Here is a 66571-nt window from a genome sequence, read left to right as displayed (position 1 = left end):
GGCTTGGCTAGTCTCTCCTGATATCTAGAAAATCTTTCTAGAGCCACAGGGCTGTGAGTTGGGTTTGCAAGAGGGGAAGACAAAGAAGGGAGTATGTGATGATTTTAAGCATAAAGGGGATGATGTGGGAGAACTTTGAAATTTTTTTAGGGAAGTGGCTGTTCAAGTAAACAACTCTATTGTCCAAGAAGAGAAAAAGCTGGGACTGGCCCATCAGCGAAGAGCACTTTTTGCCCATTGTCTTCTCCCCATAAAGGATCCACTCTTGGAAGCACCCCTGGGGCCTTGGATCATGAAGATGGCTCACATTCCCACAATTCTAGTGGGGCCGCTCCTTGACCGGGACGCAAGGAGATGAAATTCATTATGTGCATGAGTGAGAGATGGGTGTTTATACTCTGTAAATGAAAGGGAGAGTATGTGTATGGGAGGACTGCGTGTGAGAGAGGGAGTTCAAGTTTACGAAGGCCCTGTGTGTTTGAGCGTTCAAAGAGGGCCTATGATTAAAGAGAAATGCAGACAACCAACAGCAATGATAAGTCATTTATTTGGGGCAAGCAATTGTTTTACTACACCCAGCAGTTTTAATGGTAGATGGCAAGGTTTCCAATGACATTTTACTTTCATTCTGACAGATGGGTTCTGGCAAGGGCTGCAGCACATCAGTCAAGATGGTAGGCCTGGGGAGAGGAAGTCCCCTCCCCACCTATTGCTCCCCCTGCCCCAATCACAGCCCAGCTGTTCCCACTGCTGAGCACAGAAGCTGGCCATGTAGATTTGCTCAAAGGGATTGGCATGTATTGCAGGCTTAGTATGTGCTAAACATTGCACCAAGAGTTATATGCGCATTCTCATATTTAATGCTTGACTGTCCTCTCTTGGAAACCCGTAGTTCCATCCAATCACTTTCACCAGGGGTTCCTAACTAGGAATTGAGGATGTGGGGATACGCCGAGCAGTTGAGTAGAGGTGAGACTCAGGATGGGCGCTCCACTTCTATCACTGATCTGATTCTTGGACTCTGCCTTTCCTCATCTGTCAAAAGAGAAGGGATTACCCTATCTCAGAGGTCTTCAGCCAGAGGACTGCATCAGAAACCTGTGGTCTCGGTAATACCTAAGATGACCACCAGGTCAAATATTACATGACAGATTGAAGCCTGTGGAAGAGAACATAGTACAATGGTTAAGAGCCCACGGTCAGAGGGCCCTGCGTGCATGCCTCCACCAGATTTTAGCAGTGCAATCTTGGGTAAGTCACTATACCTCCCTAAGCCTCACTTTTCTCATTATTAAAATTGGGGTAAGAATTCTACCCACCTCCTCGACTAAATGAGTTAATATATAATTCCAAAGTGTTTGGCAATGATGGGTATATTTTAAAAGTTCCTTAAATATGATCTAACAGTACTGCTAATATTCTTATTTGCTATTATTATTACTACTACTAGAGCTAGCCGCCTCCACTAGGTCCTCCAAGCTGATTGCTGTCACCACCTTCTGAAGTTTTCCAGGGACTGTCCTCTCCCGGCTCTGCTCGGGACCATCCACATTGGCTCCACGTCCCACTTCCATAGTAGGACTTCACAACTGCCATGGAGTTCTCACTTCTCCTGCCCTCTGTGATCTTAAGATCCTTGGGAAATAAAAAGCAACTCCTGTCAAGGTATGAAAATGAAAAGAAAAAAAAAAGCAGCTCTTCCCCCAGAGAATGACTAGGGGTCCAGGCCATCTGCCAGATCAAAGACCCCCAGCTTGGCCTTTCTGTCCTTCACCAACTAGGCTGGCCTCTTCACGGCCTCCGGGTCTCAGCCCAAGAACGGCCCCCTCAGAGGGGCCTTCCCAGGCCGCCCAATCTAAGAAGTCCCATGTCACACCCATGATTTCATGTTTTGTCTTGTCCACTAGCATTTACCTCTATCTCTCTATCTAAACATATTTTGCTCACTTTGATTTTTATTTTTTTCTTGACTGACTTCCCATCATTAAAATGAGAGCAGGATCTTCCCCTTCTCGTTCACTGTTATATCTCCAAGGGCCTGACACAGTGCTGGGCTCAAAGGGGTGCTCCATAGATACTGAGCAAATGAATCAACCCAATTCTAATCCAACTTGGTCACTCACTTACAGTCTGTAGAATTTTGGACAAGATACTTTATCTCCACAATGAAAATATGACTCTCTTGTAGAGTAAGTGCCTGACATACTTCGCCCATAATTATTTATTTCTACATCTCTCTGACAAAAAAATTAGCCCAGCACCCTAGTCACCTAGCCCAGTACCCTAGTCACCTAACCTAGTACCCTAGTCACGTAGCCCAGTACCTTAAGCTCATAGGTGTGGAAGCTGAGGTCCAGAGAGATGAAGTTACTTGCCTAAGACTACTCACCCAGCTTCTCTACTCATCTCATGAAATCATTTCTCTTTACTCTTCATCTAAAATCCTGGCTCTAGCTAAATTCATTAGTTTCAGTGCTTCTGCTCAGAAGCTGTTCTTTCAGCATGCGCCTTTCCTCCCGTACGAAATGCCCTCTCATCCTCATCCACGCCTGCCTATATAACCCTCACCTCCTATAGGAAGCCACTTGATTTCACTCACACAGCTCTGGTTGCTCTTTTTTTGTTAGTTCCTCTGGCAGATATGCATTCCATTTCCAGCATAGGCAGAGTCCATTTGAACTTGCTTGCCCTTTGGTAATTGTGTTCATCCCTTTTCCCAAGACTGGGCTGCAGCCACATTTGCCTGGAAACTCACTAAAAGCAGGGCTTCCTTTCCTTTTATACCAATTTCCACAACAGTCCCCAGAGGAGGTGTTAACTGCCTGGCAGAGCCAGCTGGGTGCAGGAGGGTCCAGGTAGAAGATCAACCCAAAAAGGTAACTCATTAGGCCAGAAGGAGGCAGCCACAGGGATTAGGTTTGGATTTCACTTCTTTCAGATCCTGATTATCCACCATCACCTGGATCAAGGATGACTTCTGCCTACCTGTGAAATCGGGCATCCTGGAAGATTTCTTCAAAACAGGAGAAAATAATTAAGGAGAAAAACAGGGTGGAGGGACAAGCACTATGATCTGGGCAAGATTTTAATGGGCAGAGAAATGACTTAGCAGAGTCTCCCAATTCCCCAGATTAGCTATTCTAAATCATTGGCCTACCATGTTAGAATTTAAATCGGGTTTTACAAAGCAGCATGAAAACAGATTTACAAATTGATGATGTTTTGAGCTTTAGGACTTAATCATTGTTTACCAAAGATCCCTAAAAATCCCAGATGTGTTTAATCTGCTCCTCTTGGAATCTGTGCCACACAGGTGGGCAAAGCAGGCAAAGTATAGAAAGGCACAGGCTTCAAGAAGCCAGAAGCCCCCTGGAAGGCCCAGCGAGTGTTAAATGACTGAGCTGCCATCATCCACTGGCTTCCACAACCACTGGAGCCCTTGGCTGGTCTTCTCCCAGATGCAGAGACAGCTGAAGCAGCTGGAGATTCATCTAAGGCTCCACGAATTATAGCCCTGGCCTGAGTTCATTCTTCATTACTCAGAGGAAATATTTAACTCTGTTTTTTCCCTCTTAGCCACCCACTCTGTTTCTGACTCTGGGGCTAAGCATTTAAGTAGAAATCTCTCTGGTGCTAACTCCTGTATTTGTTCTCTTGGATACTAGGAAATTGGCGCAAAGGGTCTTGATTTGGCTTGGGCAAACTCAACAAACAATAGTTCCAGCCTGCCTCCTTTCACCCTGAATCCCCCTTAGACAGTCTTAAATAACAGCCACCACCGCTAAATCTCAGGTTCCCTGATTCGATCATTTATTTTATAGATTCACACACACGCCCCAGTGCAAATTACTTTGGAGCTCTTGGCTATTCTGTGTATAGCTGCACCTTTAGCCTTTAGGCTGGTTGAAGGGGAATGCTTAAAATGAAAATGAGATGAATGCTAAATCCTCAACTCCTGTCTAGGGATTTAGAAAACAATTAGTTTTTCCTGCCAAGCAAGCTTCCATGCATCTACTCTTCCCAGTATGCCCCTTTTCCCACCACCATCAGCAAAGAGTAGCTTCAAGATTGAGCTTGACCTTGAGCCTCAGGCCCCCGCCCCATCACTAGCAAAGGACCACCTCAAGGATTCTGCTTGCCAGATGGGGTCCCAGTACAAAATTTATTACTCTCCCAGGTACCATGGTTTCTTCCATTAGCTCATTCTCCTTCCTAATAAAAATACTTGACATATACAAAATACCATATTATTTTTAAATGAGTTGATATATATTGTTATTCCATCCTCACAAAAATACTTGGGAAGGGGAGCAATGGGATAGGCGTTATTAACCCCTCCTTTTTGAATAAGAAGAACTAAGACTCAGAGTTTGAATGACTCAACAAAGATCACCTCATCACTGAGTAGCAGATGTAAGACTGAAACACTCCTCTCCTGTTAAATTCCAGCCCTGAGGACTCCTCTGACCTCAGCTGCCTTTCTTCTAGTAAAACCATCCTATTTCCATTTTCATTTTCCCATTCCCACTCACATCATGGGTGCATCCCAGTATCGTACACATTTAGCCACACTCAGCTCTTCTCCATCTTCCTCCCACACACATACTCCTTCTCACACTCCTTGAACACATGCTCACAAGCTGGTTGAAATAGAATTCATAAGAATCCAATGAGTTGCCTTAAAGCTGAGCCTACTCTGGGTCAACAATTAGCTTAATGGCCGTCAAGTGACTTGGTCCACTGTCTTTGGATCTTCAACAAGAAGCCACAGAGAACACCCATGGAGCGTTTTTCCCACTGCATTCATTTTTGCTTCGCTCCTGTGCACTATGGCACAGGCATGGTTTGGATCTCTGTCTTTGCCCAAATAGCATGTCAAAGTGAATTCCCAGTGTTACAGGTGGGGCCTGGTGGAAGGTGACTGGATCGTGGGGGCGGATTTCCCACTTGGTGCTAATCTTGTGATAGGGAGTTCCTGTGAGATCTGATTGTTTGAAAGTGCCTGGCACTGCCCTCTTCTCTCTCTCTTGTTCTTGCTCTGGCCACGTGATGGGTGTTCTTCCCTTTCAACTTCCACCATGAGTGTAAGTTTTCTGAGGCCTCCCCAGATGCCAGCATCACACTTCCTGTATATCCTGTGGAACCATGAGCCAATTAAATGTTTTTTTCTTTATAAATTACCCAGTCTTAGGTATTTCTCTTTAGCAATGAGAGAACAGACTAATACAGGCACTAAAGGAACTCAACTCACTGGGCATCAGCATAGATCACATGGGCTCTAATGCAGCAATCCTCAACCACCTCGGTCCTTGGAGAATGCCATAAACACTGTGAAAGCCTCATCCCTGACAAACACCCAGGCACATGCACACACAAAATTCTGCCCACGATTTTGGGAGATTCGTAGCCTCTCAGAAGTCCATTCTTTAACTCCCAGAGGCTTAGCAAGACCTGCCCATGCCCACAGAGGAGGAAAAGTTTCTTCTCCCACAGCGGGTAAGTTGTTAAAATACTTGAAAATCAAACAGACTGTGCCAGGACCTGAGCCTAACATACCAGCCCTTATATGACTGAGAGGTCAGGAGCAAGGGAGCAAGGATCAGTCTAACTCACTGTCAAACTGCAGGTCAGCACACCAGGGCCCGGTCCTATTTGAGGTTGCTTTATTGTGGGGTGCTAGTTAAGTGCTGCCTGGAGTTTTGAATTCCCTACTTCTGGAAGAGAAACAATAGCCTCATTATCATTAGTAACGACACATTGAGCCCACGGAGTGAATTATTTAGGACTCTTGTAATTAGAAAGTACAATACAGTTCGCATTGCAGGAGCTTGCAATTTATTTGATTTGTTCTGCCAAGAAAAACTGAGGGGAGCTGCAGGCTCGTACTTTCTTCATCTAGGTGAATTTAGAAGGTAGGCAAGCAGCCTGTGGAAACCCAGAGGCAGCAGTCCCTTGCAGCTTACACCCTGCTGTCAATTCTCTTTCCCAGCACACCCCTCTCCCCTGCACCCTCTCCAGTCCCTGTCTGGCCTCCCCCATGCCATGCTTTCTGCTGATCTCTCTAATTCTTCTCATGCATCCTCAATCCCCTTTCTCAAAATTTGCTTCCAGCATCTTCATTTATCCTAAGGTGAAAACAGCTGATAAAAAGCACATGCACAGCATGCACAGCAACTGATTCCGTGTACTCCCCTGCTCTCACCCACCAGCTTCTTTCTGAGCCCAATAGGGCCAGGATGGGAGGACTTCCATTTAGCAAGCTCCTGCCGTCAAATTTTTCATCTGGCATCGCATTTAGAAATGTTGTGTGATGTCCTTCTTTGTCTCTTTTGATCTTTGTTGCTTTAAAGTCTATTTTATCAGAGATGAGAATTGCCACTCCTGCTTTTTTTTGCTCTCCATTTGCTTGGTAAATCTTCCTCCATCCCTTTATTTTGAGCCTTTGTGTATCCTTGCATGTGAGGTAGGTTTCCTGGATACAGCACACTGATGGGTTTTGGCTTTTTATCCAATTTGCCAGTCTGTGTCTTTTGATTGGGGCATTTAGTCCATTTACATTTAGGGTTAATATTGTTATGTGTGAATTTGATCCTGTCATTTTGATGCTAGCTGGCTGTTTTGCCCATTGGTTGATGCAGATTCTTCATTGTGTTGCTGCTCTTTACCATTTCGTGCGTTTTTGATCAAGAACACAAAATTAAACACCACATGTTCTCACTCATAGGCGGGTGTTGAGCAAGGAGAACACATGGACACAGGGAGGGGAGCACTATACGCGGGGGTCTGTTGGGGGGGAGGGGCGACAGCGGGGGGTGGGGAGTTGGGGAGGGATAGCATGGGGAGAAATGCCAGATATAGGTGAAGGGGAGGGAGGCAGCAAATCACACTGCCACGTGTGCACCTATGCAACAACCTTGCATGTTTTTCACATGTACCCCAAAACCTAAAATGCAATAAAAATAAAAAAATAAAAAAATAAAAAAAAAATGCTGTGTGATGTGCTTAGCTCATCTGGTCCTCTCTTTCACTAACAGTCAGTGCACATCACCTCACTTCAAATGGAATGTGTTTCACTTTGGAAGTGGGAGGTAAGTAGACAATGGGAATGAGCATCATGAACAGTCAAGAGACAGCATGCACCGAGGAGGCAGGTGCAATTTACAACTGAGCCACCAGGAACCTGATATGCATGAGGCTTGTAGGTGCGAGTTTTCTCTGATCCTCAAGGACAATGGAAATTAAAGGGCAGAGAACTCTGGTATTTAAAGAAAAACATAAAACCAGTGTTTGAACCTGGCCAGTCATAGAAGAAAAGCTGCTTCTGGCTGCCCTAGCTCAGGCTCACCTCCCACCTGCACACAGGTCCCAGAGCAGAGCCTGAGGTGCCCAGAGGACCCTGCTATTCTCCCATCATGGATTCCCCCCTGCTCTACTGAGGAAACAGATGTTGTCTCCTCCATAATGGCCTTCCACGCCATTCTTTCCCTCACTCCCTCCTCTCTGCACCTCTGTGCAGTCTCTCCTGTCATCGTTGAGAGCCAAGAGGTGATAGGATCCAGTAATGTCACTTTTTAGCCAAGTTGGCAGGAGTGGCCCAGCAATTTGCCCAATACTTTCAAGCTGTGATTGGTGAGACTCAAAAGTCAAGTCACTCCAAGTGAAGATTCCTCCTTTTTCTCCCTGAACTAGGCAGGAACTTCCTCCTTTACATGAGTACCTCCCATCTTGACATTTTGAATCAGCCAACAGGCCAACCGGAAGACACTTGACCACAGAACCCAGCTGGGTAAAAGTCACTGCATTCTGCAAAGGAAAACCAGGGGTGCTCCCTGCTTCTGGAAAGGCCTCGGCTGTGGGGAGAGAGGCGACAGCAGGAAGGGTGACTGACAGGCAGATGTCACCAGTGCTCTAGAAAATGTGAAAAAGGAGAGAAATGGAGGAATGAGGAAGAAGTCTGTTTCAGGCTAGGTAAGGACCCTCTGGATATCAAGGTGGTAATGAACATGTGTGATGAAGCTCAGGCAGTGATGGGGGCAGAGAAGGCAGATTTGGGAGTCAAGTACAGACAAGTGCAGTTGAAATGGAAGTGAAAGCATTGTTCGGCCAGGTGCAGTGGCTCACTCCTGTAATCCCAGCTCTTTGGGAGGCCGAGGCGGGTGGATCACTTGAGGTCACAAGTTCAAGACCAACCTGGCCAACATGGTGTATCTACTAAAAATACAAAAATTAGTTGGGCGTGGTGGCACACACCTGTAGTTCCAGCTACTCGGGAGGCTGAGGCAGGAGAACCACTTGAACTTGGGAGGTGGAGGTTGCAGTGAGCTGAGATCACGCCACTGCACTTCAGCCTGGTGACAGAGAGAGACACTATCTTTTTTTTTTTTTTTTTTTTTTTGGTGTGAGACTAAAATGTTATTCCATCGAGATTTGGGAACGTTTAAGCAGAGAAATTGCATCTAACCATTTTGTATTCATCTTCTTCCTCTGATCCTTCTTCCTTCTCGCTTTTGTTTAGTGCCGGCAGGTCACAGTGACACATATTCATTGAGAAGAATGAAGGGAGAATGGGTATTTGCAAAAACAGTGGGTAGAACAATTGTATCTATACATTTTTATCTGCTTTTCTCCCCTTTGTATACACATTATTCCCAAAACCTAAAATGCAATTAAAAAAAAAAAAATTGAACCTTACCTTAGTTGACATTGGATTTAGAAAAATAAAGAGCTCTTCAACATTCTCAAATTTCAAAATTTTTTACTCTTTGTTTTGTATTTATGACTTTAGTTTCTGCCATAATGTACCATAAAGCATAAATGCATTAGCTTTAAAAAAAAATTGAGGAAAAAAATCACTCATTGGAGAGACACCATCTTAAAAAAAAAAAAAAACAGGCATGAGCCACCATGCCTGGCTAATAATTAAACTTTTGTTTAATTGGCAAAAGAAAGGGGAAAAAAAGCACATTGCTCTATGAATATTTGTGCAATTAGGAGTTGTCTTTATTTCCTTTCAAAATTCTACCCCATCTTCTTCCCCGTGCACATACCCAAATCAATGCGCATGTCCGCCTACACCTCTTCCCTGCTGTTCTCCCCAGCCAGGCCAGTGGCTCTGTCTTCACCTCAGACCTCCAGGAGGCAGCCTCATCGCTCTCCCCGTGGCCCCCGCGTTCCTTCCCACTGTCACTTCTCAGCTCAGGCTCCCACCATCTCCTGAAGTCATGTCCTGACAGGTCTCCATTATCCAATCTCTCCACTAATGCAATCCTTATTCTACATAATTGCTAGAGCTGTCTTTCCAAAGACAAATACAGTCATGTCACTTCCCTGCATACAAGGCTTCAATGAATCTGCCTTGCCCTCTGGAAGAAAGCCCAAAGGTGATCCCTTCACTTACCAGCCCTGCTGACTGTTCCAGCTCCAAGTCCTGCCATGCCTCAGCAGCCCCTTACACCCAGACCTGCAGACTCAGTGAACTCCTCGCTTTTTCAAACATGGTAGGTTCTTTAATGTCCGTGTGTGTGTGTGTGTGTGTGTGTGCGCGCGCGCGTGTCTCTCTACCTTTGTGAACTAGATTTTCTCTCTCCAGTGCCTGGTGAACTCCTACTCACTCATTCAAGTCCAACAAAAATATCACTCAAATGGAATCCTTCCCAACCTGCTACTTGCCCATCAAAACACAGCTATCACTACTTTCTCTGGGTTCTCATAACCTACTACTTCCAGCCACAGACGATTACTGAACTACTACTCTGTATGCTGCGTTTTGTGGATACAGCTTGATTCTTGTACTTGCAGCATTATATTACATTTATTTGGCTATTTAACTTTCTCTTTCACCAGACAAGGAGCTGTCTTGATGAAAGAGGTTATCAGAACATGGGAACTATCTTTTGCATTTCTTTGCCAATGGTGTCTAGCACCATTTGTGGCACGGGGTAAGTTAATGGAATTACTTACTGGAAGTGAAGATACAAGGAATAGGAAGTTGAGGAAGGAAAAGAGGAAAGAAGAAAATCTGGTAAAGTCCAAGGAGAAGAGAGAAAGAGTAGGACGGGAGTCCAGAGATGGGAGCAAAAGAAGAAAAACAAGAAAGAAGAGAAACAGAAAAGTGTACTACTTCTCCCAGCACCGCCAAAATGTGTGTGTGTGTGTGTGTGTGTGTGTGTGTGTAGGTGGGATGGTTTATATGTGAGTTGGTGTCCATACATACACACACACAAGGCAAGCTGTGAAAAAAAAGCTTTCTACTGGGTGTGGTGGCTCACACCTGTAATCCCAGCACTTTGGGAGGCCGAGGCGGGTGGAGACCTATAATTGCCTGGCCAACATGGTGAAACCCCATATCTACTAAAAATACAAAAATTACCCCAGGCGTGGTGGAGGGTGCCTGTAATCCCAGCTACTCAGGAGGCTAAGGCAGGGAATTGCTTGAACCTAGGAGGCGGAGGTTGCAATAAGCCAAGATCGCGCCACTGTACTCCAGCCTGGGTGACAGAGAGAGACTCCATATCAGAAAAAAAAAAAAAAAAAAAAAAGAGAAAGAAAAGAAAAGAAAAAAAAGTTTTCAACATTTGAAGCTTCGATGCTAATTAAAATGCTTTTCCATGTAAGTGCACAAGGCTACGTCTATCCCCACCCTCCTCCTTTTCCCCTCCCACCACACGGCTGCTCTAAACTTCACTCTCTTCCGAAGTCCTCAGGCCTTCTTATTTTCAACAGCATTTTTTGAGGCAATCAGAAGATACCTTCACATTCTTAAATAGTTTCACACAGGGTAAAACACTCTTTCGTAAGTCACTATATATGGCTAACTTATAGACACTTTGAATTCCTCCATAATGAAAGGCTCTTTTTGTGAAGAAAAAAACACACATCCCAAAAGAGAGCAGTGTGAATGAAGATAACATGGTCCACAGGATTAGGAGGATGCTGAACTGTACCAGCACATCCCCCCACTCCATGGACCCAGATTGAACTGTCAGCCCTGCCTCCAGACTTGCCAGGACTTGGTCATATTGTGCTCAGATCCTGCGTTTCAGGAGACAGTGGAATTCGATGTGACATAAAGAGAACAGTGGCTGAGAACCTACATTCTGGCCCTGAATCTCCTGCCAATCAGCTGTGTGACTTTGGTCAAATGTCATGGGGAAATTGAGATCAAATTGAAACCAAATGACATTCGACCAAATAGGTCTCAATTTTCCCATCGGAAAAGTAAAAGATTAGAGACAGGGATCTCCTAGGTTTCATTCCCCACTAATGTCTATGTCTCTCTCGAACGTTCTCTAATGCCAATGAGCATAAGGAGACTCCAGACAGAGTGGCCTGCCAGAGAGAATATTCCGGCAAAACGAAAGAACTCCTATAACCTCAGGAAGTGGGATCAACAGACAGCTGCACAATTTGCACTGGGCGTAGATGTCTAAAAGTCAAAACAAAAAACAAAACTCTGTGTTTCTTATCCTGAATCCAAATAATCCTCCACTACTTAAGACTACTTGAAAATTAGGCCCAGCAAGGTGGCACATGGCTGTAGTCCCAGCTAGTCCCAGTGTCTGTAGGCTGAGGCAGGAGGACACTTGAGCCCAGGGGGTCAAGGCCAGCCAGGGCAGCACAGCAAGACTCTTTTTTAAATCAAGAAAAGGTTTTCATTTTTTTTTAATTTTAAAAAATATTTTTAAATTAGAAGGGATGGGTCCTTAAAGGGCCTATAATCTCCTGCCCAATCCAGGAATTCTCTTTTATCACCCTGCAGGTGCCCTTGCTTGCACACCTCCAGGAATGGGAACTATCTCCCTGCACCAAGTTCTGCAGAGATGCAAGCAGGGATGGGTAGCGTAGTAACTTAGGGGTCCTGGCATGTGTCACTGGCCCCCAGATTTCTCCCTTATGCTAGAGCCACAGTGTCTGAAATTCTACTATTACTTGTTTATTTCTTTTGCTTCCCTTTCCTCAGGTCTCCTAAAATTCAAACATTTCTAGTAGTATTTGCTATCAAAACAAAGTGTTGGTGACTTACTGGCTTACCTCCTGTTCATGAGAACAGACGGTCAGAGGAGAGCCCTCGGAGAATCTAAGAGAAGGGAGACCCTGAGGATGAGGGGAAAGGTGAGAAGATACATTTTAAGTACTTTACAACTATTCCACCAGACCAAATGGGAATAATACATGATGAGGAGAGGAGGATGATGATAGAAAACAATAAACACGCTTACTGTGTGCCAAGTAGGCGTCTTAGCACTTCAACTCTAACTCATTGTAAGCACATTTATAAGAACTGGGTCGTTTTTACAAGTCCCTTGTAAAAGGGACTTGTTGCAATGGGACTTAATATTGGGACTTTACAATGACTTTGAATAAGCAGCTTATCTGCTGGGAGAAATCACCCTAGATTTGAAGATCCTGAAGATCCTGGTTCCTTTCCTGCATTTCTCTTTTGTTTTCCTTCTAAAACAAAGATAAATAGGTGTAGTTTTGCAACTTCACATACTACATTTGCACATATTACATATGTATATAACTCAGAAATGGTTACGTAGCTAGTGAGATCCACTGTTTAGGGAGTTTTCAGACCCTCTCCTTCTAGGACCTATAAAAGGTAAATATGCCAAGACTCCCACCTGGTGGTTAGAATCAATAGTGAAAATTTGGGAAAAATGTATGTTTGCATTAACTGGGATGTACAGAAACCAAGCAGCCCTCGTGATTAAGGTGGTACCCGGCCCTGGAGACATCTCAGCCTGGCCAGCTCTCCTAGCCTGTGGGATAATTAGAGTGGAGAGACGCTGGTGTCATGAAGAATCAAGGTGAAGAAAGAAGAAGACTAGGAAGGAGAGAAGTATGACTTACAGTAAAGGGACAGGACAGAGCCTCCTTCAACCCACTCCAGTGATTGGCTATGAGGAATCACTGTATGCTTAGATTTTTTTAACAATGCTGAAGGACTGTTGTCTCAGACTGGCATGACACGGTGGAGATGCCTAATTTTTTCGAAAGTTGCGAGACAGAGAGAGAAGAGAGGAGGCGGGGGGGGGGGGGGGAGAGAGAGAGAGAGAGAGAGAGAGCGCGAGCGAGCAAGTTACAACAGTGCCACCTTCTGGCCACAATGTGATGAGACAGGCATGACCTAAGGCTCGGTTCTCATGGTGGCAATTGTTACTTTTTATAATACTAAAATGTGCAAGTACCTTTTACTGGCCAGGTACTGTAGTAACCACAGATTGTAATCATGGGTGCATTCCACATGGAATCTTGGGCAAGGGCAACCTTTTATGAGTGTCTTGCTGGATTCCTCCACAAGACTGTATCTTGGGAGGACAGGGACCATCTCTTCTGCAACTTTGGGTACCCAATACTTGGCAGTTAGTCACTAAAAATACAAATGGCAGGAACACAAAGGGTTGTTTGTGGATTTGTTTCTCAGTGTATTACAATCAGTTAAAATCTCATTGGCAAGGAAAACAATGTCAACATTGCAGTAAAGTTTCTACTAGATCTGGATTTCCCTGATATAGATCATAGAATTGGGAACATGCCCATTGAGACTGTCTGTGAATACCAGATGAAGGCAGGAAAACTAATCAGAGTAGCTAGCACTTTACAGAGGATTGAACTTAAAGTGGCCTCAGGGATATGATTTAATGATTTCCAGCCAGGCATGGTGGCTCACATCTGTAATCCTAGCACTTTGGGATGCTGAGGTGAGTGGGTCACCTAAGGTCAGGAGTTCGAGACCAGCCTGGTCAACATGGTAAAACCCCGTCTTAACTAAAATTACAAAAATTAGCTAGGCATGGTGGCTGGCGCCTGTAATCCCAGCTACTCAGGAGGCTGAGGCAGGAGAATTACCTGAACCCGGGAGGCGGAGGTTACAGTGAGCCGAGATCACACCATTGCACTCCGGCCTGGGCAACAGAATGAGACTCTGTCTCAAAAAAAAATAAACATTTCCTAAATACTGAAAAACTTTCATACGTGCAGGCGGCAATCATAGAAAGCTGCATGCCAAAGGGAATACGAGGTGACCGTCAGCACAAAAGTGATGCCAAAAATCAGACGTGCCTGCCTGGGATGTGCGCTCAGTGAAATGATAGATGGGGACAAGGAAATCCTTTATTATAGGAAATGTGGAGTCACAGCCATTGCACAAGGTGACTATCAGCACAAAAGTGATGCCAAAAATCAGATGTGCCTGCCTGGGATGTGTGCTCAGTGAAATGATAGACGGGGACGAGGAAATCCTTTATTATAGGAAATGTGGAGTCACAGCCATTGCACAATAGCCAAACTTACAGAAAATGGATATTAATTGTACCAAAAGGGGTATTACTTTGTTTGAAAAGAAAGAGGTCTGTTTATGTCTCAGTGCTAACACAGGCTTTTGAGAAAAGCTGTTTATTCCCTTCTTTGAGATTTTTAAAGGAGGACCTTTCTCCCAAGAAATCTCCAAAAACTGGCCCACTGAACACCTGGAGTCTCTCCCAGCTCTGTAACACCATGATTTAATCCTTGGTTCTACTCAAAGGAACACTAATTCAGTGTAGGACAATCTCACCAGAAATCTGCTCTATTTCATTCCCAGTTTATGAATTCCATGTTGGTTAAGAATCCCGTCTCTGCCGCTTGTTAGCTAGGTGACCACAGCAAGTTCTCTAACCTCTGAAACTTATTATTTACCTGTGTGTAAGATGTCTTTTTCAGAGGATTGTCATGACAATTAAATGAGATGAGATTTGTCAGCCGCTCAGCACGGTGCCTAGCCCACGGCAAGCACTCAGAAGATGGAAGCTATTATTACTGAGGATTGAACAAAACTTAAATTAAATTAAAATGAGTGCTTAGAACCATGCCCAGGCCCATGGTAAGCACCAAACTTTAATGAAAGCGTACAAATTGCAGATGAGTTTTAAAGCAAAACAGCTTCTTTATCTTCATGTAGGGAATATGACAGCATTTTGGAAAACAAAAAAACCATCACTATTTATGTCATTTTGAGTAAGTCACTGAAACCTCTACATTTCTGCTGCTTCTCTGCAAAATGTGAGTGGCAGTGAATTACATGATCACCAATGTTTCTTCCCATTTTAAGGACTCTGAAATTCTAAAGACTACCAGAACTTACATACACTAAAAATGTATCATCTATATCACATCAAACTCTAGTTATAAGCTAGGAAATAACCAGTCACTAATAATGTAAGTTGATTAAAAACTTAAAAATCACAGTAGGCCTACAGTACAAGGCACAGGAAACATAAAAATCTTTTAATTATTTAAGGATGAATCAAATAATAAGTAACTATTAAAGAATTAAAGACAAAACAAAGAGATTTTCATTTTTTATATAATTTCCTTTTCACATTCAGAGCAAGAAATTATTTTGAACTTCTTCTTCTGTAAGAATGGCGAATAGTGAGCCTAAGTAATCCCAGATTCCAAATTTGAGGAATCCAAATTAATGCTTTTTTACATTCAGGAGTCAACAAACTTTGTCTGCAAAGAGCCAGATAGTAAATACTTTAGGCGTACTCAACCCTTACCTCGTAGCTCAAGAGCAAAGAATGCGCACGTGAAAGGCTGTGGCTGCATTCCAGTAAACTTTATTTAGGGACACAAATTTGAATTTCATACCATTTTCAAGTGTCATGAAATTTTAATATTCTTTCTAATTTTTTTAATTTACCACTTAAAAATACAAAAACTATTCTTAGCTTGTAGAGCGCAAAAAAACAAGCAGCGTGCAGGACTCAGCCCACGGGCCGCAGTTGGGCAACCCTGTTGTAATTATATATTTCGGGAAATAAAGTAGTAATGTAAGAAATCCGGAATTGGCAGAATGCCCTTGTGGGATTTTCACGGGTTTGTTTGTTGATGTTTGTTTTGCTGTACTGTTTTCATCTGCCATTCCTCTAAGGGCCTCCACTGCAAACCACCCACCCTTTCCCTCTCCCTACACCCAGGCCCTGGGTTTAACATAGCCAAGGTAAGCCTGACACCTTGTGGTTGTATTGCAGATGGCAGGGGCTACCTTGGAAGTTACCAGCACTGCACATCTGGGAAACGGGGAATCCAGGAGGGAAAAGCGGCCCTCAAGCCAATCAATGAACCAGTTAGCAGGTGGTGGTGGCGGCAGGCGGCGGCAGCTGTGGGTGATGGTGGTGGTGGTGATGTCGCTGTTGTTAAAATGAGGAAGGATAATATCCAAAGCTCACTATCTGACTTCTCTCTCCAAAGAGAACTTCCAAAATGCTACCCATGGGGGCACTTCATCCTATTAAAAAAATGAAGCAGCAGTGGCCGGGCGCCGTGGCTCACACCTGTAATCCCAGCACTTTGGGAGGCTGAAGTGGGTGGATCACCTGAGGTCAGGAGTTCGAGACCAGCCTGACCAACATGGTGAAACCCCATCTCTAATAAAAATACTAACATTAACAGGGCATGGTGGCGGGAGTCTATAATCCCCACTACCTGGGAGGCTGAGGTTGGAGAATCACTTGAACCCGGGAAGTGGAGGTTGCAGTGCACTGAGATCTCACCATTGCACTCCAGCTTGGACAACAAGAGTAAAACTCCATCTCAAAAAATAATAAAATAAAAATGAAGCAGCAATTTCCAGAGCCTTCACAACTGATGGCTCCATGGACACTCAAGACTTTCCTTGGTCCAGTTAAATCTCCCATTTCTGGCCCTTAGCATCTGAGCGGGAGAAAGGGGAACTGGGCATGCTTCTCACTCCCACTCCTCCCACATGCCCACACTTGAGAAAGAAGGAAAACCCATAGGACCTAACCGCTACTGAAAATCAGAAGCTAGCCGGGCATGGTAGCTCACACCTGTAATCCCAGCACTTTGAAAAGCTGAGGTGGGCAGATCACCTGAGGTCAGGAGTTAGAAACCAGCCTGGCCAAGATGGCAAAACTCTGTCTCTTCTAAAAGTACAGGTGGGGTGGTGCACGCCTGCAGTCTTGGTTACTTGGGAGGCTGAGGCAGGAGAGTCGCCTGAACCTGGGAGGCTAAAGTTGCAGCGAGCTGAGATCATGCCATTGCACTCCAGCCTGGGTGACAAAGTGAGACTCTGCCTCAACAAAAGAAAATTAAGAGTTGTACTCTGGGAAACAGCAAATAAGGGGCTTCAAGGAGGTAATAGCCAATCATTGAACTGTTATAGCAGCCCTGAGGCAACTCAGAATTGTATTCATTGCTTGCCCAGGTCAGACTGCCCCAAGCACACAGCACTGTGCTAGGAAGAAGTGTTTTGCTCATTTCGAGAAAAGCATTGAAGAGACCATTCTTTCCATTCTCTTGCCTCTAGAAGTGTTTTCCCAAAGCATTCTAGATTCAGGTTATTCTTATCCTATAAGTTATGTAGGAAAGGAGGTTCTGCACGGTGCTAGATTGGGAAGTCCATTCTTTCATCTAATTCACAGCTGTCCCTCTGTGTTTCTGAGAAAGCAAAAAGAGGGGGGACACTTAGAGGGAATTTGGTAGCACTTTTCCCTGGGCAAGAGCCTCCTCTTTGGTGGTAACAAGCCCTGAGAGTCTCAGATGCATGCTGAACCACCAGGGTTGCAAAAAGAGGTCAGATGGGCTGAAAAGAATCAGCAATGACCTCGACTGTCAACATCCCAGCATAAGCCCAGAGCTGGGTACCTGGGACAGGTGAATTGGCAAAGGACTTAAAGGCCCTGATCCCAGCGATTCCTAAAGCATCACCCACATTGACAACTCAGAGAAAGGCACAGTGAGTGGTGAGCCTAGAGTCTATAGGTAGAGAACAGGGCCCTGCACCCAATCCAGACCTGTGTTGTTGCAACTGGGGTGGGATGGAGTTTTGTTGCTTAGAGACCATGCCATCCTCCCTTCTTGAGTACTACCCCCTTCCCCAGGGGACGGTGGCGACATGGGACAGAATGAATCCACCTCATACACATTTGTACCTGGGGCTGTGGCCAATGCAGTGAAAGGGCCCGCCACTTTACGTGAAGTCCCTGGCAACGAGCAGTATCCAGAAGAGAAGACCGTTTTCAGGAACTAGAGATCTGTTTTCCTCCTAGGGAAATGCTAACTTCCCAACCTCACTGCTGGTATCTTACCGCTGTGCTGGCCTCTGCCCCGGTCGCCCTCCAACGTGGCAGTGAGAGGCCCTGCTGGGGTTAACCAGGTGGGTTGTTTTTTGTTTCGTTTTTCTTTTCCCAATCTTCCATTTGGAGTGAGAGTTAGGAAGCCTGTGCAGTAGAGAGGAGAGGAAGGCATGATTTTGGCATGACCGTTCCCCCTCCCTGTTGTGCTTTATAGTGAAAAGCTCCGAAACCTTCGCCCCACACAGTCGGATCTCCGGAGGGATCTGCAGGGATCCGAACAGGGTCGCTGAGACCAGTGCACAAGCCTCTTCGGAGGATGCATCCTGGACCCTTGGCCGCACACGAGGAAGCAGCCGGGGTCTCCCAAGGACTCTTTCTAAAGGGTCAGTCCAGCATGGTAGGGGTTAACGTGGGTCCGCGCGTAAAGGGAAGGGAAAGAAGTTGGAGTTGACATTTGGAGGGGCGGGGGGCGGACGGGTCTCGCTGCCTGATTGGTTTTGCATTTCATCCCAATTTTTTTTCTCCACTCTCTCTCCCTCTTTTCGGTTTCTCTCTCTGATCCCAGGGGAGGGGAAACGGGAATAGTGAGAGATCAAAAATAAACCTCTTATGTCAAGCCGGGAAGGAAGTATAAATAAGAAGGGCTCGGCAGCCCACTCGGTGCTTCCCGGGGCGGGGAGGAGGCAGGAGGCGGCTGCGCGGGGCCGACGCGGGCAGGGGCGGAGGACGGGCGCACGCGGGCCGGGGCCAGCTGCTCGCGCTCGGCTCGGCTTGGGGGCGGCGGCGCGGGAGGAGCTGGCTGCGCCAGCCAGAGGGGCCGCCGGGGGAGCGCTCCCACCGCCGGGCCCCGCGGGCCAAGTCGGCCTCGCATCTGATTGATTCCGCTTTTCCTGGAGAGAGCGGCAGGACCGCTCTCGGGCCGCCAGCACCTGCCTGCACCGGGCGGGCCTCTTCCCTCTCCCGCGCGCCGCCGCCGCAGCCCCCATGCTCTCCGCCCCCGCCGCCCCCCGGTGGCCGCCGCTTCTGCTGCTGCTGCTGCTGCTGCTGCCGCCGCTGGCCCGCGGCGCCCCGGCCCGGCCCGCAGTTGGGGGGCAGGCCTCGGAGCTGGTGGTGCCCACGCGGTTGCCCGGCAGCGCGGGCGAGCTCGCGCTCCACCTGTCCGCCTTCGGCAAGGGCTTCGTGCTGCGCCTAGCGCCCGACGACAGCTTCCTGGCGCCCGAGTTCAAGATCGAGCGCCTCGGGGGCTCGGGCCGGGCGGCCGGGGGCGAACGGGGGCTGCGCGGCTGCTTCTTCTCGGGCACCGTGAACGGGGAGCCCGAGTCGCTGGCGGCGGTCAGTCTGTGCCGCGGGCTGAGCGGCTCCTTCCTGCTGGACGGCGAGGAGTTCACCATCCAGCCGCAGGGCGCGGGGGGCTCCCTGGGTCAGCCGCACCGCCTGCAGCGCTGGGGTCCCGCCGGAGCCCGCCCCCTCCAGCGAGGACCCGAGTGGGAGGTGGACACGGGAGAGGGTCAGAGGCAGGAGAGAGGGGACGACGAGGAGGACGGAGAGGAGGAGAGCCGAGAAGAGGAGGCAGAAGGCGCTAGCGAGCTGCCACCGCCCCTGGGGGCCACGAGTAGGACCAAGCGGTTTGTGTCTGAGGCGCGCTTCGTGGAGACGCTGCTGGTGGCAGATGCGTCCATGGCTGCCTTTTACGGGGCCGACTTGCAGGTAGGACTGAGAGCCTCCTCCAGCCGCAGTGCCGGAGGGCCCCCAGACGCCTCCAGCGTCTCTAAAATCTCTCCTTCCAATCCCTCTGAGAAAAAAATCCCTTCCCGTTCCTCATCTTCTCCAGCCCGACCCCAAACGAGATTCTCTCCTTTCTGAAAAAGAACAGTAACTCTTTTCTGAACTTTTGCCACCCTGGCTCCCTGCGCCCCCACCCCCAGGTCCCTTCCAGTTTAGAGTGGGGCTGCCGACGCCCATCCCTCTCATCCGAATCTCCCGCAGCACGTGGCACACTGACCCGAAAGTGGGTGTCAACACATCCCCCGGCACCTGTCTTTCCCAGCAGAGATAAAAATTGACTGTTTAGGAATAGCGCCCACTCCCAACCCCGTTTCCTCAGCCCTCTACTGTCTCTAGATCTGAGAGGCTCCCAGGGAAAGGCAGATGGGATGGAAAGAGGTGGCTGTCTGATTCCCTTGTGTATGGAGGTCGTCATAAGCAAAAGACACTGTTTGAAAGGAGCTGAACCTGGAGAGGAGCTGCCCAACTTCTGTGCAGCCAGCTGGTTGTGATCAAGGGGCATGGACTACCTTGCCAGCCTGGCACTCAGCCCCGGCAGAACTTGGCAGTGCCAGTAGCCAGCACAAGAGGGAGGGGCACGGAACTTCTGCCTGGGGGCTCAGCCCAGGAACTGAAGCTTTGGTGGAAACGGCAGGGGAGTGATGGCTGGGATGAGCTCTTTCGGTGGATGTCTCTGGTAAAGTCAGACCCATACTTGGTCCACCCAGCTGCCCTTAGCCCAGACACAGCTCTTAACTGAGCAGGAGCAGAAAAACAGAGTCCAGGGGATGACTAACTAACCAGACCATTTCTAACTAAATGCAAAGATGGTGCTGACTCAGCAGGAGGTGTCTGTGTTGCCCTAAACCCCAATGTCTCCCCAAAATACCAAGTGAAGGCTTTTCCAGGAGAAAAGGAGGGTAAGGGTTCCAGGAGAGGGCTGCTCTTTGCCCCTAGGAAGCACAGAACCAGAGATGTGCCAGGGAAGGAAGAACTGACCTGCCCAGAGGTCACAGTTCTCTGAAACAGGGATCCTGGCAATGCAGCAGCTAAGCTGACACTTTGGTAGTGATGGCATCCTTGGCTGGGACCCCATGCTAGGCTCAGCCTGTGCCTGACTGCTGGGGGCCCCAAGGGCATAGGCATCGCCTGTGCAGAATAGTCCAGACAGGGAAGGGACTGGCCTGTTTCTCATCCCAGCTTTCCCACCCTCTATCACTGGGAAAGGCAGGGTAGAAAAAACCCAGGGAGAAATAGATGCATAGGATGGGAAGCACTGTGGGTGAGAGTCCACGTGGCTGCTCCTCTGGCTACTGCGGGTGCCGGTTACACCCCAGGCAGGCACCTCTGCAAGCCCTCCTGGTATTTGCTTCCCCCAAAGCACGGCAGAGCAGCGGGCCGCCAAAGCAGTCTGCAACATGAGCTTTGGCTCATGCTGATTTAATATCTGTTTCCCTGCCTGCCCTGAGAGCGGGGAGCAGCAGGGCACAAGCCTTCTCCTCTGACTCCTTTATTTAATCAAGTACTAGAGAGGGTGGCAGAAGAGGGGTGAGAAGTAGGCTTCTCCCGTCCCTTTAGGACCCTCACACCTGGCTTCTAGGGGGCTCCACCAGAAGGAAGCTGAGATGCACCCATTGCAAACCCAGAGTGTGGTCCTGTGCCCCTCTACCCCCATACACAGAACAGATTCTGACATCTGCCTGAGAACCAAAACATAGGAAGGCCAACAAGAGCCCTTTGTGCCAGCAGAGAAAGTCCATTTTTCAGCCTTCAGAGCCAGAATGTCTCACTCTCTCAGCTGATCAACTGGACGCAGGAGATAACTGAGTATTTGCCTCAGGGACATACTCACATCTCCAGACATCCTAGCCATCTAGAGGCAGACATGCTCTGAGGCCCAGCCCCAGGATGCCCGGGCTGGGGACACAGGAGGCTCTGCTGGGGTTTGCACCTGGTTTTGTTCCCTTCAGCTTATGGCCTGGGTTTGCTGTTCCAGGCAAGTGGGCTTTCTCTGTGGCGGAGTCACCCGGGCACTGCCATCCTCATGAGACTCCTGGCCAGATGATCTGGCTTCTGCTTGCCCCACTCCCCGTCCCCCATAAACATGCATTTCTGGGCCTTTCCCAGCTGCACGTAGGCACCTGCACACCCAGCAAGCCCACCTGGATGAGGAAAGCATAGCAAAACAGGCATCGGGCACCTCTGAAGGCCGAGTTCCTCTCCCTAAGGGGTTGACTTCTGGGTCTCACCTGGAAGGAAAGTCTTCCCTCAGGGAAACCAACCCCGCCACCTCTACCTTGGGTCTTCTGTCCCAGCCCACCTGCACTCCTGCTGCCACCGTGCCAGGTGGGGGAGGGGCTGAGGTACAGCTGTGTCCAAGACACCCTAGGGCCCCTCCACTGATGAGCTAACCAGCCTTGGAGATGCTACAGGACAGGTGTGACTGGCTCAGCTCGGTCCCCTGAGCTTCGGAAACAGGACCATGAGCCCAGCTGAGAGAGGAATGAAAATCAAGTCCCTGTGCCTCAGGACCTTGCCTGCCCACAGCCACCTCCTCCAAATGGAAGCCAGCCCTTTATGTAGAGACCTCATTCACACAGAGGGAAGGCACTTTGGGGTGCCTTGGTAATCAGGGGTGTGCTAGGATGAGAAGAGGCTTTATCCCTCTAGGGCTTAGAGTTCCTCATCTGTGAAGCAAAACACCTGGGCTAGGTGATAACCCGCTCCAAGAGTCTGTGTGCCGGCTTCATGATGAGCCGGTCTTTTGGAAGATTCAGCCACTCTGAGCATGTTCAATTCACAGCGTGGTTGTACATGCATGCCTTCCATCGAAATACTTGTGAGGGGGGCAGAGGGAGAATGCACAGCTCACAGAGGACATGTGGCTTCCCCAGGATCAGACAGCTAGTAAGTGGCAGGGCTGGGTCTGCAGCCCAAGTCTCCCAAAGCTGAATCCCACACACTGTTATCCCACCAAGCGGCCTCTTTCTCAGGACGAGGGTCTCTGTCGACCCTCTGACACTTGCCTATGTTGTGGGAGTGGGTCCTTAAATCCAGCAGTTCAAAGCCATCCAGGACCACTGTGAGGCCTATCCGGCGAAGAAACCACCTTGGAGGCTGAGAGAAGGAATGCACCATTGCCGAGCTGGTGTCCCTGCTAAGCGACAGTGAAGTTTTCCAGAACTCTGTCAATTGAGTTCACTTAATCCCATGACAAAAGGGGCCCCTGCCTCCTACCTTCTTATCTGGTTTCAGAGTTAAGAAGCTCAGACAGAGGGGGCTTTCTGAAAGGAGGGACCACCTGGGAAGACAACATTAGCTCTGTCTCCATCCGGCTGCTGCTCACTGTCCCCTGTGTGAACCTGGGGCGGGATGGAGTGAGGGGCAGCGTGGGCAGTGCCCGTTCTCGCCAGCCTGGGATGCCTGCCCCGCCAGTGCTTCTGCAGTGAGCAGAGTCTCTGAGTTCTCTTCTTAGCAGAGAGGGTCCAAAAAGTGGCACTCGCAGGAGGTCAGATTCTGGGGACTGACTTCAGGGACGGCTTTCACAGCCATCTCCGCACCCCTTACCTGCGTGGTCTGGGGAAAATGTCTTCCACAAGATATTAGATGCTGAAGTGAGCACACGGCCTAGGTTGTCCAGCACCATCCCAGTTTCTGCCTGTTCTGGTGTAATTATTAATACCACCGTCCTTTCCTCTCAAGGGTGTCCTGGTTTGGATGACAAGAGAAACAGATTCACATTCCCCCAGGTTTGTAGCTACCAGGGAGAAAGACAAGCATCATATGTGCAAGAACGACGTCCTTCCCAATGGCAAAAGAATGCATCTTTTCCATCCCTTATATCTTCTACAGTCAGAATGATCAAAGATATGGAATATTTCCCAAAGAAAATGTCTCAGCGTCCAAAGATCGCTCCTTCCCCATCCTCCCAGGGGTGGGGTGTGCACAGGCAATGACAGGCAGACCTGCTGCTTGCAAGCCTTGGGTTTGCTTTGGCGAGGCTGTAGTTTTCCTTACAGCAGCAGAGATGGGTGGCAGTCAGTGCAGAGACTAAGAACATAGACTTTGGAATGAAACAGAAATAACGTAGTTGTTCGAGCAAGTCACCTATTTCTCTGTACCTCCACTCTTTCAGGTAGGAGCAGTTATACCATCATCCTAGCCTTGTCTTGAGGATATCACAAAATATGGAATGCACCTGACCTGGTGCCTGGTTCAGAGGAGGTACTCAACGAGGCGTGGCTATTACTAGAGTTGCCTTCAGTGACGGAAACCGTTTGTTAGAGTGGGGAGGATGGGCTGGCCCATGCCTTCAGAGTGCCCACCACTGCTGTTTCAGCTCTGCTGTTCCACACGACAGTAGAGCCTTCTCTTTCAGCTTGCCCCTGCTCGGTGGTGAAGGCTGACTTGTAGTTAGGTGTACGTGTGTGCTTCGAAGAGGCGACCTTGCCCTTTGCTATTCCGAGAACAAGAAGAGGTGGAAGATATAGTGCACGTCGTTCTCTTTTCTCCTCTCACCTCTTCCCTCTCCATTTGCTTCTCCATCTCCACACCCCCGCTCAGTCTCAGGCCCTAGAGAGGCAAGGTAGGAAAAGGAATGCAGCGGATGCTGGAGCGAGAGCTTCCCGGGGCCACTTGTCCTCTGCTGGCCTCCCCCAGGGGTTGCCGCAAGGGAAGGCAGTGGAGCTGCAGGTGACGTGCAAACGGGAACAGTAATGATGACAGATAGGAGGAGGCCTGCCCGTCCCCATCACCCACCACAGCTGGCATCGGCTGCCACAGGAGATCTGAGGGAGGAATCTCTTTGTTTGTATCTCAAAGAACCAAAAGGGGCTCTGGACCACCCACTGGCCAGGGTGTTGTTATTCTTTTTTTATCATTATTATTATTTTTAATAGGCACAGGATCTCCCTATGTTTCCCAGGCTGGTCAAGCACTTCTCCCACCTTGCCTTACCAAAGTGTGGGGCTTACAGACATAAACTACCCTGACTGGCCTGACGTTCATCTCTATTCCAGGTCCTGGGGTCACTCATGCAGGAGCAGACTCCCTAAAAAATGCCACCTCTCCCTAACCAAAGTTAAGAGTATGGGATCCTCAAGTCACTCAAGAGCAGGTTGTTTGACCACCCCAGGCGGGCTGACCGTGGGCTCCCACCAACCTGCTGTGGTTTTGGGGGTTGCCTGCTGTGCTGAGGCCTCTCCTCCTCGGGGGGTCAAGGACCTCGTTCACATTCTTCACACAAAGCCTGCACTGATGTGGTGAGCAGGGAGGCGTAAATTGGCACCAGGCCGTGGAGCAAGCCGTCTGACCTTCTCCTTGACCAGCCGCAGGCCTGATCCCCATGGTGACTCTAAGTCAGGGCTGTCCTTTGAGTCCAGGGCATTGGGGGAGAATCAAAGGCTCACACCCTGAGGTCGCCGCGCCCCCCCCCCCCCCCGCCTCAGTGGTCCTTCTCCCTAGGGAACTTCTCCCTAAGGCATCCCTGCCATCATTTCTCAGAAGAGCTGATTGGTAGGGGCAAACCAAAAACCCAGTAGAACAAGAGATAAGGAGAGATCGGTGCGATCAGGATCTCGGATTTTGAAGGGACACTGGACCACGGAATCCTCCTAGCCTTCTTGAAAATGAAAAATATCTTCTGAGACAGCAGCCTTCGGATATCTTCAAGTCCAGCCTACCCCTTGAAGCTAAATGGCTCTGAAGCCAGCCCTACCTGACAGCTATGCACTGTCTGGAGAAGACAATGATATAAGCATCCTGAGCTGCAGGGAGGAGGCTCCCTGGGAACCTGAGGGCCTGGAAGCTCCTTACCTCTCGCCATGATCTTCACGCAGCAGTTTACCCTGTGTGAAGATCAGGGGTTAACCCTTGCCTCCCTCCGGTCTTCACTGAGGACGTGAGCACTGTCTCATCTCTCACTCAGCCTCCCTCTGATCTGCTCAGCATGGGCACACAGGCTTGCCCCAACCTCCCGTCTTTAGCTCCTTGCACTGAGCTGCCTCGGCCCGAAGCTTAGCAGCTGGTGTTCCTTAGCTTCACACCTTCCTTGTACAACCTCATCTTCCCCAATTTGAGATTGTGAAACTGGAACTTGACAGGAAGAAATCTTGTGATGATGGTCGCAGATTGCCTCAGAAGAAATTTCTGGGGTTGGTCCCTGGCCCGTCAGACCCTGGTCCTTCTTAGAGAGATCAGGATACTGTCAGCCTCCTGGAAGCAGTGAAGACCTGGTCAGGAGTTCATCTCGGCAAGCCACCATTCCTCAGCACTCACCCCCAGTTGCATAATGATGTGATTTGCTTTTTTTCCCTCCAGAATCCAACTCCAGGAGCAAATGCCAAGTATTAGCCTTCCTGATAAGATGTTTACATCAGCCTAAATATTGCTGGAGTGCTTCATACACCAAGTAACCTGCCAACCCCTGCTTGTAGGGCTAACAAAATACATGGCTGATTGCCTGCGAGGTGAACAGACAGATTCCATTTACAAATAATGGGATTCATCTGGAACACCCACACATGGCCTCACCCCATGGAATGTCCCTGCTACCCTTTCCTTTCTCCTTCTTCCACTCCCACCTTCCAGACCACAGGAGAAGAGGAAGAGGGGCTCCCAAGAGGTAATGATCGAGGGATCAGAGAGGCAGGACAAGCAGGTCCTGCCCAGCTGACCATGCTCCAGCTCAAGAAGCACCCACCTCTGCCCCTGTGTCTCCCCTTCCACAAAATGCTCAAAGAGGGCCACTTTGAGGGTCGCCAAGGCAGGAGAACGAGTTCCCATCTGGCCTCCTCTCCAAGCCTTGGAATCCAGCGGGGGAGCAGTTGGCAGCCCAGGAATGAGACAGAGGCCAGGGAATGATGTACGCTCTGTTGGCCAGCCTGGGTGAAAGGGAGAGCAGCTGTGATCCAAAGCACATGGGTCCTCTAAGACCCACGGGACCCTCACAAGCCCCAGGCCGGAAGGAAAGAAACCCATCTGGGCTGTCCAGGCAGACACCGGGAAGCCAAGCCCTGGGAAACCTAATGATCACCCTGCACACCTCAGAGTCGGGCACCCCTGGGCTGGCCTCCTGGTGTGAAGAGCTGTGTGACCTTCGACAAGTTAGTTTGTGTGACCTTCTACTTCCTCATTCCTGAAATGGAATTACAGTACCTTCTTCATAGAGTTATTGTGAGAATTCAGTGAGGTGATGTGGCAGAGTAGCTGTTGTTAGGAGTGATTATTAGAGCAAAGTTTTCAGTATTAACGATTCCCACCCTGAAGAATAGAGTTACGCCAAGAGACACCAGAAAATGCTCAGCTGGATTCTAAAAGAGAATTCTACTAACCTGGAGCACTTAGAACATTGCTTCTGGGCTGAGGCCGGGGACGGGTGGGAGTAGTTGGCAGGGAGACGGTGTCAGGATTAAGGCATATAAGCCGTGCCGTCCAGTAGAACTTTCTATCTGCACATTCCAGTACAGTAGCCACAGGCCATATATGACTATTGACGCACTTGAAACGCGGCCCGTGCCACACGATGAGTTTCAGGTTTTGGATTTTAACGAATTTGGATTTAGGTCGTCCCATGAAGCTGGTCTGGATATTAGACTCACAGGTTCGGAGCAAGGCAGGTCTGGGTTCAAAAGCTGCCGTTCATGAATCAACTTTGTGACCTTGGGCAGGTTCTTGAGCCTGTTTTCTTACATGTAAAATGAAGGGAGTGCCGTGGAGGCCCCGGGGGTATCGTGGGGCTTTGGCAAGAATCCGATGCTCAGCCCCATAACAAGAGGTGATGGCAGCGGACAGGCCAAGCCGAGGGACCTGAGACTTAACCCTTCACTCTGCCCCTTGTCTCCTCCTTCCTGACAGGACCACATCCTGACACTAATGTCTGTGGCAGCCCGAATCTATAAGCACCCCAGCATCAAGAATTCCATCAGCCTGATTGTGGTCAAAGTGCTGATAGTAGAAGATGAAAAATGGGGCCCAGAGGTGTCCGACAATGGGGGGCTTACGCTGCGTAACTTCTGCAACTGGCAGCGGCGTTTCAACCAGCCCAGTGACCGCCACCCGGAGCACTACGACACGGCCATCCTGCTCACCAGACAGGTCCGTGCCTGGCTCCGGAAGCCCCGGGGAGGAAGGGAGACGGGATGGGCAGATCAAAGGGAGGACCATGAGGCCTGCCCAAACATGGGAAATGTCTCCCTGCTGGCCCCAGCTGGACACCAGAGCCTCATGCCCAGAATGATGAGGAGGAGGTCATGAGGACAAGTGTGAGGTATTTGCAAGGGAAGGAGAAGAATCTTGTAAGGGCTCTTTTCCAAAAGTTTGTGACCAGCTGTCTCCTGAGGTCACACATAACAAGAAGAAATGGGCTTGAGCTGCCCAGTGAGAGATCTGGGCTTGGAATTAAGAGAGCAACTCTATCTGCAGTGGTTGTTAAATGTAGGGGCAAGTAGCCGGGGCATCCCCTCAAGATTTGCCCACAGCTGGAGGGATGCCCACCTACACAGCACGATTTCAACAGACAGCTTCCTGGAGGCAAGAGAGTGGTCATGTGTGCCAGGCCCTGTCTGTTCCTTCAGTCTTATAATGGCCCCACCGGGCAGTTGCCCATGTGATCCCCATTTTGTAACAGAGGAAACTGAGGCACAGAGAGGCCGCACAGCTCTCTTGCCACATAGCAGCAGCGCCTGTAGTCCAGCTGAGGCAGTGCTGCTGCAGGGTCATATTCTGAACGACCGTGCTGTCCTGTCCCCCCACAAAAACCTTTCAAGTCCCAGCCAGCCCTAGGATGCAGCCAGCCTGGAATATAGAACAGCTTCCCTTACATGAGTGACTGATGGGAAGACAGAGCAAGATTTCCTGATCTTGTCACTCAGAAATCCATCTTGATAGCCTTTGTATTTTATATTCTTTTTTGTTTTTAATTTTGTTTTGTTTTGTTTGAGACAAGGTCTCACTCTGTCACCCAGGCTGGAGTGCAGTGGCACATTCACAGCTCACTGCAGCCTCTGCCTGATAGGTCCAAATGATCCTCCCACCTCAGCCTCCTGAGTAGCTGGGACCACAAGCACGAGCCACCTCGCCCAGCTAATTTTATTTTATTTTTTTACTTCCTGTAGAGATGGGGTCTCACTATATTGCCCAGGCTGGTCTCCAACTCCTTTACTCGAGCGATCAAGCAATCCAACCTGCCTTGGCCTCTCAACATGCTGAGATTACAAGCTGTTCTTATTTTTTAACAAAAGGAAATTTCACAGGTTACTCTCCAATTTAGAAAGAGTGGGGGCAGGTGAATTGGCTTGACCATAAACTCAAAAAGATCCAATAAAGCAAGGCCATTAGGTGAGATATCCAAACACGCTGAACCTTCTGATGCTTCCTCCTCCTGAAAAAAGGTCAGCCAGGCACATGGCAGGTGCCTGTAGTCCCAGCTGCTCAGGAGGCTAAGGTGAGAGAATCGTCTGTGCCCAGGATTTTGAGGCTAAGTGAGCTACAATTACATCTGGGACTAGCCATTGCATTCCAGCCTAAGCAATATAGCCAGACCTCGTCTCTAACATTTAATTTCTGCTGGGCACCGTGGCTCACACCTGAAATCCCAGCATTTGGGAGGCTGAGGCAGGCACATTGCCTGAGGTGAGGAGTTTGAGACCAGCCTGGATAACACGGTGAAACCCTGTCTCTACTAAAAATCCAAAAATTAGCCTGGCATGGTAGTGCATGCTTGTAGTCCCACCTACTCGGGAGGCTGAGGCAGGAGAATCGCTTCAACCCTGGAAGCAGAGGCTGCAGCGAGCCGAGGCTGCACCTGCCATTGCACTGCAGCCTGGGCAAAGAGCAAGATTCCATCTCAAAAAAAAAAAAAAGAAGGAAGAAAATTTAATTTAATTTAATTTAAAATCTCAGTAAATGCAGGTGATGCACAGGCCAACAAGCATGTTATGAGATGCTCAGTGGTGCACGCCCACGTGCACGCAGGCACCCACCTCCGGGCCCACAGGCCTGCAGCACACCACACACACACACTGATGCACTCTCTTGCTCTCTCCCCCGCCAAGCAGAACTTCTGTGGTCAGGAGGGGCTGTGTGACACTCTGGGCGTGGCAGACATCGGGACCATTTGTGACCCCAACAAAAGCTGCTCTGTGATCGAGGATGAGGGGCTCCAGGCGGCCCACACCTTGGCCCATGAACTAGGTAAGATTTGCCGTGCCAAAGCTCACTTTACCATATCAGAGGCAACTACTCTTCCAGATCCAAGGTTGCGTAGATCTGAAGGAATATTCTGCCCTCACTTAGGGATAATGCCTCATCATTTTGACAGGGTGACTGTATACAAACAGATACTGTGCTGGACAGTGCTGCACACAACTCCACTCCCATCCCAGCACATGGCCAAAATACAAAAGCAGCATCCCACACGATTATCACCGGTCACCCGGCAAATGCCAGGACACCAGACATGTGCTGGGGTGGAGGCGTGGAGCTGTGCACCTGCTAAGCCGTGAGGATCCGGGAGAAGAAAAATGGTCCAGAGACTGCCTTGTCAGAAAGCAAATGATAGAGCTAGATCCAAATTTACAACGGACTGAGGCAGAAAACAAAGGAGTATCCGTGTTTCTCAGTCATCTGAGAACGCATCCTGGAAGAGCAAAGCCCAGGGAAAAGCCTGACACAGAAATCTTCTGAGAGTAAGGGGGTGGCTGCTCCCCTCCGGAGCTCCATCCCTGTCCCTAGCTGGGCTGGGTGGAGCGTGCTTGGGCAGGGCAGGGCAGAGTGGACCAGGCCTCTCTCCCCAGGGCACGTCCTCAGCATGCCCCACGACGACTCCAAGCCCTGCACGCGGCTCTTCGGGCCCTTAGGCAAGCACCACATGATGGCGCCGCTGTTCGTCCACCTGAACCAGTCGCTGCCCTGGTCCCCCTGCAGCGCCATGTACCTGACGGAGCTCCTGGACGGTGGGCACGGTAGGCACCGGCAGCCCCGCCCTGCTTGTCCCATGGGCCTCCTTCCACTGCTGCTGGCGCAGGGACCCCCTCCAGCTGTGCCTCCTCACAGGACCCTTAGAGCTGAGTCTCCGGCCAGCCTCCCATGCTGGGGCATTCACACCACCCCCGAGGTCTGCTCTTCCTGGCCCCATCTTCCAGCAGTCAAGTTCTGGGCTAATTTAGATTAGTCACGAAGCAGGGGGAAGTCGTCCGAGAAGGTCGTCTGAAGGAGGAGGGTTTGAGCAGCGCTTGAAGGAACAGACGCAGACAGCACAGAGGAGAGACGAACCTACAACAGCTCAGGCATGGCAGAGGCAGTGACTGCGGCCTGTGAGAGCAGGAAGGCGGGGAGCTGGTTTAAAGGACTGGAATCAGGTGGGGGCCCACACCTGTGGTCCCAGATACTCGGGAGGCTGAGGCAGGAGGATCGCTTGAGCCCAGGAGGTCAAGGCTGCCAGTGAGCTGTGATCACGCCACTGACTCTAGCCTGGGTGACAGAAAGAGGCCCATCTCTTAAAAAAATTGCTTCTCAGAAGAGGGAAGTAAAGAAAAAACAATTTTAAATGGTTGGTATTGTTGGTAAAGAAATGAAGTATTTTAGATTCTTCTCACTGAGGAAGACAAGGACATGTATGGTGCAAAAATAAGATTATCCAGACAGCGTTAGTCGCTCTTCATTTGCATGCTGTGGCTTTGAGGAGCTCGGTTAGGTTGTGATGTGGATGAATACTGCGTTAGCTGGCATTCGCTGGGTACACGCTGAATGTCAGGGGCAATGCATCTAGATGCTCTGGACAGCAAAGGAAAGTCGGTGCTGAAAAGCCTTTGCAACTAATAGTCAAAAATTAGGCAAGATCTCACTAGATCATCGAGTGGTGACAGCTTTTAGTTGGAGGTCAAGGAAGTCACGATGCCTAGACCTTCACGGCCATTCATCACAGGCCGTGGAGAGCTGAGAGGGTGGCTGCCCTGCGCGCGTTCTTAAGCCCCTGCTTCCTCTTTTCCCAGGGGACTGTCTCCTGGATGCCCCAGCCACGGCCCTGCCCCTCCCCACAGGCCTCCCGGGTCGCAGGGCCCTGTACCAGCTGGACCAGCAATGCAGGCAGATCTTTGGACCGGATTTCCGCCACTGCCCCAACACCTCTGCTCAGGATGTCTGTGCCCAGCTCTGGTGCCACACTGATGGGGCCGAGCCCCTGTGCCACACGAAGAATGGCAGCCTGCCCTGGGCTGACGGCACACCGTGCGGGCCTGGGCATCTCTGCTCAGAAGGCAGCTGTCTACCTGAGGAGGAAGTGGAGAAGCCCAAGGTGAGGGACAGCCCCTGAGGATAGCTGGGAGAAGGGAGGGAAAAAAGGAAACGAGGACTGAGAGCTGTTCTAAAGGGGAAAACCACACTTGAGAACCAGGAACTGAGAGACAGCCAGGCACAGTGGCTCACACCGGAATCCCAGCACTTTGGGAGGCTGAGGCAGAAGGATCACTTGAACTGAGACTAGCCTGGGAAACATAGTGAGATCCTGTCTATACCAAAAAATAAAAAATAAGCCAGGTATGGTGACTCACACTTGTAGTCTCAGCTACTCTGGTGGCTGAGATGGGGGATCACTTGATCTTAGGAGTTCGAGGCTAAAGTGAGCCATGATCATGCCACTGCACTTTAGCTGAGCAAAAGGAGACCCTGACTCCAATTTAAAAAAAAGAAAGAAAGAAAGAAACTTCGAGCCAGGCCGCAACATAGGACTTCTAGGTAAAATCACTCATCTTTTAACAAACAAACCAAAGCATATTTATCCACACAGTGAGGAGCCCATAGGTTGACACTGTCACGACTCCGGACATTAGGGGACTGCCCCTGGGAGCTGCTTTGGGGCTGACTCAGGGCTGGTGCAGATGCAGATTGGTGAGAGGTGGGAAACAGGAAGGTGGGCATGCCACAGACTGGAGCCACTGTGAATTCCATCACGAACACAGAGAGACACGTGGAATAAATTCCATCAAGAATTGAGTGAAAAGTATTCATAGCCTGCCCGTGCTTGAGCTGAATGCACGATTAGAGGTTGGGAGAATGAGAGCAGTTGTGGGAATTCTGTACTCAAAGAGGAGGAGAGGAGGCAGAATCAGAGCTGCCTCTGGCCAGGCAGAAAAAACTTGGCCCAAGAGAGAGTAAACTCACAAGAAAAACCAAGTCAGTGCCAGTGAGGGTTTTTAAATGATTCATTTCTTTGCCCTGGTCTTAATACATCCAAACTGTGAGGCTGATCACATTTCTCTTACTGTGAGTCATGGAGCCATCACTATGAAACAGCATCCACTGAGTTTCACAGCCTGGTCCCCGCCAGCGTTGAATCGCCAGGGTGGCCCGAGCACTCCTCAGCGCATGTCTTTTGCACTGAGCTTTGGGAGCCTGCCTGTGCCAGGTAAGCTCCATACTCCTGTCCTAAGCCTGAGCTGACGCAGGGTTCATGGAATGATCCTCAGCCACCTCCCATTCTCCCTGTTCATTCTCATCACATGTTATTGAGAGAAGAGGAGAGGGATCTGCCACCGATCCCCAGAGGCAGAGCCGAGCTAAGTGCAGGGTGAGGTTGACGTGAAATGATCATGGAATGATACGTGGCCTCTATTTTTAAGAACAGTCAGATCAGAGAATAAATATTTATAGAATCAGACTGAGTGCAGTGGCTTATGCCTGTAATCCCAGCACTTTGGAAGGTCAAGGCAGGTGGATCACCTGAGGTCAGGAGTTCGAGACCAGCCTCCCCAACATGGTGAAACCCTATCGCTACTAAAAATACAATAATTAGCCAGGTGTGGTGGCAGGTGCCTGTAATCCCAGCTACTCGGGAGGCAAAGGCAGGAGAATCACTTGAGCCCAGGACACAGAGATTGCAGGGAGCCAAGATCTCACCATTGCACTCCAGCCTGGGCGACAAGAGCAAAATTCTGTCTCAAAAAAAAAAAAAAATAGGGAAGCAATTCTGTTTCTTTTCCAGGTATTATCCTCTCACTGGAACCAGTGGCTGGTAGACTATGGCAATACCACCCCAGGGATGCTTCCTTTAGACCACAGTTCCTCTACCTTGGCACTAAGGACACTTGGGGCTGATAATTGTTACTGTGGGGACAGTGCATTGCTGGATGTTTAGCAGCATTCCTGGCCTCTACCCATTAGATGCAATAATGTACACCCTCCCCAGCTGTAGCCACCAGAATATCTGCAGACAGTGCCAAATGTCCCCTGCAGGGCAGAATTCACCCCAATGGAGAACCACTGCAGCGTACGACACCTCATTCCCATAAAAGAGTGTCATTCATTCATTCATCCAACAGATATTCTATTGAGCACCTTACTAAGCATAAGGCACTGTTTTAGACACTGGGGAGTCAGTAGTGAATGACTCCAGCCTAGTTTATGTGTTCACAAAGCCACTCAGGCCATGCAGTCATTAAACAAATGATTGAGGCAGTTTACGGCGCTCCATGCACCAAGATGAGAATGACTAGATGAGGAAGCCAGGGCTATGGCCACCCGGCGGCACAGACGCTGAAGCCTCCTGGCCTTTGCTCCTGATTCAGTGTGCCATTGTATGTTGCAGCCCGTGGTAGATGGAGGCTGGGCACCATGGGGACCCTGGGGAGAATGTTCTCGCACCTGCGGAGGAGGAGTACAGTTTTCACACCGTGAGTGCAAGGACCCCGAGCCTCAGAATGGAGGAAGATACTGCCTGGGTCGGAGAGCCAAGTACCAGTCATGCCACACGGAGGAATGCCCCCCTGACGGTAATTGCCACTCAGGGCCGCCCCTGCCAGAGAAGCAACTATCATTGCTGTAACACATCCCCAGAGGATGTGTAAAGTGAGAGTAAAGTGGGTCTCCTGGGATATAGAGTTTTGCCTGTGATCTCCACCTAACTGGCCTCTGCAAGGCTTCAAGCCCAGGGGGAGCTCTCAGGGACCCGGGACGTCTCTCATAGTGTTCAGAGAACCTGGCAAAGTCAAGGAGAGAAATTGCCCTCATCTTCCAAGATGTGGAGATAAGGACATCACTCCTAACCAAACTTATTGGGGAGGAGCCTTTGCAGAGAGGCTAGTGTCTAGGAAAATAATCCTCCTGGAGGCATCGGAGCCCTCATCTGTGTGCAGAATGGAAGCATTTTCCAAAGCAAGTATCAGAGCCAAACCTCCAAGGTCTTTCTAGCCAAAATTCAGCCCAGGGTGGAGGGAGGACTTCTGAATCTGATTCCTGTGCACATTCCTTCTGAAAAGAGTTGCCCATCTTCCTTTGGGGCCATGGCAGCTGCTTGACAGAATCTTCCCGAGAAACAATACTACCTGTCCCTTCCCTTGGCTATTCCTATCTCCAGTACCTACTGGAAACCACACACATTAACTCGGAGGCAGTAAAGGGGCAGCAGCACACTTGTGAGAGGGAAATCATTACAAGGTTTTTCCCCACCATCCCATCCAAACGCCCTGTGTGCAGCTCCAGGAAGTATTGGCAGGCTTGAAAAATCAGGCAGAGCTTTAGGAGAGATTCCACCATGGGAAAAGACACTGGCATTGGGTTGATGGCTCGTAGGAGAATCTGTAGGCTTTGCAGTTTCACAAGGCAAGAAGGATCCACAATGGTTTGAGGCTCAACGGATGAGTCACAGACCCTAGGTTGGTGAGGGGCTCAGAGAAAGGAAATGTTGGGTGAGCAGAAGCTTTGAGGGGAGTTAGGACTGAGCAGAGTCTAGGGGACTGAGATAGGGTGAGGTGTGGGGAGACCTGCCAGGATGGGGGGAAGGTGTGGGAAGAGCCCTCAATTCACTTAGGTGGAATCAAGCAAAGCACACCAGCATGTCAAGGCCAGACCGCAGAGGTCCTTGAGGGCTGACACAGTATCCAGGGATTATCTGTGCCACCTGTCCCATCAAGTCACCTGGAAGCTCCCGCAGACACAGCCCAGACCCCCTCAGCTGCACTGACTCAGAGTCTCAGGCGTGGAACATGGCATCTGCCTTGGCAGAGTCTCCCCAGACATTCAGATGCACAGTTCGGGCAGGGAACCTTGGCAGGAAGAACAGCTTTAATTTTAGGATTTGGGGGTGGAAAGCAACCCACGTCTAACTTCAGATGGCTTGGTCTGGCAGCGGCATGCAGCAGGACAGAGAAGACGCAGGCATGGGTCCCCATGAAGCCAGCAGGCCCGGGCTTGTGGTAGTGAGAGTGGGATGCCATCGTTTTAAATCACAGATTGTCCTGAATATAGTGTAGGTCTTCGTGACAGTTTGGAAATAGCAGATAGAGATGCTCAAATGTTTGGGAGACACCAGGATACCAGTCTCAGACTTAAGCGTAATAAGAACAGCGAATGAAAGTCAAAGCAGTTCGTGGAAGGACCATCAGGATCTTGGCCATGCAGAGTTGGCGGTAATCACAGTACATATTCCCTAGAGACGCCCAGAATTACAGAATGTGGGTGTAGGGGCAAGATCAGAGCTAGACATGTAGATTTGGAAGTCTTTGGACTCATGTCCAGGGTCACTGAGGAAGTCGATAGGGCGCAATTAGCAGTGTCCTGAGAACATAGCTCCACATGCCATTCTGTGTCTTCCAAGCTTACTGAACTGTTCCCTATTCCTCCCTGAGTTTATTCATCTGTAAAGTACAGTGAATCTCTTTCCCTAACGGAAAGGACATTTATCCTAGAAAGCCCAGCCTGAGTCTGGAGGGCTCCTTTCCTTGCCCTTTCTGGCGAGGGTCACAAGTGTCTAGGAATGTTGTGCCCAGAAGACACTGGGCCTGGGTCCCTGGATTAAGTCTAAAACCAAGAGAAAGAAGAAGAGTGCTGTACGTTCGGGACTTCTCCAGCGGGTCCTCCTGCTTCCGCAGGGGTGTCACCTCCATGCCTTTTCTTCCTCTTTCTAGGGAAAAGCTTCAGGGAGCAGCAGTGTGAGAAGTATAATGCCTACAATTACACTGACATGGACGGGAATCTCCTGCAGTGGGTCCCCAAATATGCCGGTGTGTCCCCCCGGGACCGCTGCAAGTTGTTCTGCCGAGCCCGGGGGAGGAGTGAGTTCAAAGTGTTCGAGGCCAAGGTGAGAATCACCCTGGGACTCAGATCCAGAGATGGGGAGGAAGGTCGCCTGTCCCTACCCTTCCCGCAGGCTGCTTCTATGCTCAACACACCCTCCCTCACCCTCCGTTTCCCTGTTGCAGGTAATTGACGGCACCCTGTGTGGGCCGGAGACGCTGGCCATCTGCATCCGTGGCCAGTGTGTCAAGGCCGGCTGTGACCACGTGGTGGACTCACCTCGGAAGCTGGACAAATGCGGGGTGTGTGGGGGCAAAGGCAACTCCTGCAGGAAGGTCTCCGGGTCCCTCACCCCCTCCAGGTGAGTCTCCCCAGGAGTTCCGTACCTTGCTTGGTAAAAGATTGTAATGTGCTTTGCACTCTGATAGGCCCAAATTGGAATTGTGGCTGCTACTTAATAGCTATGAGGGTTGGGCAAGTTATTTAAACTCTCCAAGCTTCAGTTTCTTTATAAAATGTCAGCAGTGTCTCTATCTCAGAGTCGTCGTAAGGATTTCCTGAGATGGGATGTGCATTTGGCAGTGTGGAGCCCATAGAAAAGACAGAACACAGAGCAGCCGTGACTTTTACGAGGGCTGGAGGCCATGTGGAGAGGGAGCTGTCCTCTCTGACTCAGTCGAGCCACACTGAGTAACCTGGACCTCTGCCAGAAAACAGCTCTTCCAGGCCTGTTTTGGGAAGGACGTCTCACCCTAAGCCTGGAAAGCCCTGTCCTTTCTGCAGATGGATCTTCAGAGAAGGGGGTTACCAAAAGCGGGCCCTGGCAGCCTCAGGGCTTTCATGAATCTGAGAACTCCAGACACTTTGTTCACATCCTAATGTCACACATTCATAAAACTCCAAGGGTTTTCTAAAGTGCGTTCATTTCCACGTTTGATTTGTAAAATAAGTCCATGAGGTAGGTAAGACCAATACTATTCTTCATTTTGCAGAGGAAGAAATTAAGGCACAAAAAGATTAAATGACTTCTCTAAGGTCACATTGATAGTTAATGACAGCCAGAGGAGAACCTAGTTTTCCTAAGTCCTGGATGACTTTTTTCTGCCACTCCATGTACTTCCTGGGGAGGAAGAGCAAGGTCAAGTGTTTTATATGTACCACACTCTGCCTCTCTGCCTCTAGTACATCCACATGTCCTTCAGGGGGCTGCATGAGCATACATCTGTCCAACCACTCCCCGCACTTCATGGTCTCAGAGTTTTTGAGAAGTGTTCACTGTATTGTATTCTGCCTAGTGAAGCTCGCCAACCCTGCCCCATTCTCTGTGTGTGTGTGTGTGTGTGTGTGTGTGTGTGTGTGTGTATCTCTGTCTCTACATCTCTCATCTCACCAGTCTGAGAGAACAGAATCAGCTTATAGCAGGTAACTTGGGACTCTTTTTATTAATTTTAATTTATTTTTGTTTTTTTGAGATGGAGTCTCACTCTATTGCCAAGGCTGGAGTGCAGTAATGCAATCTCGACTCACACTACAACCTCTGCTTCCCAGGTTCAAGCAATTCTCCTGCCTCAGCTTCCCAAGTAGCTGGGATCACAGCCATACGCCACCACACCCGGCTAATTTTTGTATTTGTTGTAGAGATGGGGTTTCATCATGTTGGCCAGGCTGAGGCTGGCCTTGAACTCCTGACCTCCAGTGATCCACCCACTTCAGCCTCCCAAAGTGCTGGGATTATGGGTATGAGGCCCTGCCATAGAACTCTTTTTAAATTTAAGCTCAAAGGATATAGAAAGAAAGAAGCAGACGCTATTCCGATACTGGGTCCCTTGGCCACTTTCCCTCAGGCTGTAGACAGGTGGGCCTGTGGACACTCTCAGAGCCCAAGACTAAGCAGCCAGCCCCAGCTGGACATACAGCAAGAAGAGCAAAAAGCTCACCTGACGGTTGCCTCCCTTTCTCCCCAGCCTACGGAACCCAGATTCCCAGGAAAGAACAAACAGCTAATCCTTCTTCATCCTACCTAAAGCCCTAAGCCAATAGCGGACTGGAAACAGTTTCCCAAAACAGCATCCAGTCTTTCCGGAAGCACAGTGCTCATGGTGTCTGGGCACTCCCAGAAGGTGGCTTCAAAGAGGCAGGCTTGAACCCCCAACTCTCAGCCCCCAGCCTAATCCCACCATAGGGCCATATTCATCAAATGCTAGGAGCTGACTGACACAAAGAGGCGGTGTGATATTTCCCTCCTGTTCATGTTCTGGAAGGGGTGTACGGAACAGTTTTGTCCATGCGGATTTGAGCTCTGGGTGAGGAGGTGGCCAAGCAAAGCTGTATACCAGTGCGAGGAGCTAGAGGTATTTGAGATCTCATTTGATAGATGCCAGGGGTGGCTGCATCAGCACAGCTCTCCAAACCCTTCTGGGTTCTCCTCCTCTGTAAGCTGTTCTCAAGGCCCACAAACTTCAACTCCTCAACCGCACATTTGAAATATCTGGTTTTTGCCAGATGAAGCAGAAACCCTTGAAAATCCCAATGTACAAGACATTTCTGTCTACCTGAACAGCTGCTTTATTGAGAACATTGAGGCAACTCGCTTAATTATTTGCTTTGGTTTTTTTTGTCTGCCACCTGGGGTGCCCACTTCAGTTTCCAAGGCATCATCATGAGCTGGGCTGGGTAGCCACTGGTCTAAGGGTGTCTTTCTGTTCCTATCATAGTTACGGCTACAATGACATTGTCACCATCCCAGCTGGGGCCACTAACATTGACGTGAAGCAGCGGAGCCACCCAGGTGTGCAGAACGATGGGAACTACCTGGCATTGAAGACGGCCGACGGGCAATACCTGCTCAACGGCAACCTGGCCATCTCTGCCATAGAGCAGGACATCTTAGTGAAGGGGACCATCCTCAAGTACAGCGGCTCCATCGCCACCCTGGAGCGCCTGCAGAGCTTCCGGCCCTTGCCAGAGCCTCTGACAGTGCAGCTCCTGACGGTCCCTGGCGAGGTCTTCCCCCCAAAAGTCAAATACACCTTCTTTGTTCCTAATGACGTAGACTTCAGCATGCAGAGCAGCAAAGAGAGAGCAACCACCAACATCATCCAGCCGCTGCTCCACACACAGTGGGTGCTGGGGGACTGGTCTGAGTGCTCCAGCACCTGCGGGGCCGGCTGGCAGCGGCGAACTGTGGAGTGCAGAGACCCCTCCGGCCAGGCCTCTGCCACCTGCAACAAGGCTCTGAAACCCGAGGATGCCAAGCCCTGTGAAAGCCAGCTGTGCCCCCTGTGATTCAGGGGGCAAGGGCCAGTCTTGTGCTCCTGGATGTGGGGTACTGGGGTGCAGACGAGGGTCTCCACTGTGGTGACTCTACATATCAAGGCAGCATGGCCGACCCAGGCCTCCCATTCCCGCAGTCCTCCAGTACTGCACAAATTCCTACAGGGGAAGAGGAGAGGTCCAGTGGACTAGACCTTGCTCTGGTTCAAGTAGAGGGCATAGGTTAAAAGGTAAAAGTGCACTTATTGACTCAGACAGAACACTCACCGTCAGTCTGTTTGCAAAGGACTAGCAAACTTAAATGAAAAAAAAATTCTATCTGGTTTCCCCGATACATAATCTACCTCAGAGGGGAAAAAATTAGTACAAGTCGGGCATGGGGTGGGGAGTCGATGGTGAATGTCACAGCAGGCTCCAAAGCTGCACCCAAGCTGTCTTCGAGAATGATCACGACAGTCTTCAGTGCTAAAATCCATCACCTAAAGGGCCGCAGCGTCACAGGGTTGTGGAGAGCCACCTGTTCTCAGGCTGCCACCTGCAGGGGTGGATCCATTTCAAGTATTTATGCCAATGTGTCTCTGAACTAAAGTGTGATCTTATGCCAATGCAGTGGTCTGCTCTGGTTCATTGTTTCTTTGGAAAGAGCAGGGACCTAGAACCAAGGGATGGAGGCTGAAATTAGGTCAGCTCACCTTGAATTCATGCTGGGCAGCTGGCTCCTTGCCTGCTCTGGGTCCTCACAGACCTGCAGAATCCAGCTTATTCAAGCAACTTTCATTGGCATGATCTAGACCAGTGGTTCTCAAGCTTTCATTAGGATCATCTAGAGGACTGGTGAAAACAGATTGTGAGGCCAGGCAGAGTGGCTCACACCTGTCATCCCAGCACTTTGTGAGGCCCAGACAGGAGGATTGCTTGAGCCCAGGAGTTCAAGACTAGCCACAACAACATGGCAAGACCCTGTCTCTACAAAAAATTTAGAAATAGCCAGGCACGGTGGCTCATGCCTATAATCCCAGCACTTTGGGAGGCCAGGGCGAGTGGATCACGAAGTTTGAGACCAGCCTAACTAACATGGTGAAACCCCATCTCTATTAAAATACAAAATTAGCCAGGCATAGTCCCACACACCTGTAATCCTGGATACTCAGAAGGCTGAGGCAGGAGAATCGCTTGAACCCGGGAGTCAGAGTTTGCAGTGAGCCAAGATCTCTCCACTGCACTCCAGCCTAGACGACAGAGTGAGACTCCATCTCAAAACAATAAATAAAAAATAAAAATAAATAAAATCAGTTGGGCATGGTAATGCAGGCCTGTAGTCCCAGCTACTCAGGAGGCTGAGGTGGGAGGGTCTCAAGCCCAGGAGGTTGAGGCTGCAGTAAGCCATTTTCATGCCACTGCACTCCAGCCTGGATGACAGAGCAAGACCCTGTCTCAAAAAAAAAAAAGTAAGAAAACACAGATTGTGGGGCCCCATCCCCAGAGTTTCTGATCTAGTGGTTGGGGTGGCCTGAGAGTCTGCATTTCTAACAAGTTCCCATGACTGACATGGAGGCTGCTGGCTTGGGAACCACACTGTGAAAGCCTGTGCTAGAGGAAACTTCCACCTGGGATATCTCAGTGGCTATGCGATGCCTCCGGGCTCGTCATCCTTGAGAAAGAGTATCCCCTTCCTCTCTGTGAGCTACCCAATTATCCTGTTACATGCTGCCTGCCTCCTTTTAGTTTAGCTGGGGGCACCAGATTCTCTTAGGTTCTCAGGAATTCTAAGCCTGCATTTAAGTAACATAGTCCCAGTGACCTCAGCACCTGTCTCCACCCCCACCCCCACCAAATCTCATCCCCATCTCACAATTCCTTTGGCCCTAGCAACTTGCAACTGTCCTAATGAGCCCTTTTATCCACAATGTCATTCCCGCCAGGCATCTGAAGTCACCTGAGAGCTGCCAAAGCCCTTCCTTCGCTCCATAGCTCCTCGTCTCTCCTGTAGCTCAGAGGAACCTTGGCTCAGTCTTCCACATGGTCTGGTGCAGAGGGAACTTACTTAGTCCTTGGTCACAAATGGGTGACAAGAAACAGACAACATCAAGAAATGACATTCTAGCAAAAGAGGGGAAATGCCCAAATGTGCATCTTGTCTTTTTTCACCACCTGCGGCCCCTCTGGCCTCCCCTTCAGATATGTGGTACCATGGGCAGAGAGGAGGCCGTAGGGGCACTAGGCGAGTCCATGGGATTCCAACCCCACTGTCCCCCTTATCTGCTCTCTACGTGATGATGGATGACACAGAGTTGATCACTCCTTCCTGTCTGCCTACTCTTTTCAGTGAGTGGGAGGCTGGGCTTACCTAAGCATAAACAGGCACACACACAAGCATGTTGTTGATGACTAGCAAAGCCAGATTATTTCCCTGCTGTGCACCAGTTTTGTTGAGGCTGATGTATGTTTCCTCAGCTCTTCATCGCCTTCCATTTCTCACTGTCCCCCAAATAAAGCCAAGTGTGTCTCCCTTAACAGCCTAGGCCAGGCCAGCTGTGCCATCCCTGCTGCCTGCATCGTTACCAGGCACAGCTTTGGCCCTGGAGTTTAGCTGGCAGCAGAGCTGCTGATGTGCAAAGCAGAATGGAATCCAGCTTGGCTCTCCCAGCTGTGTGGGCTCGGCGAGGCTCTCAGAGCGCATACTTGTTTGTGTCTGGAAACTCAACAGCTGCAGCTTAGGGACTCAGAAAACAGATCTGCAGAGGAAGACCACACCATTATCGGCCCCGGCCAACCACGACCACTCTTTTAACCCAGAGAAGGCAAGACTGTATTTCCTTTGCTGAAAGATTGTATTTTCCAGCTAGTGTTCCTAATGGAAACTGGTACACCCCTCTAATGAAAGGCCCTGAGTCGGCAGGTAATTTAGTCACTAACCTGAATCCTCCAGGCACCTGTCAGAAATACTTAGAAGGTGATACAGTAGCATAAAGTTAATTTTCAACCTTTCATTTTTAAGATAAGTGAATATTTGTCTGGGGTTTATTCCCTGCCCTTTATTCCTCTATCACTGACCAGAGGGTTTCGTGAATTTACAAAAGTATGCATTACCATTCCCAGCCCACTGTAGCAAACCACCCCCTCTCCCAGGAATGTATTCTAAGGGTGGTGGGACCCATCTCGCTAGATCCACCTCTAAAAGTTCTAAACCCTTTGTGCTTGAACTTTTTAACCAAGTGGCCCTTTCACTGAGGACTCTTCCTCTTTTCTGGTGTCCAAGCATATCAACCTTCCTGCTTTCCTCTGGAGTGCTCTTCAGAGTTGTTTAAAACCACCCCTCCCTCCCCCGCCCCCCAAAAAACAAAACCACAAATGACAGGAACAATTGGAAGGTTCTTAAGGGATACTGGCTTTTGCTTTGTCTTGATATTTCCACTTGTGGTCCAGGGCAGATACAGAGGGAGGCCTCGTCAGCCCTGCACTGCGGAGTCTGCAGCATTGAGCAGCTGCATGTCCTGGGCTTTCCCGCATGGCCCAGACTCCCCTGCACAGGTGCCCCTGGTCCCTAGAGGGGAGGCTCGTGAGCTCCGCAGCAATATCTACTCCGCGTGCTCTGCCCCAGATCACCAGGTCCCTCCATGAACCTGCAGCATTTCCTTTGCCATTTGGGAATTCAAAATGATTTCTCTGTAACTGTGAACAGGAAGGTGAAATTTACCAAAGAGGACTGGAAATAGCATGATGCTTGGATTTCCAGAGTTCTGCTGCCACAGACTCATCACTTCTCGTTGCCCCTATGATGAGTTGAAGGTACGTTTCGGAACACGTGGCCCCAAAAAACAGGAGGTGGGGTGAACATCATGAGAACAGTGATTAAGTCTTCTGTAAGCCTAGGTTACTGGCCCTGAGACGTGTCCTCTGCCCTCCTCCACTCCCACTCTGCTCTGTGCGATGTGGGAGGGAATTCCCCAGGTGAAGAAAGGCTAGTTTCCCTGCCTAGAATCCCCCATCCCTAGCTGCACCATGAGTCAGACACCCAGCCTCCCCAGGCCCCTAGTGTGCTCCATCAGCAAGTACTGGGACAAGACGCAGAGGAAGGGAAAGATGCAGCCGCATTCCATCCCGGAGGACAGCAGGCAGGGGTTGCTCCTCTTTGTGGCCAGGGCTGAAGGGCAGTCTATCTTATGGGGAACACTCTCCTCTCACACAGCATGTTTTCCTGGGGCCTCCGCTGAGCTCACCATCTTGGGAAAGCTGCATGTGGAATGTAGGAAAGAAGTCACTCATCTAAACCGACATCTTCATTGGCTCAATGTCAATGATCACTAATGCGACAAATACTGTGGTTGTATTGATCGTATATATGACAACACTAAACAATACCAGATAACACAACAAGCAACAGTCAAAGCTGGAGTGCCCAGCAAGCAGAGTGGGTGGGCTGTGACTCCCACGCTTTCCCTGCCCGTCGTCAGCCCCTCCCAAGTGCCCATGTGCTTCCCAGGTCAACACTGCAGAATGACCTGACCAGATGTAGTTGCCAATTCATGTGCCCCTCCAGAGCTGGTCCCACATTTCCCTGGCTCATTCTTCTTCAGGTGAAGAGCTTCTCTGACCTTCTACTTTAGAAATAGCAGGACTTGCTTAAAACTGAGTGCCGGCCAGCCCACATCCCCTGAAATAGATCAAGGAACTCGTCACGGCCAGTGCTCAAGTATTGGGAAGAGAAATGACGCCAGTGCACAAGTGCGTTCTGAACCATAATGGCAAGCAGGGAGCGAGAAAGCCACCTGTCTCTTTAGAACATACTTTCCCTCAGGCCTGGGGCTCAGTAGAAAGAGACGGGAAGGTTCCGGCTGGCCTTCCAGCCCCGAGAGCTGCCCAGCCCAGCCCTGGCAGATGCAAATCACCCCAGGATAGGAGAGAGGAAAGAAGCCTTCCCCAGACCTCACCGTTCCTCATTCCAAACATCTTGTAAGTCCCAGGGGCACTGAAAGAGTTTGTCCGCGGCCAAACACAACTTCCTGTTTCTAAGAAAGGGAAGAAAAAAACAGTTGAAAGGGTTTTTGGACACAGGAGATTTCAAGTTTCTGTAAACGCGTATGAATCAGACACATGTGGAATGAATTTCTCCGGAAGTAAGAAAAGATGCTGTGAGTTCCTCTTGCTGGACCAGAAAATAGGATAAGTGTAGCTGGGAGGGGAGGTGCGTCAGAGGCTACAAGGAGAGAGGCCATGTGGACGTGGGATGGAAGAGAGGGTCCCATTGGTGACAGCGTTTGACGAGGCTGCCCTGAGGCCACATCCTGAAGCTGCTTATTACTCAGAACTGCTCCACCTCTGAAGTCCTACCTCAAATCTCCTCCTCCCCAGTCACAGCTTCCCACCTTCCCAGATCTTTCTCATAAATGCATCCCTCCCTATGCCCTGGCCACCCCACACATGTCCTTCCCCATCCGTCTTCCCTGCCCCTCTGTCTCTAGTTCTTTCCCTGTGCTGCTTGGGCTCCACGTTCAGTACCTCCACCTCAATCTTGCCAATGTTCTCAGTGTCCTGGCCCCACTGACTCTCTGTGCTGCTCAGCAGGCAAAGCCTCACTCGGCACCCATTCACCCCTCCCCACCCTCTCATGTCATCCTGCCAATGAGCAGATCCACACCCTGGGGGAATCCCAGCCCTGAGCACGCAGGTGCCACCATAAAGTTATGGCATTCGATGGAAACTGTCCAGCAACCTGAGCAGGCTCCCCTCTCAGCTCTACCACGGGTCCTCCATGGAACTATTCTGCGCTTCCCATGCTCCTCCAGCTCATGGCCCTGCCACACTTCACTGTGAGTAAACAACCTCACCTCCACTGCTAAGTGGAGCCCAGCACTGTATCTCTTATCATGGAAGGGAGAGGGGGACACCAGCTCACCATTAACAGGCCGCGTATAGACACGAATCTAGAGAAACATTGCAATTCTCCCTTATTTTGGATCCACAGGCATGTTCCAATCTCTGTCAAGTCCACAGGAGAGTGAAGACTCGGAAGATAACTCCTCCCCCTGATTAAATTACTCCTCCAGCTCTCCGAAGGGCACCATACACCAGGTTTAAACACCTAGGTCTTTAAAAAAAAAAAAAAAAAAGCCAGGCGCAGTGGCTCATGCCTGGAATCCCAGCATTTGGGGAGGCTGAGGCAGGCAAATCACTTGAGGCCGAGAGTTCAAGACCAGCCTGGACAACACGGTGAGACCTCATTTCTACAAAAAATACAAAACTTAGCCAGGGCTGTCCCAGCTACCCAGGAGGCTGAGGTGGGAGGATCACCTGAGCCCAGGGAGGTCAAGGCTGCAGTGAGCTGTGATCCTGCCACTGCATTTCAGCCTGGGCAACAGAGCCAGACCCCTTCTCAAAAGTAAATAAATAAATACACACCCAGGCTCCCTCATGGCCCAGCTTCTCTACCCCATCCTCCTTGTCGCCCCTTCGGTTTCCACACTACTAGGAGTCTTGAGCGTGACCCTGACTTGGTCAGTCAGTCCCTCAGTTTTTTCCAGTTCCACTGTAAGATGGAGAGGGCTCTTCAGGTCCCAAAGGTGGGTGAGGGGAAGGGGAAAATCCCTCACAGGGACAAGGCCGAGGACACCACATCTAAGAGAGTAGGCTTTGCGCAGCACTAACCGTGGCTCCTGCTAGCCCATCTGTGGTGTGTTAGGATGTGAAGAAAACGTCTCCCTCTTCTCCATCTGGAGTTACATCACCAAAAGCCTAGCCTACAAATGTGCCAGATCTCAGGAAGCAGGACAGGGTGAGGAAATAAAAAAAGCTCCACTGGAAAATGAAATCATTTAATTTCAATAACTCTGTTCATTTTTTATCACCAATCCTGAAGTCTTGCTTGTAGCTACAGATGCTCCTCATTTTATGTGGAGTTACATCCCCGATAAACCCATCATAAGTCGAAAATATCCTAAGACTAAAATGCGTTTAATATCCCCATAAACCCATTGTAAAGTCAGAAATGTGTAAGTCGAATCATCGTAAGCCCAGACACTCCTCCACTTACAATAGGGTTACATAGGGATAAACCTATCATAGTGAAATAATTGATTGTAAGTTGAATCATCATAAATTGCGAGCCATCTGTATATCCATCCTTTCTAAAAATCTATCCTTTCTCCTTCTGCTTCTATTTTGTAATGACGTATTTTCCCACTGTCAAAACTAATCCCTTCTAGATACTGCAGCCCTCCACCTGCTCAAGGCGCTCAGCCCCTCCACGATCCCTCCCTTCCCAAAGACTCAGTCCCTCCCTCTCTGCTGACAGCACACAGGTGCGTCTTCTCACTCCTGTATTTCACAGCCGAGTCTCGCCACTCTCGCCTGGCTCCGAGTCCCTGCTGCTCTTCCAAAGTACACAACTTCTCTCTCCAGACATTCACATATTCTCTTCCCTCTTCCTGAAATGTTCCTTTTCCTCTTTCTTCTCTCCCCACTTTAACACTCTCCTACTTATTCTTCAGGTCCCAGATTAAAGCTCCCGCCCTCAAATAAACCCTCAGGTTAGGTTAAGCACCCTCATGGTGCTGTGCACCTAGTTTTTTTTTTCTTTTTTTTTTTTTGGTTTTTTTTTTTTTTTTTTTTTGAGATGGAGTCTCGCTCTGTCCCCCAGGCTGGAATGCAGTGGTGCGATCTAGGCTCACTGCAACCTCTGCCTCCCGGGCTCAAGGGATTCTCCTGCCTCAGCCCCCCGAGTAGCTAGGATTACAGGAGCCTGCCACCACACCTGGCTAATTTTTGTATTTTTAGTAGAGATGAGGTTTCACCATGTTGGCCAGGCTGGTCTCGAACTCCTGACCTCAAGTCATCCACCCACCTCGGCCTCCCAAAGTGCTGAGATTACAGGCATGAGCCACCGTGCCCGGCCTGCACTTCACTTTTCAAATCCTCAGCACGCTGGGCTCCTTCCGTCTTTGCTGCTGGACCACACACTGTGAGTCCCAGGCCACACCTCATCTGCATTTGTGCCACTCGTGTCTAGCCTAGAGACTGCCATACAGCAGGCCGGGAAAAGAATGATCACATTCCCTTTCCCCTTTAAAAAATATATTTCCACTTCCCCCCATTCCTCTCTGCTACCTCTGTGCTCCTTCCACAGTCATACTTGAAATTGCTCCTCTCCTCACGCCCTAACAAGCCAGCTCCCCACACCACTACCCATGGGGACAGTGTTGCCAAGGTCGTCGATGACCCTGTGTGAAGTCCAGCAGACCTGCCTCAATGCTGTGCCTGCATCCCGGCCTCCTCTCCTATCCCTAAGTCACTGAATTCCTCAGGGTTCTATTCCCTCTTCCTGGTTGATCCCATCCACCCCCATGGTTTCCATTTTTTTCCTACCTGCTAATTACTCCCAAATTTAAATCTGGAGGCTGTGTCAGAGGCCCCCACGCCCACCTCATGTTTGGAGGTTCTCTGGAAGGACTCCCGGGACTCAGCACACAGCTGTGCTCATGGGGAGGCTTTATTCTTTTGCTGTGGTGAGGACACACAGCTGGATCATAAGGGTCCAAGGCAGAGGCAGAGTCTAGAGGAACCTATGTGAGGCTTCCTTAGGCTCTTTCCCTCCCACGAGGGTCCCACAGAGCCCGTCGTCCCCCCACAAAAATGCAGCAAAACATGTGTGACATTTCTGCCCAGGGAAGCCCAGCAGAGAGTTAGTGCCCAAAGGTCTTCCCTGGGCACTGGTCACATTGGCACCCTCTGCCTAGCAAAATTCTATACTCTCAGATGGAAAGTAGGTGTTGGGCATAAATGGTACTGTCTGCACAGACAGTCTAGCCATGGGGAACCACCTTATCAGTTAACAGTTACCTGGGGATGCCCTGAGAGCCAAGTTCCCAGATGCCAGCCAAGGGCCAACCTTGCAGGCAGGTGTTTCTATGAACAGCAGTGTCAGGCCTGCAGTGATAACTCCTTTCTGCACAGGCTGGGTGTGTTTCCAACCAACTTTCCACCTGACTCAATTTGTGCAAAGTCAAACTCGCTCTCTTCCTCCCAGCTGTTACACCTATGACCTATCTTCTTTTTTTTTTCTGTTTTAGAGACAGAGTCTTGCTCTGTTGCCTAGGCTGGAGTGTGGTGGTGCGATCATAGCTCACTGTAACACCTAGGCTCAAGTGATCCTCCTGCCTCAGCCTCCCAAAGTGCTAGGATTTCAGGCATGAGCCACTGCGCCTGGCCAGGACCTATCTTCTGTTTCCCCTTCTTCTCCACGCCTCCCATCCACTGGCCCTCAAATGCAAACTCCTCTCTCCATCTCCATTGCCGCTGCCTATGTGGGGGCTCTCCATCCCCTCACCCAGCATGGCTTCAACAGCCCTCTCCCATTTCACTTTACATCCCTCTAATCCCATCCTCACATTACTCAGATCTTTTGAACATGAAAATTGAATCATTTTCACTTCTCCATTGAAAACTCTTTGAAATCCTTTAATGGCTTCCAAATGCACTAAGAATTCTTTTTTAATCCAAACCTCTTAACAAGCCCTACAAATTCCTCTGTGGACTGCCACTTACCAACTTCCAGTTTTATTTAATGTCACTCTCTCCCTCTGGTGACACTTTCTTTTGTCACTTGCTCACCAAGCCCTTTCTCACTTAGTGGATTCCCATATGCCAGTCCCAAGCCTGGGATTCTCTCCCTGCTTCCCCCTGGCTTCCCCAACTTATTCTTAGGGTCTCAGGTTGATGATCATAGCCTCAGAAAGTCTTCTCCTGTCTCCTCCAATCTAAATGAGGTCCCTGTAACTATCATAATTAACAACTTTATGTATCTTATGTCAACTGTTCTTTTTCTCTTAGTTTTTTTGTTTGTCTTTGTTTGTTTGTTTGTTTGTTTGTTTGTTTGTATTTTTTTTTTTTTGAGACGGAGTTTCACTCGTTACCCAGGCTGGAGTGCAATGGCGCGATCTCGGCTCACCGCAACCTCCACCTCCTGGGTTCAGGCAATTCTCCTGCCTCAGCTTCCTGAGTAGCTGGGATTACAGGTGCTCACCACCACACCAGGCTAACTTTTGTATTTTTAGTAGAGATGGGGTTTCGCCATGTTGACCACACTGGTCTCAAACTCCTAACCTCAGGTGATCTGCCTGCCTCAGCCTCCCAAAGTGCTGGGATTACTACTGTTCATTTACTCCTTCCCCATCCACCCCACTAGACTGCAAGCTCCATGAAGGCAAGGACTCTTTGTTCACTGCTGGATATTTGGAGCCAATCTAGTGCTGGCCATGTGGTCATGCACTGTCTCAGTTAGCTTGGGCTGCTGTAACAAAAAGCCACCAACTGCATGGCCTAAACAACAGTAAGTTATTTCTTACAGTTCTGGAGGCTGGAAGTCCAAGCTCAGGGAGTCTGCGTGGCTGAGTTCTAGTGAATGCTCTCTTCCTGTACTGCAGATGGCAGCCTTCTCACCGTGTGCTCACACAGCTGTTCCTCCATGCATGTGTGTGGAGAAGAGACAAGGAGCTCTCTGTAGTCTCTTCTTACAGGGGCACTAATCCCATCCCAAGGGCCCCGCCCTCAGGACCTCATTAAGCCTAATTATCTCCCAAAGGCCCCAGCTGCAAATACTCTCACATTGGGCATCAGGGCTGCAACATATGAATTTTGGGGAGACATAAGTCAGTCCATAGCTGATGATCTCAGTGTTCCGAGAAAAAAATGAGTGAATTGCTGACAGAGAAGTGTTTCTAAAGTGCATATCTAATCTTGTCACTTCTTTCCTCAAAGTTTTTCAATAATTCCAACTGTCTGTAGAAGTCCTAAAGTCCTCTGCTCAGCATCGGGGCTTGTGGCAACCCAGCTTCGGGTTACCCCAGGGTTACTTAGCGGCCTGAAAAGTCTGGCTTTCTCCTTCAGGAGGGTATTCACGTCTGTTCAATAGCCCCCCTCCTGGAGGGCTGCTCTGCTGTCTGCAGCACTGGCGCCACTGAACCTCGTCCACAGCTCCCTCAAAGCATGCTCTCTGCAGCCCGAGTAGTACATCCAAGCATCAGAGTGAACAGATGCAGAAAACTGTCAGAAACATTTGCTCCCAGAGCTGAGAAGCTGCCGAAAAGAAGCCTCATCCTGATGGAAGGCAGAGGCACACCCACGTGGAGCTGTACCTGAGTTTCTCTGAAGAGAAGAGACTATTCTGAGACGAACCCAGAACTTGTCCCTCAGCACTGGGCATCACCATTTATGAAGCCCCTTGCCCACCCTTGAGAATGTCCCCCATCTGCTGGGCAGAGCACCACAAGTCCTGGTGTGAACTGGCATAGCCTCAGCATATCTCTGAGTGTCCCTCCCAAGTTCTAGGAGTGATTAATGGGTCAGTGTGGCCCGTAGTGAACTCTCCATAAACGTGCATTACTTTCCTCTCTTCCTTTTGCCCGGCTTGCAAGCCTATCCCTTGACTTCCACATCAAGCATGTGCTTTGGGTCAGAGGCTTCCAGTCCTGGACCTCCATCCCAACACACTTTCTCCTGCTCCCTAGACAACTGGCATTGCCCTGATTCTGCTGTGCACTATCCCATTGGCTCACTATGGATAAATTGGTCCGTAATTCCCTAATAGACTCACTCTATCTGGTGATGAAAATAAAATCTGGAGGAGAATTTGCTAGAACTTCAGCCTCCCACCAACTGAGAGCTGACTTGGACATCACATGTATGCTAAAGGGTCAGCACGTATTAGAAAAGCAGCAGGGCAGAGAGTTTTGTCTTTGCCATTCACCAGTTAGGTGACCTTGGGTAAGCCACGCAGTTAGTTCCTCTGAGCCTCAGTTTCTTCATCTAGAAAATGTCCTACCAACCTCAAAAAATGTGTGCAAAAATCAAATCAAAGAATACTATGTGACGGTGGTTTGCAAATTACAACACACTACATGAATATAGGAAATTCAATATCTTATGTCCTTAGGAGATTGGGGGCATCACTTGCTGAAACAGTATTTTGCTTACCAGCAGAACCCTGGGTTGGAAGGGATCTAGGCAGAGAAAGAGAAAGAAAAGCATAAAATTACCTAATTCATGAACACCAAAATTGGTAGCATAAATTCTGTGCATGCTGGCAAGTTGGAGGGAATTAGGGGGAACGAAAAAGCAGACCTGGATGTGTTTGGCTCAGTGGTGTGGAACTTCAGGTCCAGTGCCAGGCTTGGCAGAGATGTGAAGTGTAGACCACACTCCTCTCTCCTCTGAGCCCTGAGCCTTTGGGAAATAAACACAAGATGTGAGGATCAAAATATCAGCTTTATTTTTTATAATAGCAAAAGACTGGAAATGACCTGATGCCCATCTGTACGAGACTACTTAGATAAATTATGGAAATTCACTCAACAAAATACTATGCAGCCATGGCCGGGCACGGTGGCTCACCCCTGTAATCCTAAAGTTTTGGGAGGCCAAGGAGAATGGATCATCTGAGGTCAGGAGTTCGACACCAGCTTGGCCAACGTGGTGAAACCCCGTCTCTACTAAAAATACAAAAAATTAGCTGGGCGTGGTGGCGTGCACCTGTAATCCCGGTACTCGGGAGGCTGAGGCAGGAGAATCACTTGAACCCAGAGGTAGAGGTTGCAGTGAGCCAAGATCGTGCCACTGCACTCCAGCCTGGGCAACAAGAGTGAAACTCCATCTCAAAAAAAAAAAAAAAGATACTATGCAGCCATTTTAAAAAGTGAAAAACAGCAAGGTGTTGAACAATAGCTATGGTCTCCTACTGACTGTGGAAGAAATATGTGAGTGTAAGTAGGTATTTGTCTAAATGTGTATAAAACATGCCCAGAAGAGGAGACGCTTAAACACAGGTGCTTCTGCTGAGGAGAACTAAAGAGCTAGGGAAAAACAAAGGGGAGACAGTTCACTCTCCACCTTTTTGTAACTTTTGAATTTTTTTTTTTTTTTTGAGACAGTTTTGCTCTTCTCACCCAGGCTGGAGTGCAATGGTGCAATCTCGGCTCACTGCAACCTCTGCCTCCCAGATTCAAGCAATTCCCCTGCCTGAGCCTCCCGGGTAGCTGGGATTACAAGCTCCCACCACACTTGGCTAATTTTGTTTAGTAGAGACGGGGTTTCGCTATGTTAGCCAGGCTAGTCTTGAACTCTTGACCTGAGATGATCCGCCCATCTCGGCCTCCCAAAGTGCTGGGATTACAGGCGTGAGCCACCGTGCCTGGCTGCACCTTTTACATTTTGAACCGTGTGACCATAAGACTGCGTTATTGCGTGTACGCATGTGCCCGTGCATGTGTGCATGAATCCACTTTATTATTGGACTCGATAAATATCATGGACTTAAAGCCAGTGAGCTCCCTGCTCCCTAATACTCAGGTATCCACTGGAAGGTCAGACTGTGTGACCTGCTCATGGGGAAATTAAATCCAGACAGCAAGATAAAGGACCAGAGTAACAGAACGCATGCTGTCAGTCCCTGCAAAAGAGAACCAAGGGGCCGTGACAGCAGCATCCTTCTCCCACTCCTGACGGTGGAAGAGAGGAACTGACAGTTTCTCCAACCGGACGTCCTCGCCCTGCTGCGGCAGTGTGAGGAGAGGGAGGATGAAGGCCCTCCAGAACAGTATAGGAAACATTAGCATCAAGTGGACGAGGGAAAGAGGCGGCACACGGGGAACGCTGAAGCCGGGGAGGGGGATACTGGGAAGGAAGCTGAGGAGAGGCTGCAAGGTGGGGCTGATGGGTGATGAGAAGGAAGAGAGGTGTCAGGGTCTCAAGGATCACCCTCTTCCGTGAGGGCTAGGAAATGAGCGGGTGCTGCTGGGTGCGACCCAAATATTATGTTCATTAGTGAGACCGGAGAGCAAAAGGATGCAACCTTTGTTCTTGCACAATAAGTAAGGATGCGGACACGATGGGGCCGTGACAGACCTTCACCAGGGCGCAATTCAGCTTGATTCTAAGGAGGTCCCTCCCTTTCCTGATTCCACACTGTCCTCTGCCCACTCCCAGCCCCCACGGTTAGCAAAACCGCTCCACTTAGCGTTCCAATGTTCTGTTTTACATTTGGCTTTGTTCAGCAGCAGCCTCTGTTTAGCCAGTTTCTGCTTGGGAGCCAAAACGCCAAGAAACTCCACAAGAAGAGCAGAGCCTGGACAGGATCAGAAAATGCCAGAGATTTTGCCACCAACCCTGCTCCACCGAGACTGCCAGGAGAGCTTTGCAAATGGAATCAATCTGAACGCAGCTGATGAGGAACATCTGAACGGAGGAAGCCAGGACAAACAGAAATCACTAAGTTTCCCACTGCAGTGGGCTGGATTGGCTTCCCTAAAACTACTTGTGTGCATTTGCCTTTCTATCACAAAGAAGACTCGTGCTGCTTCTTGGAAACCCGTCCAGCTCGTGATGACGGACCCTGACCTCATGAACTGCGCTTTCCCTCAGTCCCCCTGCCCTTCTATGCCCTAGTCCACCGGTGGCTCTTTAGCTTTGTTGCCGTGCTTGTACATTTTGATAGCAGACAGGCGGGAGGTAGATTTAGGTCACAGTGTGGTGTCTCCTTTTCCCCAGAATTTGAAAACGTCAGAAAGCCTCACCCACTGCCCAGGTATTTCTTACCACCCCCAAATAAAAGCCCCAGATATCTCCCAAATGTAGTCAAGGAATTTGGAGTGTGCTCCTGCAGTTTCCTCAGGGACACATACCTGAGGCCAAGCACGTGGTGGCATCATTCATTGTAACATGTCTCAGATGATGTTATAATAATGGAGCGTGGTTGGCTGCCTGGCACTCAGAAAGAAAAGAGCTCAATTCTAAAACTGGGACAGTGGTTATCTAGCACATTTTGAGGAAGAGAACACTGGGATTCTGACTAATACATGCTCTTGGATCCTAGACCTCTTTGTCTTCAGAGTGGATTATCAGGATACTCTCAAGAGAAGCTACCTTCAGGCCAGGTGCAGTGGCTTGTGACTGTAATCCCAGCATTCTGAGAGGCAGAGGTGGGAGGATGGCTTGAGCCCGGGAATTTGAGACCAGCCTGGGCAACATGGCGAAACCCCACCTCTACAAAAATTTAAAAGCTTAGCTAGATGTGGTGGCATGCATCTGTAGGTCCAGCTATTCTAGAGGCTGAGGCAAGAGGATTGCTTGAGCACAGGAGGTGGAGGTCACAGTGGGCCAAGATTGTTCCACTGCACTCCTGTCTGAGCAAAAGAGTAAGACCCCATCTCCAAAATTATAAAAAAGAGAGATATCAACCCATTTTAGATAAATATTGATTCGGCAGTGTCCAGCTTCCTTCCCCTGCCTGCATATCCACCACATGGCCTTCTCAATGTTAATGCAGAGCAGCTGGCCAGCTGCAATCATCTGAGCAGACAGTGGCATTCGTCACATGGACATGGTGCTTTATCAGCCAGGCACTCGACATTTAGCTGGCATAAATCTGGGTAAATGCCAAATCGAGATCTGGCATCTGCAAAGCTTTGGCCCAGACCTGGGACTGAAGGTGATTGATGATTCTGTGATTGGATAGTTAGGAACCCCTGAGTTTAGGAACACTAGTGACGCGTCCAGAAACAATTAAGCCACTGGTCAGGGAGTTGCCCTGCTTCTTGGGTTCTTTGAAGAATAACTTAGCTATGTGTTACTGTGAACATAAACATTATGCTGACCTTGATCCAGGAATTTAAACAGTGTCATTTAATGTAAACACTACAAATACCTTCTTGCTGAAGTGGTCTGTTTTCAGGATGGGTTAGGGTTTCTTCTGTACAAAAGTACTTTGGCGCATTGGATTTTTAAATTCACAGTCAGATCTGCATTTTTCTCCCATTTACATTGCGTGGCCTTCAGGCATTCTCCCCAGCTTCTAAGGTTGAGGGAGCCCTCTGCTGATGGCATGGCTGTAACTTCATAGCACACAGCAAGGAAAACTGGATGAGGTCTAAAGAACTCCTGGATCTGAGCACTGTAGCCAGTCTCGAAACCTAGAGCAGACTTTCGCTGTGAAAAGCCAGGCTCTAGAAACATCCTTGATTTCCTCAAACTCTCCACATTATTTCAGGTTTTATACTTTCAGGCAGTAGAAGAAAAAAAGATCTGAAAGGAAAGCCAGGTTCTATGCATTGAAAGCCTACACATTTTTGTGTGTACAAGCACATACATGCATGACCTTATACACCTGTGCACGCACACACACACACATATGCACTTCTGTTTTTACAAATATACATACACATACACACACACACTCTGCAATAGCAGCATCATGGCCCACTGCAGGAAGACTTTGCACTGTGTGTGCGTGTCCTGGAGGAAAGGCATGCGAGGTACCTAAGTATTCATAGAATTCCAGAATCGTAAGACTGGATGGAACATTCACCCTTTGTGGCATGTTCAGAGGACAACTCTGGCGAGGCCACAACTTGAGAAAGGAATTCTCCCCAGTGGCTGTGGCCTTGATGCTGGAGGTTAACAGTTTAACACCAGGGTGTGGTGCCCAATTCTGAACTCAGGAAATTAATGACGATAAGGGTGGGCTGCCTGCCAAGGCCTGTGGTGTGAATCCCAGGAGAAGCATCTTCTATTTTGAGAACTCCTCCGACCACGGCATGCTGTCCTCCGCTCTGATGCATGTCCCACCTCTATGTGCTGCTTTTTCCAACTTTTATTCCTAAACTTTCCTGGGTTTCCAACCCATGGACAGTGACAGCAACTTATTCCCTGGCCCATTGATTCACCAAAAACAGTAATCGTGTGGCATCAGGAATCAAATACCTGACACAGATGTCAATAGGAAGATGTCAATGGTAAAACTCTTCCCTTGCCAAGAACATCAAAGGGAAGAGAGGGGAAATGGCAAACAGAGGTCAAACTAAGGCTGGACAAAAGGGGATAAAAGCACAATAAGGTTATTTTTCTTGAGAGGGCTCTCCTGGAAAGGAAAAATAAAAAGTACAGTCTCGCACGACCTGTATACCCAACTCTGCCAAATAACTGCACATGCCCAAGGGGCCAGCCCTGGAAAATCAAAGGTCAAAAGATGCCACTCCTCTGCTCAGAAACCTTCAGTGACTCCATTACCTATAGAAAATCTACAGTCTTTAAGAGGACATTGAAGGTACTTTGCATTTCCTGCCACAGTTCCTACCTACCCCAACACGTGTAGTTCACTCTCACATTGGCCCATAGCCACTGTCACCTCATGGCTTTCCTGCTACTGTTCCTTTCTTCTCTGTTTGTCTGGGGCCTACCCATCCTTCAAGAGTTAGCTCCATGTCACCTTCTGCATGAAGCCTTCTCCAGCTCTCCCAGGCAGAATTTATTCCTCTCTCTCCTGTGTACCCAGAAAATTTTGTTTACGTCTCCCTCCTCCACCATTATAACACTTACAGACAACCTTCATAGTTGGGTCTCCTCCAGTTTATACATGGAGGTCAAGCCCACATCTTGCTCGTGTTTGCATCCTCTCTTGAGTTCCAACACCCACCATGTCACTCCATGCCCAGCCCCCCACCCTGAATCTTTCACTCCTCATTTCCCATCCTCATTCCCCCGGGGCCTACCATAGCATCTCCCACACAATCGATTCTTAATACTATACATTGCTTGTTCCATGAAACTAAATTAACACCTAAAATTAGGAGAAAATATAGTTCACTCCAAAGACAGAAAAAAGGCAAATGAGATACTACGTCAGATCCTAAGTAATACAAAGTCTCCAGCCTGAGCAACATAGGGAGCTCCCATCTCTACAAAACTAAAAGAAAAAAAAATTTAAACCTATCCAGGTGTGATGGTGAGTACCTGTGGTTCCTACTCCGGAGGCTGAGGTAGGAGGATTGCTTGAGCCCCAGGAGGTTGAGACTGTAGTGAGCTGTGATCATGCCACTGCGCTCCAGCCTGGGTGACAGTGCGAGACCCTGTCTTTAAAAAACAGAAAAAAAGAACTCTCATTTGTCAGTTCCAACATGGCTCATCTAAAAGCTTCTCAAGGCTGGGGGCAGTGGCTCACGCCTGTAATCCCAGCACTTTGAGAAGCCAAGGTAGGAGGATCACCTGTGGTCAGGAATTTGTGACCAGCCTGGTAAACATGATGAAACCCCATCTTCACTAAATATACAAAAATTAGCCAGGCATGGTGGCTTACCTGTAGTCTCAGCTACTGGGGAGACTGAGGCAGGAGAATCACTTCAACCCAGGAGGCGGAGGTTGCAGTGAGCCAAGATCACACCACTGCACTCCAGCCTTGGCAACAAGAGCAAAACTCCATCTCAAAAAAATAAATAAACAAAAGAAGAGCTTCTCAAGGTTTTGAATCCTTCCAGTTTCAGGGCCCTGCCTTCTACGTGTGACCATGGTGCTCTGAGACCAACTTTCAACTTTTGAGTAACTGTGAATGAAAGACCTCCCCTTCCTCAAGACACTTTACTGTCATCTGCTAGAAATTTGTCATTAAAGCTATCCAAATATGTTATTAGCAGGAGATGAGTGACACCTCCTGGGGTTGTACAATGAACAACCCTAGTGGCCTTAACGATGCTAAGTTGAACACATCCGGTCAGTATTTGTCCTTCAAGTGGGCATCACAGTGATGCACGGACCTTGGAGTGTGAGAAATCTGAGTTCACATCTTGGTTAACACATCCTAACCATTAGCTTCCAGGCCTCTAAAATGTAGCTCATTAAAAAACCTCTTCACTCCAGGAGCGGTGACTCACGCCTGTAATCCCAGCACTTTGGGAGGCTGAGGCGGGAGGATCACAAAGTCAAGAGATCGAGACCATCCTGGCCAACATGGTGAAACCCCATCTCTACTAAAAATACAAAAAAAAATTAGTTGGGCGTGGTGGTGTGCACTTGTAATCCCAGCTACTCGGGAGGCTGAAGCAGGAGAATCCCTTGAGCCTGGGACGCAGAGTTTGCAGTGAGTTCAGGTTGGTGCCACTGCACTCCAGCCTGGCGACAGAGCAAGACTTTGTCTCAAAAAAAAAAAAAAAACACAACTCTTCATAGGGTTACTTTTAGGTTTACATAAGATACATAAGTATGTAACAAGTACTTAAGGACTCACAACAGTGAAAGCCACTATTATTACAGCAATGCTTCTAAAATTCAATACATTTCTGAAAGCTCTCTTTTGAAATAACCGTCAAAGCCCTTTTATAAGCCACATGCAAAAATCATGGGGGACGTGTGTGTGTGTGTGTGTGTGTGTTTCTTGCTTTTTTTTTTTTTTTCAAGACAGAGTCTCACTCTGTCGCCCAGGCTGGAATGCTATGGCACCATCTCAGCTCACTGCAAACTCTGCTTCCCAGGTTCCAGTGATTCTCCTGCCTCAGCCTCCAGAGTAGCTGGGATTACAGGTGTGTGCCACCACACCTGGCTAGTTTTGCATTTTTAGTAGAAACGGGGTTTCACCATGTTCGTCAGGCTTGTCTTGAGCTCCTGACCTCAAGTGATCTGCCTGCCTCAGCCTCCCAAAGTGCTGGAATTGCAGGCGTGAGCCACCATGCCCGGTCTGTTTCTTGCTTTTGCTAAAATGATGTTATTGTATCTGAGTCTCCATTTTATTAATCAGATATAGCTAAAATGACATTTAGATGTTTACAAAAGTCAAATTCATCGTGTTTTAAAAAAAGGTTTGCAGCCACTGACTATATGCTTCAGGTACTTCGAGAATTCCAAAGGCATTGTTCAAAACCAAAATTTCATATAAAAAACTTTTACATCTTATACAAATATCCCAGGCATACCAGGCATGGCGGTTTACACCTGTAATCCCAACACTTTGAGCAGCTAAGGCAGGTAGATTGCTTGAGCCCAGGAGTTCAAGATCAGCCTGGGCAACACAGCAAAATCTGATCTCTACAAAAAATACAAAACAATTAGCTGGGCATGGTGGCACACGCCTGTAGTCCCAGCTACTTGGGAAGCTTGGGTGGGAGGATCTCTTGAGCATGGGAGGTCAAGGCTGAAGTGAGCTGAGATCACACCACTGCACTCCAGCCTGGGTGACAGAATAAGATCCTGTATATTTCTCTAAAATATATATATATGTATCTCCCAGACATTCTCCACAGTATCTAGCAGAAAGTTAGACACAGTTGTTCCTTGCTTAATACAAATCATCAACTACTTATTGAGGGATGATAATTGTAAAAATCAGATCTTCTGAATCCATAACATAGAATCCCAAGAAACCTAAAGTTTTGGAAGTAACCCAACCTGTAAGCTCAAACTGACATTCTGGATGGCTCCAGTGGGTGTCAGGAGAGTGATATTCTCTGGGTTCCCTTCTGGACCTGAGAATAACTTTAATTACTACTTCATATTCCAACTTCCAGTCCTTAGCCAGAAAATATCCTTGAAAGATCACTTGATTCACTAATAAATACTGACAACTCTGCTTTTTCAAGATTGTTAATTCAATCAGCAAGCACTTTCCAATCCCTCTCATGTATGGAACATAACACTTGACACTGTAGGAGTTAGCAAGCTCATAGCACATGCACGACCCCTGACTTCATAGGGTTTCCAATCTAGGGGAGACTAGAATCAAGAATTCCAAACTAAAATCTTTCAGTTGTAGTCAGTATATACAACAATAAAGTAAGGATTATGATACAATTACTTGTTGACTAAATAGTAGAAACATGCATGCTATTGAAAGACACCTGTGGATGAGAGTAGTTATGGAGGCCCTAGAATTAAATTCAGCCTTAATAGATAGAAAGGTGGGTGCAGTGGCTTATGCTTATAATCCCAACACTTTGGGAGGCTGAGGCAGGCATATCACGAGGTCAGGAGATCGAGACCACCCTGGCCAACATGGTGAAACCCTGTCTCTACTAAAATACAAAAAAATTAGCCAGGCGTGGTGGCACACGGCTGTAGTCCCAGCTACTCAGGAGGCTGAAGCCGGGGAATCGCTTGAACCTGGGAAGCAGAGGCCGCAGTGAGCTGAGATCACCACGTCACTGCACTCCAGCCTGGGTGACAGAGTGAGACTCCATCTCAAAAAAAAAAAAATAGAAAGGCTTTCACTAGGCAGAGAGAATAGGAGCCAATCTAGGGGAAGAGATGACTACAATAATGACAAATGGACAAGTGGCATTGAAAAATGAAAGGTAGATCAATCCACTTTTACACAGAAGTGAAAGTAGGGGTGCAGTGGTTATAAGATCAGAAAGACAGTTTGGAGGCCAGGCATGGTGGCTCTTATCTGTAATCCCAACACTTTGGGAGGCCAAGGTGGGTGGATGTCTTGAGCCTAGGAGTTTGAGAACATGGCGAAACAGATCTCTACAAAAAAAGACTAAATTAGCTAGGTGTGATGGCGTGCACCTGTAGTCCCAGCTACTTGGAAGGCTGGGGTGGGAGAATCACCTGCGCCTGGGGCGGTGGAGGCTACAGAGAGCTGTGATCACAGCACTGCACTCCAGCCTGAGCAACAGAGCGAGACCCTGTCTCAAAAAAAAAAAAGAAAGAAAAGAAAGGTAGTTTGGGACTACATTGTGACAAATCTGAATGGCAGAAGCAGGAATTCATGCTTTATCTTGTATAGACTAGGAAGTGATGCTCTCACATGGCACATCGTAGGAAGTTGGGCAAAGATACAGAAATGCTAAACAACTAGTTGTTTTTTGTTTGTTTATTTTTAATCAAGACAGGCTGTTGCTCTGTTGCCCTGACTGGAGTACAGTGGTCTGATCATAGCTCACTGCAGCTTCAACTTCCCAGGCTCAAGTGATCCTACTGCCTCAGCTTCCAGCATTGCTGGGACTGCAGGTGCATGCCACCATGCCCAGCTAATTTTTGTATTTTTTGTAGAGGTGGGTTTTTGCCATGTTGCACAGGCTGTTCTCAAAGTCCTGGGCTCGAGCAATCCGCCTGCCTTGGCCTCCCAAAGTGCTGGGATTACAGACATGAGCCACCGCACCTGGCTGAAACGCTGAACTTTTAATGGCCCTTCTTGGTTCATGGCCAAGAAAAAAAAAAAAGAAAAAAAAAAAAAAGACCAACCGGCCCTTCTGACATCAGCTCTGTAGTCAAAAGTATTCACAGGGGAGTGAATCTAAATCTTCTGGCTTAAAAAAAAAGAAAAGAAAAAGAAGACTACGACTTAGGGATTAGCTGTCCACTTCAGTCTTCCATGTTCACTCTGGCCTGTCTGACCTGGAGTCATCAACGATGAACAGCTGAAGCAGGAAAAGCAGCAGAAACTCAGAGCTGCTGGTGGCTAGAAAGAAATTGCTCCTGGCAGTGAAATCTGCCCCATCTATGCCTGGGATCAAGCAGTGGGATTAGGTGGTTTGCTGGGCCCCACAGCATGGTCTGTGGGGCTGTCAGCAGCCTTTAATCAAATCATGACGGTGTAGCACGCAGTGGTGGCTGGTTTATGTTCTAGATATTAAATGCAGGCTTACGCATCTCTCTATTTATACATGCACCCAGACCTGCTGGATGACTGCCATTCCATTCAAAGGAGGTGAAATAAAACCCTCCTGTGTAGCACGCTGAGACACACACCACACATTCCTGGAAGCAGCACGCAAGAAAGGGTTTGCCCTCCAACCACAAGAAGGAATCCCGTCGAGGAAACCACACAGTGGCCTAACAGACCACAAAGAGAAATCCATTTCAGAGTGTGAAAAGTTGGTCCTGGTGAAGAAGTAGGTGGGATTTCGAACAAGTCACACCAAGTTAGAAGCAAGGAAGGCAACACGAAGGGCACTGGGCACCACCCATCTGCATTTGCATCAGCTTCGTTGTCAGACTTCAGTCTTGTCAAAATCCGGCCCTTGGGAGACCACCTAGGTCTAACTTCAGTCCCTGACTCATCTGCCAACAGTCCCTCCCCAGAGACTGACAGTTTCAACCCAAGGAAAAGCAGACTGCAGAGGCCAACAGGGTGGGTTGTGTGGGAACTTGCTAAACTGAGTTTGACGGCCTGTAGGAAGACAACTGACTGGCGGCTTATGCTGACAAAATTCACTGCTACATAGACCTTTAGTTCCAAACCACCCACCTCCTGTTGCTCTCTGATTCCCCACTTGCGAGCATCTATAGACCATATTTTATTTTATTTTCTTGGTCATCTCTTTCCGAATGCTTTCCCAGATTACTGGAACTGAACGTTTTCTTTCTTTTTTTTTTTTGAGACAGGGTCTCACTCTGTTGCTCAAGTGCAGTGGCCCCATCTTGACTCACTGCAACCTTGACTTCCCGTGCTCAAGGAATCCTCCCACCTTAGTTCCTGAGTAGCTGGGACTACAGGCGTGTGACACCATGGCCAGCTAATTTTTGTGCCAATCAGAAAATCTTTGAATCCACCTATGACCTGTAAGCCCCACCCTGCTTCAAGTTGTCCCGCTTTTCCAGACCAAACCAATATATACTTCACATGTATTGATTGATGTCTTATGTCTCCCTAAAATGTATAAAACCAAGCTGTGGCCAGGCATGGTTGTTCACACCTGTAATCCCAGCACTTTGGGAGGCCAAGGCGGGCAAATCACTTTAGGTCAGGAGTCTGAAACCAGCCTGGCCAACATGGTGAAACCCCGTCTCTACTAAAAATACAAAACAATTAGCCACACGTGGTAGCATGGGCCTGAAGTCCCAGCTACTTGGGAGGTTGAGGCAGGAGAACTGCTTGAACCTGGGAGATGGAGGTTGCAGTGAGCTGAGATCACATCACTGCACTCCAGCGTGGGCGACAGAGCAAGGCTCTGTCTCAAAAAAAAAAGCACACACACACAAAAAGAAAAAAAAAACAAGCTGTGCCCAAACACCTTGGACACGTGTTCTCAGGACCTCTTGAAACTGTGTCTCAGGCCCTGGTCACTTGTAGTTGGCTCAGAATAAATCTCTCCAAATATTTTGCAGAGTTTCGCTCTTTTCATAGAAAATGTAACATGCCCTCAACAAATACTTGTTGACTGAAAGAATGTACAAATCAATGAGTATAAAAGCAATAGTGAATGAGTGAATGGATGGTTGGATTGTCATTTATCAGGTTGAACCTCTTGCCTTTACTTAGGTTAGTCATTATTTAACCTTATTCTACAGATGAACCAATCAAGGCCAATGTGGACTAAACATCTTGAAAAAGTCACACTGCTCATCTCCTATGTAGAGCTCTTTATTCTATTCCATTCTGCATGATACTGATATCTGGTTTGATTTCAGTATCTGGCACATATATCATGGGATTACCTTCAAGAAGACCAGGAAAGATATCCTACTTCTTTTTATCCTTTTCTTATTAACCTCTTCTAGGTTTCTAGCCTTTATAGAGAGTAGCGATGAACATTTACTTTTAATAGGAAGATGCCCTACTCTGTTGCTGTTGTTGCTGTTCAGACAGTCTCGCTCTGTCACCCAGGCTGGAGTGCAGTGGCTCGATCCTGGCTCACTGCAGCCGCCGCCTCCTGGGTTCAAGCAATTCTCCTGCCTCAGTCTCCTGAGTAGCTGGGATCACAGGCGCCTGCCACCAGCCCAGCTAATTTTCATACTTTTAGTAGAGACGGGGTTTCACCATGTTGGCCAGGCTTGTCTAACTCCTGGCCTCAAGTGATCCACCCACCTCAGCCTCCCAAAGTGCTGGCATTATAGATGAGAGCCTCTGCGCCAAACCAGAAGACACCCCACTCTATAAACAAGGCAGACATGGTCTAAATAAGTACAAAATACAAAAGTCTTTCAACATTGCCCCGTACTTCAAAAGTAATTCCCAGATTTGAGTCCGTGGACATGGCAAGGAGGAAACTTTTATCAAAAGAAAGAGCCAGATCATGGGAATTGGAGAAATGAATCCATTACAGGTGCTTTGTCAGGTCAGATGGCAGGGTCAGAAAAATAGCTGTCTGCAAGTGTACCTGTCTCCTCTAGCCAAACCACCTCCAGGATTTCCATGGCAAGTAGCTCCCTGGACTTGGTTCAGAGCCTACAAACAGAAATTCTCAGGGCAAGCCTAGCCTTCTTGTCCCTGGCAAAGTGCCACAGAAACACTGCCACCTCCTCCTCTCCTGGGCTCCACCACAGATGACACAGGCATCAAATGGCAAGAACAGCACTTCTTTTTTTTTTTTTTTTTTTTTTTTTTGAGACGGAGTTTCGCTCTTGTTACCCAGGCTGAAGTGCAATGGCGCTATCTCGGCTCACCGCAACCTCCGCCTCCTGGGTTCAGGCAATTCTCCTGCCTCAGCCTCCTGAGTAGCTGGGATTACAGGCACGCACCACCATGCCCAGCTATTTTTTTGTATTTTTAGTAGAGACGGGGTTTCACCATGTTGACCAGGATGGTCTCGATCTCTTGACCTTGTGATCCACCCACCTCGGCCTCCCAAAGTGCTGGGATTACAGGCGTGAGCCACCGCGCCCGGCCAAGAACAGCACTTCTAAGGCAGAATGGACTCAGGCCTGGCAGTGGCCACAGGCCTCAAGCAATGCAATCACCACCACTAAACATGCTCATTCTGATACTGCAGGAAGAGTGAAGCCTGAGCTCCAGGGAAATTTCTGGCAAATGTTCTCACAGTTTGATTTGTGAGAACAGCAGTTCCTGATAAAAGCTTCAGAAAGAAGATAGTAGCTATTAACACCTCGTGGGCTGAACCCTGCAACTCTTTTGACAGTCTTTCAGCATGTTAGACAAAAGTGTACAGAAAATCAGAAAGGTTTACAGGATGGCGGCGGTTAGAGAGCAGCCTGGAGTCAGGAGATAGTTCTTGCCCAGACTTTGGAAGAGGTCAAAGCTAAATGGTTTTCTGCCTTTATTTCCCTAGCTGTAAAATAGGGGAGACCCAGGGTTTGGACTGTCGTGCTTGCATGTAAAATGCCTAATCTAGCCCAACACGGTGGCTCATGCCTGTAATCCCAACACTGGGAGGCTGAGGCGGGCAGATCACGAGGTCAGGAGTTCGAAACCAGCCTGACCAACATGGTGAAACCCTGTCTCTACTAAAAATACAAAAATTAGCCAGGCATGGTGGCGCACACCTGTAATCCCAGCTACTCGGGAGGCTGAGGCAGAAGAATTGCTTGAACCCGGGAGGCGGAGGTTGCAGTGAGCAAAGATCATGCCACCCCACTCTAGCCTGAGCAACAGAGCAAGACTCCATCTCAAGAAAAAAAAAAAAACCCTAATCTACACCCTGTGAGTGTGGGCCAGATGTCCTCAAGTCCCATCAGCCTGGAGTGGAGACCCTAACAGAAGAGTCCCGGGGCTCAGTCCTTATCAGTAGAAGCCTTCCTCATACCCTGTCTTTCTGGTTCCAGGAGCCTCTGGGATGCTCTGAAAGTCTGCTAGAGCCTCTCTCCAAGGGCCCCCAAGACACTCCTTTTCACACAGCTGCACCCAGTGGTGCCCTTCTCTGCTGAGCCCCACAAATGCTGGTGCAGTGCTCCAGTGCACTGCTCCAGCACCCACCTCACTGGAAGCAGGGAATCTGCTCATCCTAGTTTGTATT

At 49.0% G+C, this 66571-nt stretch overlaps 1 protein-coding gene across 1 annotated transcript; it reads left to right on the top strand.

Moving 5' to 3' along the window:
• Positions 1–19067: 19067 nt before the first annotated feature.
• ADAMTS8 (ADAM metallopeptidase with thrombospondin type 1 motif 8) lies at positions 19068–40737 on the top strand. The gene is made up of 9 exons (XM_021671259.2): positions 19068–19790; positions 27702–27941; positions 29903–30038; positions 30641–30808; positions 31838–32139; positions 34429–34612; positions 36746–36918; positions 37040–37215; positions 39569–40737. The coding sequence occupies exons 1-9, from the start codon at positions 19068–19070 to the stop codon at positions 40137–40139; spliced, it is 2673 nt and encodes an 890-aa protein (XP_021526934.2). The 3' UTR covers positions 40140–40737.
• The last annotated feature ends 25834 nt before the right edge of the window (positions 40738–66571 follow it).

The sequence above is a fragment of the Aotus nancymaae genome, unplaced genomic scaffold (genome assembly GCF_030222135.1).
Source record: "Aotus nancymaae isolate 86718 unplaced genomic scaffold, 86718_ANA_hifiasm-v0.15.2.pri h1tg000012l, whole genome shotgun sequence".
Classification (NCBI taxonomy): domain Eukaryota; kingdom Metazoa; phylum Chordata; class Mammalia; order Primates; family Aotidae; genus Aotus; species Aotus nancymaae.
Note: the sequence above shows the minus strand (reverse complement) of the source record. Positions and strands in the feature narration are given on the sequence as shown.

What these genes read in the sequence shown, in the direction of transcription:
- ADAMTS8 (XM_021671259.2), top strand. Translation starts at nt 19,068, where the DNA reads ATGCTCTCCGCCCCCGCCGCCCCCCGGTGGCCGCCGCTTCTGCTGCTG. An exon ending in GCTCCTGGACGGTGGGCACG is followed by an intron (nt 30,809 to 31,837) that starts GTAGGCACCGGC and finishes CTCTTTTCCCAG; the next exon opens with GGGACTGTCTCCTGGATGCC. An exon ending in GGGTCCCTCACCCCCTCCAG is followed by an intron (nt 37,216 to 39,568) that starts GTGAGTCTCCCC and finishes TTCCTATCATAG; the next exon opens with TTACGGCTACAATGACATTG.